Source organism: Phocoena phocoena, chromosome 19 (genome assembly GCF_963924675.1).
Source record: "Phocoena phocoena chromosome 19, mPhoPho1.1, whole genome shotgun sequence".
Lineage (NCBI taxonomy): Eukaryota > Metazoa > Chordata > Mammalia > Artiodactyla > Phocoenidae > Phocoena > Phocoena phocoena.
Window position 1 is genome coordinate 6,860,697 of NC_089237.1, and position 52,709 is coordinate 6,913,405.

The 52,709-nt window shown below is 52.2% G+C and overlaps 4 protein-coding genes across 5 annotated transcripts; 2 read left to right on the forward strand and 2 right to left on the reverse strand.

The window, feature by feature from the left end:
• Positions 1–10,384: 10,384 nt before the first annotated feature.
• On the forward strand, positions 10,385–18,140 carry SLC16A5 (solute carrier family 16 member 5). Its single transcript, XM_065897053.1, has 4 exons — positions 10,385–10,583; positions 13,215–13,358; positions 15,869–16,678; positions 17,893–18,140. Exons 1-4 carry the CDS (start codon positions 10,385–10,387, stop codon positions 18,138–18,140), a joined length of 1,401 nt encoding a protein of 466 aa, XP_065753125.1.
• A 4,357-nt stretch (positions 18,141–22,497) lies between these two features.
• On the forward strand, positions 22,498–34,549 carry ARMC7 (armadillo repeat containing 7). 2 transcript variants are annotated; one of them, XM_065897651.1, is made up of 3 exons: positions 22,498–22,871; positions 22,966–23,109; positions 34,078–34,549. In XM_065897651.1, exons 1-3 carry the CDS (start codon positions 22,781–22,783, stop codon positions 34,437–34,439), a joined length of 597 nt encoding a protein of 198 aa, XP_065753723.1. In that variant the 5' UTR covers positions 22,498–22,780; the 3' UTR covers positions 34,440–34,549. The 2 variants fall into 2 exon arrangements, with proteins under 2 accessions (XP_065753723.1, XP_065753724.1); XM_065897652.1 differs by having other exon boundaries at positions 22,781–22,871; positions 22,966–23,045; positions 34,078–34,218.
• A 1,751-nt stretch (positions 34,550–36,300) lies between these two features.
• On the reverse strand, positions 36,301–37,729 carry NT5C (5', 3'-nucleotidase, cytosolic). Its single transcript, XM_065897056.1, has 5 exons — positions 37,532–37,729; positions 37,080–37,180; positions 36,938–36,998; positions 36,601–36,715; positions 36,301–36,482 (listed from the first exon to the last, which is right to left on the reverse strand). Exons 1-5 carry the CDS (start codon positions 37,727–37,729, stop codon positions 36,301–36,303), a joined length of 657 nt encoding a protein of 218 aa, XP_065753128.1.
• Positions 37,730–39,894: 2,165 nt separating this feature from the next.
• On the reverse strand, positions 39,895–52,411 carry JPT1 (Jupiter microtubule associated homolog 1). Its single transcript, XM_065896969.1, has 5 exons — positions 52,247–52,411; positions 45,340–45,482; positions 44,898–44,995; positions 43,963–43,981; positions 39,895–40,932 (listed from the first exon to the last, which is right to left on the reverse strand). Exons 1-5 carry the CDS (start codon positions 52,300–52,302, stop codon positions 40,784–40,786), a joined length of 465 nt encoding a protein of 154 aa, XP_065753041.1. The 5' UTR covers positions 52,303–52,411; the 3' UTR covers positions 39,895–40,783.
• Positions 52,412–52,709: the final 298 nt, after the last annotated feature.

The window sequence follows — 52,709 nt, forward strand, 5'->3', positions numbered from 1 at the left end:
AGTGTGTAACTCCTGATTTAAATCAATATAAACACACCGTGGTGGACAGGGCCAAGCGGAGCAGTAGACCTGCGAGGGGAAAGAATAACCAGTAGCACCAGCCCCAGCAGGGAAACCAGGGAGGGCATCCCGAAGGAAGTGACGCTTGAGCTTCTGTCTGAGGTGACAGGGGTTAGCCAGGCACAGAGGGTCAGGATGGGGCTCCAAGCAAGGGGGAGCAGCAGAGGCAAAGACCCCTCAGCTGGGGGAGCATGACAAGCAGAGAAAGCTCAGGTGGCTGGAGGGCATCAAGTGAGGGAGAGCTACTTGGGGCTGGAAGGGTGGGCAAGGGCCAGGCTTTGAGGGCCCTGTGGCCACACCAGGGGCAGCGGAGGCCCGCGTTGATGGCAAGTTCTGGCTGATGTCGGGCTTTAGGGCTGTTGAGGCACACACGTGAAGGTGCCAGTCTGGACATAGAACATGTGGAGTGATCAGTATAAAGGTGGTGGTTGGAGCTACAGAAGGGGAGTGAGAAGAGGAGAGGGTGAAGCTCAGAGCCTGTGGGACTCGGCCATTTAAAGGTCCAGAGCAAACAGCACGCGTGGCCAGAAACATGGGAGGAAACCCAGGAGAGAATGATGTTCTGCAAGCCAAGGAGAGAGCGAATTTCCAGGAGGGAGGGATCAGTGTGGGCCGATGCTTCAGGCAGAGCAAGACTAAACATGCTCATTGGATGTGTAACATGGGAAAGACCAGAGGGGCAGAAGTTTTCCTTAGAGGGCGGAGGGGGAGGGGAGGTGTGGACTCAGTGAGAGGAGATGCTGTTCCCACCAAGTCAGGATGTGGAGGGGCGGGGGCGGGAACCCGAGGGGGATATGAGGGGAGGGAGGGTAGATATTTGTTCTTGTTTCATTGTAGGAGAGACTCGAGCTTGTTTAAATGCCATGTGAACTCTTAGTTGCGGCATGCATGTGGGATCTAATTCCCTGACCAGGGATCGAACCCGGGCCCCCTGCATTGCGAGCACGGAGTCTTAACCACTGTGCCACCAGGGAAGTGCCCCCCAGTTTGTTTTTACATGGACAGTTTTGAGGGTATCAGGGCAGCCCAGGTGGGGAGAACCATGTGTGGCCTGGGCACCAGGGCCAGGCTGAGTGGGAGTGAGTGGAAGTGTGCTGGAGGTGAAGTGAGGACTCGGGAGGGGTTGGTGTAAGAGCAGAAATTCACATGGGGAAGGGATGGGTGAGGAGACGAACCCCAAGGGTGAGCTTCCAGGCATGTGGGCTGGGAGTATTGGGAAACGAGTGTGCAGAGCGGAGGCCTGCCAGGGTGTTGGCAGAGTGATCTGTGAACTCAGAGCCGGAAGGCCTTCCAATGCAGCCCTGAAAAGGGAGTGGGGGGGCTTTTGCAAGGTGGATCTGGTATTTCAGGCAGCGAGGCTGAGGAGAGAGATCTGTCAAGGCTGAGTGTGGGCCTGAAGTGACCCCAGCATCAGGAAGAGAGAGACAGCTGAGCAAAATCGCAAAGGGAAGAGTCTGTAGGGATCGGCTGGATATGAAGATGAAGGCCAAGGGGTGGGAGGGAGGCCCCGGATGGGATGGAGCCAGAAAACAGAGGAGGGGCCTGGTCTAAGGGGAAGATGGTGTGAGCAGTATGGGGACAGGCTCAGTTCCGGTGACAGTGAGAAAATCTCAAGGAGAAGGGCTTGGAGCTCCAGAGAGGAAGGTGGCAGGGAGGAGAGAGTCTGGGTAAGACAGGCAAAAGGAGGAAGAGGGAGAAGGAAGAGGGGACTCAGAGTAAGGGGTGGCCCAAAGCACCGGGGGTCTCGGAGCAAGGGCTATGCCCAGGGGATGGTTCTAGCAGCGCCTGCCTGCCTGGTGACCACTGCCCCTTCCCACACACCCGAAGTCAGGGCGAGGCTCAGCACAGGGATGATCCCAAGTCAGGGGGCAGGAGGTCGCCCTGTGGTTTCTCTTGTCCTGCTCCCCAGGCTGGCCCCAGCAATGGGCGATCTGCTGCCCCTCGATGGGAGCCATCAGGGCATCTCTGCTCCCCCAGGAGGTGGGGGCTGGAGTGGAGGGGGCCGGGGTACGATATACCCCAACATTAGGCCCACAACCATGGCCAGCCCTGGGAGAGACTGTGCACCTCAGATCTGAGTTCAGGGGGTCTTCTGGGGAAATAACCAGCTGGGTGGCATGGCCTAGGCCTCTGGGGCCAGCTGACAAGCTGCCACATGCCCTGACAGAGTCGGACAAACAGGCAGAGGGGGGTGACAGGCAGAGGGTAGAAAAAGGATAGAGCTGGTGGAGAAGGAAATGGGCCCTCGAGTAGGAAGGCACCCAGGGGCCCAGAGCCAACAGCATTCAGAAAAGCCTGGACAGACAGACTGTCCCCATTGTCCCAGCAGTCGGCACTCTGTCCATGTCAGGGACACCACAGGGTCACTACCAGAGGCCAAGACCCGGAGAGAAGGGCAGAGGGACCAGAATCACATCCTGGCGCTTTCCAGTAACTAAAATATTTTTAAAGGATGCCAGGTCCGAGGCTTGGGGTGATAAGATCCTAGAACGGGGGGAGTGACTTGGACGGGCAATACTCCATTCCTTCATTCAGCCAATGAGGCAGTATCTGGACAGCACTGAGAACCTCCACCCATACGTGTTGACCCTTCTTCTTATCGTTATTATTATCCCGGGCTACACACTGTGCTAAGTGCTGGGGTCGTGTTGATCAACTGGGCAAGAAAGCTCCTAAGCCTCAGGGAGCTGAGTGGGGGAGGTGCACAGCACTCAGCAGGATTAATGCCTCAACATGGGAGGTCTGGGAGGCCATCCTGGAGGAAGCAGGTTCTAAGCTGACAGTTGCAGGCCGACCAAGGGCCAACCGGGTTAAAAAAAAAAAAACAAAGGATCATCATGACAGAGTGTTTCAGGGAAGGGGACCAACCATGCAGGTGTGGAGATCTCAGGGGGTTTGGCAGATGAGAAATGAATGTCGTGGTTGTTATTCTTAGTGATGTATGGCAATTGCGTTATTAACTACTAATAACTTACTATTAATTCTTAAAGATGTATGACTTTGAGTAGGTGCCTCCCTCTCTCTTTGAGCAGATGCCGCAGTTTGCTTCTCTGTGGATCAGGACCTTTCCACCTCTGAGTCCCTTGTCACCCACCCCTCACTAACAGCTGTCATGGGCCCTAACAAAACTAGGCCTGGTGACCAGGGTGTGCACTCAGACCAACACTTAGGGTACAGAGTCACAGAGGAAGGCTGGGGAAGGCTGTGGGGACTACCTGTGGGAACCACAGACCCTGGCTCTGAGCTCTGCAGCCACAGTGAGTATGCCCCAACCTGGTGGGAGCTTCATTCTGGAGAAGTACCCAGAGTCCAGGATGGTGGCGGGGGTATCCTCACAGCTCTCAATTTCATCTTGATGAGTAGAGGTCGAATATTAGGGTGGGGCTCCCCAGGAAATAGTGAGGTCCTGGAAAACCTCTTGGTTTGATTTTTTCAGAGAGGGTAAGAGCCTCCAGGAAGTCCCTGGGTATTAAGTCCCTGGGTCCCGCCAGAGTACCCAGGGATGGAGTGGAGGGCTACATCTAGCCTGTTCTGAGTACCTGGGGCAGGTACTGCTGTTGCAGGAGAAGCGGGCACGAGAGAATAGTTGAGTCCCAGGTCTCGGGCAAATTCCTGGGATGGGCCGCCAAGGGAGGGTCCTTGGCTTCTTGCAGGAAAGAATTCAAGAGCGAGCCATAGTAAAGTGGAAGCGAATTGATTTAGAAAAATACGCACTCCATAGGCAGAAAGCAGTCCCTCTCTGAAGGTGAGAGGGGCCCTGGGGCATGGGGCTGTTAGTTTTTATGGGCTGGGTAATTTCATGGGCTAACAAGTGGGAAGATTATTCCAGCTATTTTGGGGAAGGGGTGGGGATTTCCAGGAATTGGGCCACTGCCCACTTTTGGCCTTTTATGGTCAGCCTCGGAACTGTCATGGTACTGGTATGTGTGTCATTTAGACTGCTAATGTATTACAGTAAGTGTATAATAAGGCTCCAGGTCTGCGAGAAGTCCTTGGGCCTAGTTGGTTCTAACTAGTTTTTTTGTATCCTCAGCTGTGTCATTCTTTTAATGGTTGTGCCCTGCCCCCTTCCCTCCTGTCTTACTGCCACTCAGTACTGGGCCAGGCTGAGATAAGGGGTGACGAGGTGGTGCAGACCCTGGAGTATGATCCCTGTTGTCCCCCACACTGGACCTCTCAAGGCCTGGGACCATCCCTATGGGACCATGGGATAAACCTTAATCCCCTCCTCCCAAAGTTTGTATCCAGAGAACCTCAGGCTAAGCTGAATATGCCCCCAGTAAGAGGCAACCCAGCGCAGTGACTGTTGGCAAGAACATGAACCACGGTCACAACAATGTCTTATGTTTAAGATGGACTCACAACTTGATAGAGTATCTCCTACATCATTCATCCAGAAGTTAAGCCATCCCAGTGGGTGGGAAGCGGTACCTCATTGTGGGTTTGATTTGCATTTCCCCGATGAATAATGATGTTGAATATCTTGTCATGTGCTTGTTGGCCATTTGCATATCTTCTTTGGAGAAATATCTATTCATGTCCTTTGCCCATTTTTAATGGGGTTAATTTGTCTTTTTACTGTTGAGTTGTGAGAGTTCTTTATATATTCTCAATACAAGTCCCTTATCAGATATATGATTTGCAAATATTTTCTCCCATTCTGAGGGTTATTTGTTCACTTTCCTGATGGTGTCCTTTAGTGCACAAAAGATTTTAGGTTTTTTTAGGTTTTTTTTTTTTGGGGGGGCCATGCCACGTGGCCTGACCCCGGGCCCTTGGCAGCGAAAGCTTGGAATCCTAACCACTGGACCAGTGAATTCCACTGGACCAGGGAATGCCCCCAAAGTTTTTAATTCCCCCGAAGTTTTTAAAACTTTGGGAATTCCCCCAAAGTTTTTAATTTTAATGACATCCAATTTATGTTTTTTCCTTTGTCACTTTAATTTTGATGACATCCAATTTATGTTTTTTCCTTTGTCACTTGTGCTTTTGGTGTAGTGTCTAAGAATCCATTGCCTAATTCCAAGGCCATGAAGAGTTACTCCTGTGCTTTCTTCAACAGAATTCAGTGATTTCCCTGTTGGTCCAGTGGTTAAGACTTTGCCTTCCAATTCAGAGGGTGCAGGTTTGATCCCGGTGGGGGAGCTATGATCCTACCTGCTTCCCGGCCAAAAAACCAAAACATAAAACTGAAGCAGTATTGTAACAAATTCGATAAGAACTTTAAAAATTGTCCACATCAAAAATCTTTTTAAGAAAGTTCACAGTTTTAGTTTTTACATTTCTATCTGTAAGCCTTTTTTTTTTTTCTTTTTTCTTTAAATGGTGTGAGGTGGAAGGCCAACCGCAACCACTTTCTTTTACAGCTACCCAGCACTGTTCGCTGAAAACACTATTCTTCCCACCCCGGATCGTCGCAGCACACTTACGGAAAATCAACTGACTGTAAATGTAACGGTTTATTCTCAATTCTAGTCCACCGATCTATGTCTACCCTTATGCCTGTACTGGTTACTGTAACTTTGTACTAATTGAATACTTTTTAAACAATGCATATGAAGGGCTGGCTAGGTGGAGGAGAGGCGCACGCGGAGGTGGTGGGCGCCGTCTGACCTGCCCCCAGGGTTGAGGGGTCCACGCTCTTGTCTGCTCCGCACAGCTGCCTTCCTGGGCTCCCCTGGATGTGGCCCTCAAAGCTCGATAAGTTTTCATTGGAAGGACTCCTGGGCAGCTAAAGGCCCCAAAGAAAGAATCCTGCACCCTGGCCTCCCACCCCGCTGCCGCTCGGAGGTGGAGTCTCTTATCACACGCTTTCTCTCTTCCACTCCTGGCGCCCCTAGAACCCAGAGCGGGAAAATCGAGAAGCCGCAAAGTGAGAAGGCGGGCTACGCAAATGACATGCTAACGACATGCAAATGAACCCGCAGAGCTGGTGTCGGGGCCACTCAGAGGAGGGGTCGAGGTTGACAGAAGCGGCTGCGGGCCCCGGGCACCGGGCACGCCCCACCGCCTCGCCCGGAGGCCTCCCCGCCCGGCTCCCTGGAGACGCGGAGGTGGTCCCGCCCACCGGAGCCCTGCGGCCCGCCCCTCCGGTCCCCGCCGCCGCCCGGCGTCCTGCCGCCTCCACCGCTAGCGGGCCGGGCCGCAGAAAGCCGCGGTCCGCTGGAGTGGAGCCGCCCCTCCGCCGGGCCCGGGCGAGCCGGTGAGCGGGCTCTCCCCACAGTCCCCAGGGTGCCGGGGTCCCTGTGAGCGCCGTCGCGGGCCCGCCCCGCCGTGGGCCTCCGGGGCCCCTTCCCGCCTGTGGGGGGAGAGGATCCAGAAAAGCCTCTTGCCTGGGTCCTGGGCCGCCCCAGCCTGCGATGGCCTGAGGGGTGAGGGGACAGGCACCAGCCAAGGCCTGGGCTGAAATCTCCACGGGGACGCCGCCTGGACGTCCAGAAGCCCCACCCAGAGGAGATCCATCTCGGGGTGGGTGGGAAGCCGAGTGGAAGGAAACTAGATCCCGACAGCAGGGACTGAGCCAGGGTGACAAGAGGTCAGGAAGTTCCTGCTGCCTAGCCCATCCCCCTTCCAGGCTGTGGTCAGCCTGCCCCTGCCGGGATGGCGGGGCACCTTTGGAGGCACAGAAGGGAGGAGGGTGGCTGGCGCCAGCCGGCCCCTGCCAGGTGCAGGGATGTGCGGGCTTGTCAACCCCAAGCTCAGGCTGGTTCTTGCTGCTCTCCTGTCCTGCAGGAACCCGCACTGCTGCCTGTCCTGTGTCCTGGGCTTCAGGCCCGGGATCCTGCCTGATGTGGGGTCTGGGGAGAGAGGGGGTCTGCTGCGTCTGGCCATCCTTCCACTGCCGGTGAAGCTGGTGATTCCTTGTTTTCCTCTCACCAGCTCTCCCACCGCGGGAAGGGGGCAGAGGGAGAGGGGGCGGCCCCTAACCCCAAAGCCCTGTGTGAGAGCATCCGCTCACTCTTTTGCCGGTACCTGCAAGCCCAGAGGGGCTGGGACTGGATTCTGAGGGCCTAGCTAGGCCTCTGTCATCAGATGAGAAGCCCTAAAAATCAGCCCAGGGACTGTGTGTGACGGGAGAAGGACAAGAGGTGTCATGTGAACTTCTGCCCTGCCCACAAACCCGGCTTCAGGCCACCTGGGCATGAAGATGGTCTCACTCAGGGTGGGGGACCCCTGAGGGCTGAGGTCGGCAGCTCCTGCGGAAAGCTGCTCGCCTCCAGTCCCGGGAAGGGAGAGTGAAGTGTCTCCAGCCGCGTTTCCCTCCTTTGCCCCAGCCACGCACCAGGCAGTGATTGTGACTCCCGGTTCCCAGTACCAAGGGAAGACCACTTCTCTGCTGGGGCAGAGGTGGAGCCGGAGCCCCCATCTCTGCTCTGCTCTGCTCCGCTCGAGTCTTCTGGAATGGACCTACCTGCTGGAAAACCAGGTCACCCTTGTTCCTGGGCTTGCCTGCCCCCCGGAGAACACAGGTGGGTCACATTAATGTTACATTTTGTGCTCAGGTGGAGGCTGGGTGCAGGTCTGTGAACAGGTCCTGCTCGTGGTATGGAAGGTGGGGAGGAGGAGGGGGGCGACAGTGATAAACAAGGGAAGGACCCACTCCAATGTGATGTAAGAACTGCTATTACAGAGAGAAGTACAGGAAAGGGCCTAGCCTAGCCTGGGGTAAGGGTCAGGGTAGCTTCCTGGAGGTGCTGCTGGAGCTGGATCTTGAAGGACCAACAGGACTTCTCTCTGGCTGAGGATTTTGGAATCTCTGTAGCCGGAGGGGGAACCAGCTTGCTGAGGGAGGGGCTGGGGGACAGAAAAGCTATGTGTGTGACCTGGGAATTGGGGGTGTATGGGAGGAGATAGCCTCCTTGTGGAAGGCCAAAGTCTTCAAGACAGCTCCCAGAGAGAGGCCAGGGCGAAGAGAGAACAAAGGTGCTTAGGGTTTCCTGGACTCTGATTGTCTGGGGGGCCTGGAGGGAGGAGAAACTAGCTCCATTGAAAGGTTCAGAGGGAAGGTAAGTGCAGAGCGAAGGTCAGAGTCCTGGACTAAGGGCATGAAAGAGACCTCTCCATAGAGGGGCCGGACAAGAGCAGAAGGAGAGGGGAACACAGTGGGGAGGGGCTGGGGAGTGCCGGGGTGGGGTGCCATGGGGGCAGCGGGAGGAAGTGAGGGTGGTGGAGGGAAGGCTGGCGGCCCTTCTGGGAGGAGGGGGAAGGTGGCAGGTCCGGGAGGACTGAGGGGCCGGGATGCGTGGGGAGGGGGGTGAGCGGTAGAGCAGGGTGGAGAGACTTGACATTCACAGAGAGGATCAGGTGGCACCAGTGGCCTTTCCATTTGCCAAGGGAACAGAAATCCTGGAAGGGGCGAGAGCCAGTTTGCTGGAGGAGCCTGTGCCTGAGGTTTGCCCCGAGCATGGGGCCGAGCCAGGAGAATTGGAGCTGGGGGATCTCCAGGGCTAGTGTCATGTGCAGGAGCTAGGAGGGCAGGAGGTGCTCCCAGCCCACACACAGGACTCGAGGTCCCCCCACACACACACACGTATGCCCCCCACACACATATGCCCCACACCCTCCGGGGCTAGGGATGAATGGGCTGCTCCCCTTGGCAGGGCCCCTGGGGGTCCTCTGGGGAGGGAAGAGGCCTTGTGGCTGGAGAAGGGATTGGAGCCCGTGAAGGAGGCAGTTACGGTGGGTCCGGCTTAGGTGCTGTGTTAAAGCTCCTGGGCCCTGGGGTGGGGGGGGGAGGGGTAGGGTGCTGGGCTTGGCAGGAAAGGGGTTTCATATTTCTGGTAGTTTCCTGAGTTTCCATGGATCTTCCGGGCCTGGGGCTGAAAGGAGGGAGGCTTGGGAACAGGAGCTCCTGGGACCCTTTGGCTCTTTGGAGAGCCAGGATGGAGGGGACTAGAAAAGGGCTCGACATCTGGGGAGGGGGCTGGGGCTTTGCAGCCTGGTTAAGGCAGCTTCTGTGATGGGGGGAGTGGCCCGGGTGGTGGCGAGGAACCGAGGTAGGACTGAATCAAAGATGTGAGGGTGTGTGTATCTGTCTGCAGAGCATGCAACCCTGTGAGTTTGTGTGTGTCCTTACGTCTGTGTAGCATGTGTCTGTCTGTGTGCATTTGATTCTATGTCTCTAGGCTTGTCTGAATTTGTCTCTTTAAGTGTGTATCTGTGTAAGTGTATGTCTGTGTGTGTCTGTATATGTTTGTGCACATCTGTATGTGTGACTGTGTGTGTCTGTGTGTCTCTAGACTTTTCTGTATGTGTCTATGTAAGTGTGTGTCTGCACATAAATCTGTGTGCCTGGGTGGTTCCGTGTGTTTCTCTCTGCCTGTCTGTGTGGTGTGTGTCTGCGTGTGTATCTTTTTTATTTTTTTTTTTGGCTGTGTTGGGTCTTCGTTGCTGCACACAGGTTTTCTCTAGTTGTGGCGAGCGGGGCTACTCTTCATTGTGGTGCACAGGCTTCTCATTGCGGTGGCTTCTCTTGTTGCAGAGCACGGGCTCTCGGTGCGCGGACTTCAGTAGTTGTGGCGTGCGGGCTCTAGAGCGCAGGCTCAGTAGTTGTGGCGCAGGGGCTTAGTTGCTCCGCGGCATGTGGGATCTTCCCGGACCAGGGCTCGAACCCGTGTCCCCTGCATTGGCAGGCGGATTCTTAACCACTGCGCCACCAGGGAAACCCTCTGCGTGTGTGTCTGCGTAAGCCCTCGCGTAGCTGTTCTGTGTACGCCCCTGGGGGGCCCCAGCCCTGTCTTGTTCACCTCAGCCGTCACAGCAGCACTGACAGGGAACCTGGCTGTTGATGTGGCATCGCGAAAGCCCGTGTTTGTGAGCAGGAAGCCTGGTTATGAATGTTCGGAAGGTATCCGTGTGCGCCTGTGTGCCGTCGGGGCTAGGCTGGCTCAGACGCCTGCTCCATTCTGGAAGCGACTGTCGAGTGCTTGCCACGTGGTGTGTGCGGGCGGGCCAAGGCTGGCTGGGAGGCCCCACCTGCCGACCACTAAGTGATGTAACAACCAGAAAGAATTCCACGCACCTGCCTTGTCTCACTTATGGCTCACCTGCTTGCCCCTCCTGTCCCTCCCTCCAGGCTTGCTCTGGGAAGTAGGTGAAAGGAGATGCCCAGGCCAGCGCATGGGCCTCTGGCCACCTCCCAGGGGGCGGTGCCCCTCTGTGATACCTGGTGCTGGGGCAAGAGGAAGGGACGGTTTCAAGCACCCAGGGAAGGTGGCAGGTGGGCCAAGGGAGGGCTGGCAGCTCCATTCTGTCCCTTCCCCAGGCGGCCCGGGCAGTAGGAACAGTGGCCGCGAGGCTGTGGCAGCAGCACTTGGAGCCGAGGATGCCCCAGGCCCTGGAGTGTTCGGAGGGCTGCTGGGCCTGGATGGTGCTCCTGGCCTCTGTGGTGACCCAGGGCCTCACCCTGGGCTTCCCCACATGCATCGGCATCTTCTTTGCTGAACTGCAGCGTGAGTTCCAGGCCAGCAACAGCGAGACCTCCTGGTTCCCGTCCATCCTGACAGCCACGCTCCACGCAGGGGGTGAGCAGCCAGGGGAGGGCTGGAGGGAGGGATGAAAAAGAGCCTGGGTGGGGGAGGAAGCCACAACCTCCCTGGCCTCCTGGGTCCCTCTCTCGGAGGCCACAGGTTTTGCCCTGTGCTGTGTATCCCTAAGACCTCCTCTGATTTCAACAGGGCCAGTTCCCCTGCCTGGAGTCTGGCGGGCCTGGGCTGGACTGGGCTGGGGAGGGGCAGAGGGTGGAGAGGCCCCTAAGAGGTAAAGCCGGTCCCCTTGATGACCGTGGGAGGATGGATCCAGACCGTAGGCGTGCCGGGCACTCAAGCACAGACTGGAGGAGGAGCGGCTTGGGGTCCTGCTGGGTGACCTCTCGGAACCTCAGTTTTTTCCTCTGCAATATGGGAGTAACACCCAGTATCCCATCCTGCCCACCTCCCACACAGGATTGCAGAGAAGGTCACATGAGGTCCCGGCCAGGTCTGAGAGCCAGGGCAATGGAAGCAGCTGTGAGCTATTAGTATTCTGGAGACCCTCATCAGGGCTTCAGGATGGGAAGGAGGGCTCAAGGAAGACACGAGGAGCAGGAGGGGGGCAGGACAAGAGCCCATCTTTCACCAGGAAGCAGAGGGGGTGTTGCAAGGGCTGGGGAGACGGAGAGAGGGCTTCCCCAGGGATGTGAGCACCTCGCCCTGACCCCAGGGAAAGGGAAGGGCAGGGGCTGCGCAGGAGGGTCCTCCACAATAGCCTTGGGCTCCTGGAAGATCTCCAGGGAGAGCTCCACAGGCAGTTCCCTCAGAGGGGCCCGGTCAGCTAGAGCTGGACCTCACAGCCCGCCGGGCTCTCCCCACGGGTGTGTTTGCCTGTCTCAGCTGATCCATCTCCCTGCTTACCACCTGCCCTGACCTCCACCTGGCACCAGCAGCCTGCTTGTTATTCCAGGTCCTTCCCTCGAATGGGGAGGGAAGTCAGACTGGGATAGAAGCCACCCTCACTGCAATGACCCCTGAACACGCTGCCTGGCAAGGAGCAAGGCCAGGCCTGGCCCAGACCGCATAACCTTTTTGTCAGCAAGGTTGAGCAGAAGTGGGAATCTCAGACAGTTCCTTCCCTGCAGCCAGAGAGTGGCCTGGGCCAGGGGCTGGGAGCCAGGCATTCGCTGGGGACCTCACTCCCCTACCAGCTTTAGACTCACGCCTAGCAGGTGGGCCAGCATCTCAGTGGGCCCGGGACTCCTGTCTGTCTGTCTGTGTCTCACACACACACACACACACACGCCCCTTTAGCCCACGCTCATTCAGAGTATCATGGAAATTTTAAACTTGAAAGTGTCCTTGATCCTAAGTACCTCTCACCCCCACACGTTTTAGAGGTGAGGAAAGCAAGCACAAAGTACAAGGCCTTGCCGGTGTTGCAGAGTGAGTTCAGGGTGGAAGCAGAAACACCTTGCTTCCCAGCGCCCCACCCAGCGCCCTCGGCTGTCTCGGCTGAGCTGGCACACATCCCAGCCCCTCACTCCCAACTCGATGACGCAGGGCTTTCCCCAGTGTCACCTTTCCAAAGTCAGGCCAGAGTATGAGGTGGGAGAGATGTGTGAGTCAGCAGTCATGTCCACTTCAAAGCCTTGCCTCTCCCTCTATGGCTGCCTCTCCTTGATTACCTCTGAGGACGGGCCACTCACTTCCCATGTTCGCTCCCATACTCGTACTGGCTCACACCCACACATCCTCTCTCCACGCCAAACACACAGACACACACCGAGTGCACACACACACTTTCCTTGTCCCTTTGGCTGCTCTCTGGGAGAGCAACTCTGGAGAAACTCTGCTGTGTGTACTCAGGGGCAGGGTACTTGGTGAATGGGGCCCTGTGAGGTGACGAGAGCAGGCGGCCGGGACTGGCTTACTTCTACTCTGGGTCTGCACTGGTGCGAAAGCAGCTCAGGGTGGGGGTGGGTGAGGGAGAACAGGCCCCTCTCTAGCAGGAGCTAAACATCTGGGTGTAAGACTTTGGTGATGGCTGGAGGGGGTTGGGGGGAGAGGGTACCCCACCTGCGTTTCTCCAGAGTGCCCCAGAGGCCAGAGCCAGCAGGTGAAGGGTGGCCCAGGGCCCCAGGCTGCCCACCCTGGACAGGTTGAAGGATGGTGGGAGGGCTGTGGCCAGTCTTCCTGAGGATGGGGGAAGGGGGAGCAGGGGCTGGAGGCGGCGCTCACCATGATTTAACTGCCCTGGGACCCTCGCCCACCAAGACAGACCCCCATGAGGGGCGTCCACCCAGGTCACAAGCCGATCCCATTTCACCTGGACAGAAGCAGCCTCAGGTCAGTGCAGTGAACGGCCTCAGTCTGTACCTCCGGGGATCCTTGTCAGGGTCAGACGGACTATTTGCAGCACCTCACCTCACAGCTGGCCAGACATCACCCAGTCTGACCCCTCAGTCTCTGGGGGAGGAAACTGCAGCACAGAGAGGGATTGGCGTTGCTTGGCCCGTCGCCAGTCTGTGGCAGGGCGGGGCTCAGAACCCAGGTCCGTATGTTCGGGGGCTTGTGCCCGTTAAGCCACCTGCTAGTTCCTGCTGGGACCCCCTCCCAAGCCCACTGTCCCCCCCTCTGACCTTGTCATTTTGCTGCCCCCTGCCGGCTGCCCCCTCCGCACAGGACCCTTGTGCAGCGTCCTGGTGGGACGCTTCGGCTGCAGAGCGACGGTGATGCTGGGCGGCGTGCTGGCCAGCCTGGGCATGGTGGCCGGGTCCTCCTGCTGCACCCTCGGCCAGCTCTACCTCACGGCAGGCTTCATCACAGGTGACTGTCATTCCATGTCGAGAATTGCTGGGTAGCTACTGGGTGCAAGATTGAAAAGGGCCAGGCACAGTGAACAGGGCAGGCGAGGCACCACGTCTTCTGGGGCCGCCTCCAGTCACACGAGGGAGAGGGACAATGGACAGAGGAGTAAGAAGGATCACATCTGATCACGATGAGCCCCTGAGGAGACAGGACCGCAGATGTGATAGTGTCCCGGCTCGCTTGGGGGTGGGTAGAGATTAAACAAGTAAAGAGGTAGAATAACTAAAGCAGCCAATGTGGAAGGTAAAGCAGGGTTGGGGGAGGTTGCTGGTTTCAGCAGGGCGGTCGGGAAAGGCCTTGCAGAGAAGGTGGCATTTGGGCAGAAGGAGGTGAGGGAGGCTGCCAGCAGGCTGTCTGGGGAAGAGCATTCCAGGCAGCAGGAAGAGCAAAAGCGAAGGCCCAGAAGTGCTCGAGGAGCAGCGCGGAGGCCGGCGAGGGTGGAGGGGCGTGAGTGAAGGGTCAAAGGGGTCGGGGGGTGGGGGGACCAGGAACAGGTTTAGTTCCTAAAAGGCTGTGTAGTGAGATGGGAAGCCATGTGAGGGGTTCGGGCAGAGGGACGTCATCCAGCCGCTGTTTGTGAAGCACTGAGCACTGCTCTGGCTGCGGTGTTGAGAATACACCATAGGGGGCTGGGCTGGGAGCAGAGAAGAGGCAGGGGCGTGGTCACCACCCAGCCAGGAGGTGGTGGTACCTTCAACCAGGGCGGTGTGGCTGGGGTGATGGGACGTGGTCGTGTTCAGGACTGCAATGTGAGGTGCAGAGAAGGAGCCAAGGATGACCCAAGACCCAAGAAGGGTGATACCAAGGGGAGGATGGAAGAATGCAGTAGCCACTTAACAGTGGGAAACTAGGGAAGGAGCAGGTTCTCGGGAGGATGGGAAGCTCAGGTTTGGACACATCCGGTCTGGAGTTCAGGGAACAGGCCTGAGCTGGAGCAGGCAGCTGGGGAATCCTGAGATGGCTCGTACTCAAGTCTCAAGATGAGGTATCGCCCTGCTGTCACTAAGGGAACAAGGGAGGACGGATGTAAAGGACAGAGGCCTGAGGCCCAGGACACGGACACTCCAGTGGTTAGCGGCCTGGGCAGGAAGAAGTGACAGAGAGGGAGTGGGGTTTCTTGAGAGAGGAAGTGAGGAGAGTGCGCAAGCAGGAGGGAGTGATCGACTGTCAAGCCACTGATGGATCAGACCCAGTGGGGATCAGACTCCATCTTTGGCTTTGCAAAGTGGAGGTTGGCGGCTTTGATAAGAGGAATCCTGGAGCAGAGGTAAGGATGAAAGCCTGATTGGAACAGGCTCAAAAGAGAACAATAGGGCCGTTCCCAGGTGGCCTAGTAGTTAGGATTCTGGGCTTTCACTGCCGTGGCCCAGGTTCGATCCCTGGTCGGGGAATTGGGATCCCACAAGCCATGTGGCACGGCCAAAAAAAAAAAGAAAGAAAGAAAGAAGAGGAGGGGGGAAACTGGAGACAGTGGAGATAAAGTATTTCCAAGAAATTCTGATATAAGGGGAGAGCAGAGAAATGGACCAGTACCCAGAAGAGACTGTTGTCAAGAGTTTTGTTTTAATGGGAGAAATAACAATGAAGGAGAATGATCTAGTAAAGAGAGGATAATGGATGCCGCAGGAGAGAGAAATTGCTAGAGGGATGTGCCTTCAAGTAGACAGGATGCAGGGCAGAAGTGGAGGGTTGCCCTTGACTGGGAGCACGGACTATCCATTGTCACGGATGGGAAGGTAGGTGGTCAGCTGGCAGTGTGGGAGGGAGCTGTCGGGGTGCTCGGAGGAGGAAGGCCTGGTGGTCATCTAAGAGCAGGGACAGTAAACGGTCGAGGGAACTACAGTGGCACCGTGGGTGGCCCGAGGGCCCGTCTGAGGCCAGTGGTCACAGCGTGGTTGTGAACTTTCTCTCCAGCACGTTCAGCTGTGCACGGAGTGGGGGGCGAGGTGGCGTCCAAGCTGAGTCAGGAGAGGAAAGTCTGAGGGAAGCATATTCCAGGCAGAGGGAATGGCAACTGCAAATGTCTGAGTAGGTGGGCAGCTTAATGTCCAGAGGAAGAGAAAGAGACTGATGGGGCTTGATCATGGCGAGTGACAGGGGAGAGTGGCCTGAGATGGTGGCCAGGGGCCAGACCGTGCAGAGCCTTCCAGGGCAGAGTAAATGCTCTGGCTTTTTTTCTAGGTGTGATGGGAAATCTTGGGAAGGTGTCTTAACCTGATTTAGGGTTTTGAAAATCCCCCTGGTGCTGTGCCAGCGGGAACAGGTGTGCCCCTGGCAGCCTTGAGAGGGCAGGTCTGAGGGGTGGGATGCTTCTAGGGAGGTGGTGAGGTAGGCTGACTCCATCTTAAATCCCTGGGGACCTGGAAGTGGGTCTGCGCTGGAACGGAAGGAGAACAGACCCGGGACCGGACCCCAGGGCCCCTGCACTGGGCGCGCCCTGGAGCTGGTCCTCCCCTCTCCTTCCGCAGGCCTGGGCATGTGCTTCAGCTTTCAGTCAAGCATCACTGTGCTGGGACTGTACTTCACCCGCTGGCGGGTGCTGGCCAACGCGCTGGCCTCGGCGGGCGTCTCCCTGGGCATCATGCTCTGGCCGCTGCTCTCCCGCCGTCTCCTGGAGGACCTGGGCTGGAGAGGCAGCTTCCTCATCTTCGGCGGGGTCCTCCTCCACTGCTGTGTCTGTGGGGCCATCCTGAGGCCCGTGCCTGCCCGTGTGACCCCCGAGACCAGAGATGGCCTCCCTCCACCTTCCAGGAGACCCGCACGAGGCTGCCCGGCAGCATGCGGTCGGGCCATCCAGCGCCACCTGGCCTTCGATGTCCTGCGGCACAACGTGGGCTACCGCGTGTACACCCTGGGAGTCGCCTGGATGATCATGGGTTTCCCGCTGCCCCACGTCTTCCTGGTGCCGTATGCCATTTGGCACGGGGTGGATGAACACAGGGCGGCCCTGCTCATCTCCATCATTGGCTTTAGCAACATCTTCCTGCGGCCCATGGCTGGGCTGGTGGCAGGCCGGCGGGACTTCGCCAGTCACCGCAAGTACCTGTTCAGCCTGGCGGCCCTGCTCAACGGGCTCACCAACCTGGCGTGCGCAGCGTCGGCCGACTTCCGGGTGCTGGTGGCCTACTGCCTGGTGTACAGCGTGTCCATGAGCGGCATTGGTGCTCTGCTTTTCCAGGTCCTCATGGACATTGTCCCCATGGACCGGTTCTCCAGCGCCCTGGGCCTCTTCACCATCCTGGAGAGCATCTCCATCCTCATCTCCCCGCCACTGGCTGGTGAGGCCCTGGGAGGGAGGGCAGCCAGGTGTGGCCTGGGCAGGGCATGGGGGGGCGGTGCAAATAGGAACAGTCTGGAGACTTGGGCCCCCTCCAGCATCTCAGGGTTAGCGACTTGGAATCTGTGATTTTCTCGAGCACCTCAGGGGACTGGCTGTAGCCTGTTCCGCAGCTGGCACTCGGGGTATGAACAGTGAAAAGTAAGGATTTTCATGCCAGACTTATCTCAGTCCTTTGTCTTCCCCTCTGTACCTCTGGTTTCTTATCAGTAAAGTGGGGATGACAGTAGAATCTACCTCACAGGCTTGTTGTGGGGATCACAAGTGTCATATAGCAAAGAGCTTAGTAGAGAGCCTGGCACACGGTAAGTGCTATGCACACGTCTGCTGTTCTTAACATCCTCTCCCTGTGGGGCCCGGGCAAGTCATTTTCCTTCTCTGAGCCATAGTGTCATCCGCAAAATGCAGACGAGAACACCTGCCACACCCATCCCTACACCTGTGCCAGTCACGGGGTGGGCAGGGCTGAAGACAGAGAACTAGTCCCCGCCTCTCAGGGCTTACCTGAGAGGTGATTAGAGCAAAGAGGCCCCTTTGTGATCATAATGGTGATTTGTGCCGAGAGGGAAACGAACAGATACGGAAGCAGGGACCCACAGGAGTGGACTTGCTGGGCAGCTGAGCGTGTGACATTCAGAGTAAAAGGGAAGGTTTGTGAAGCCCGTGGTGCTGGGGGGCAGTCAACAGACAGCACGGTTATTACAGTCAGACAACGGGGACTCCTCCCAAGTGTGGCATTGGAAGTCCCAGTTTCCAAGGGCGTTGTCCAAGCCGACAAGCGGGGAGAGCAATCCAGGAGGAGGTATGGCGGGCCTGGGGTAGGGCTGAGCAGATATCCCAGACGCCACTGGCCCTTGAGTCCTTGGCTTCCTGCCACCAAGGGTAAAGGAAACATGCCCTTAAGTGCTCGTCTGGCCGCCCAAGGGCTCTTCCTGCCCGGACTGGGGCTGGTTTAGTGTTTCCTTTCCTTTCATTCAACAAATACCTAATGAGTTCCCACTAGGTGCCAGCCACGGTTCCTAGTGCTGGGGATGCAGCAGAGACAACAATAAAATCCCTGCTCTCACAGAGCACACAATTTAGCGGGGGTGAGGGGGCGTGGGCGGGAGGCCTGGTAGCCAAGGGCAGTGGCCTAACTTGCTCTCTGTCCCCTAGGACTCCTCCTAGACACCACCAGCAACTTCAGCTATGTTTTCTACATGTCAAGTTTCTTCCTCATCTCAGCCGCCCTCTTCATGGGTGGCAGTTTCTGGGCCCTGGGGAAGATGGAGAGGCAGGGCCCGCAGGCTGAGGTGCAAGGAGCTGTCACAGAGGCTGCCCCAGAGCAGGGCCTCACTACGGAGGACACAGACGGTCCCAAGAAGCGGCTGCGCGTGGAGATCGTGTATGTGACCAGCGTCTGAGGCCCGGGATCACTCCCATGTGTGACCGGCATCTGAGCCCTGAAGTCAGTGAGTCCTGCCTCAGCCCAGGAATGTCCAGCTACTTCGCCAGAGGCTGGGGTGAAGGGCTGCCCAGAAAGCCTGAACCAAAGGCCATCTGGGTTCTGCACGTCGGGACTCAGCCAGGAGTTGGGACCTTAGAGGCTGACCTCCAGAGGCTCAGGGTCCTTCTAACCAGCAGAATCCAGGAGCGGGTCCTCCTGACGTTTTTGCCGGGGCATCAGAGCACCCGGGGCGCAGGAAGGTGGGTCTGAGCCCAGCTCGGGTCCGTCACGGCTGGCTTGGCTCAGCTGGCTGCCTACGCCGCTGCTATAGAGCTCAATACACTGGACCTTCAAGTCCGGCCTGGGTGCCTCCCCTGTGATCTCTTTGTCCTTCACCCTCTAGACAGCTCCGCAGAGCTCAACCCTCCTCCGAGTCTCTCCTGCCCTCCTCCTTCCCAGGTGGCCCAGCCCTTGCCCGCAGGGCTGCCCCCAGCACAGGTTGCTGGACCTCATGCTACCTGGAACCTTGGGAAGAAGGGCTTTGGGAGAGAATGTGTTGCAGTGGTGGAGGGCCAGGCTGAGCGTCGGCCTGGATGCAGGATCTGGACAGATTAAATGCCAGGTGGAGCACCCGTCCTGGCGACAGTGCGGAGAACTGGAGGGGAGCCCCTGGCTTGGGTCCTAGAGGCAGTGAAGTCTGAGGGCCCCCTGCAGACTCAGCAGGGCCTGCTCTAGGGTCTCCTCCCTCCTCTGCCCCATCCTGTATCTTGGCTGGGAAGGTCAGTGCTGGGAGGAGCGGGAGAGCCACACATCAGACCAGGGGAGGAAGGCTTGCTAGGCAGGGCCCCAGGACCTCTGTGGAAATGGAGCTGCTTTTGCAGCAGAAGCCCTTTCACTCCCCTCTCCTGTCGGCCTTTTCTCCCTGCTGTGTCAGAGGTGTCAACCCTGGGATAAGTGGCTGGCTGGGCCAGCTGCCAGGCCACCCCTGCTCCCCACTGGCCTGTGCGGCTGGCCTGGAAGTCAGAGCTTCTCCCCCAGACCGGCCGGCCGCCACTTATTCTTTTTGCTGGTGCCTTCCCTGAGGTCATCACCCGGGCCCAGGCTTGTCCCAACAGTGTACCAACTGAGTGAAAGGAAAAACAGAGTTTGTTTCAATTACACACAGAAACAGTTTCTGCAGCGGGTTATAAACCCTGTGAACTAACGAAGCTAGAAAAGAGGCCTGGAGTAAGTTTTCCCCCATCCCCCTTCAGGGCTACTCCCACCAAGAACCTTGTTTGTTGATTCAAGCTCAACCAGGTTTCAACAAGAAACCCTTATCAGGAGAATAGATTTTCTTTTTATGACCCGACTCCAGCCTTCCTCCTGCATGAGTCCAACTGGCGTGAGTCAGCATCCTTGGGGATGTTGTCTTTTCCAGGACTCATGAGTGCCCCCTTCTGGCCAAAAGAGGTAGTACGGAGGTGAAGCAAAGGGCTCTGGGCTGGAATAGAGACCTAAATTCACGTTTGACTCCGCCATAATCTGCTGTGTGACTCTGGACCATCTCTGGGCCTTGAAAAAGGAGGAGGTTGGCCTAGATAAGTTAAAGTCTCTTCCAGTTTGAAAAGTCTGATCCTGAAGACCCCCCATTGCTTCCCTGCCCCCCCCCCCCCATCCTGTCCTGTACTTGGTCACCATCCATAGCTTGTGCACTGAAGGGGGAATCCACAGCTGGACACAGTTACCAGGTCCTGCCACCTTCTCCATCTTAACTGAGCAGAAAAGGAGAGTTGGGGCTGGTACGTAGATGAATACTTTTTGGTGCTAGTAGCCACGAGCCTTTGAAACGTGTATCCCCTTTTAGGCCCACTTCCTGAAAACTGATTTCTTTCAAGGAAAAAAGATATTAGTAAACGTTTAGGATAGGGAACTTTGACCTCCTCTGCCCCCTGGGCAAGAGTGGTGATAATCTCTGGGCAGAATTCCTTTAGCAAATATTATTGAGCATCTACTGTGTGTCAGGAACTGGCAGAGAGGAGTTAAGTCCTGGTCGCTGCCCTCAGCACAAAACCAAGGACGAAGAATTCTTCCCAAAGATGAGGGCCTCTGAAGCCTTAGGAGGGAACAAATGAGGGAAGCTGGGGTGGCCCATCTGATTCCAGAACCCACACTTACCTGATCCTGGGATTCCTCTAGAGAGGGTCTAGAGCAGTTCCTGACCAGGAGCTCACTTCCATCCTGTCCCCAAGCTCTGAGCTCCTGGTCCCCAGGCCTTTACTGCTCTGTCCAGACAGAAGCAGAGAAGCCCCCTGGCCACCTTGTGCTGAGATATACTTCCCCAAGTCGAATCAGCTCCCCTCAGAATGTGAAGGGCCTGGTGAGGGGCCTGGGGCCACTGTCCTGCAAGAAGCAGCCAGGGTACCCAAGCACCCAGACTATGGTCATAACTCCTGCCCCAGGGGTGTGTGCACAGGGCAGGGGCTGATCACAGGGACCTGAGCCCACCACGGAGGTGGAGGCTGCTCTCAATGGGGCTGTGGTAGGCTGGAATGTGGCAGCCACTCTGCCCTCATGCCAGCCCCAGGGCAAAAGGAGCATGGCCCTTGCCCTCAAGAAACTTGCAGCCCAAGCCCCTTTCATCCCCACATTTTCAAGCACGACTGGAGTCTGGGAGGACCACCTTCCTCCCTGGTGCTCTGTCCCCTGTGCCTATGAGGTATGGGTCGCACGCCCCCTTCCTGAGAAGCCCCGAGAAGAGAAGGAAGTGGGCGGAAGGGCTTCAGCATCAGAAAACCGCCAAAGCGGTACAGCTGGGCTCCTTCTAGGGCCCAACGGTGCTGCCCCTGGTGCTCTCTGCCACCTGGCTGATAAAATGCCTTCCAGCCAGAGGTGGCAGACTCAGCTCAGGATTGGGAAGCAGAGGATACCAGGCTCGCCCGGCTTTTCATTTTGGCCGCGTCATGCGGCATGCGGGATCTCAGTTCCCAGACCAGGGATAGAACCCATGCCCCCTCCTTTGGGGGCGCGGAGTCAACCACTGGACTGCCGGGGAAGTCGTCGCCTGGCTTTTGGGAAAAGCAGACCAGAAGGTAGTGTCAAAGTGTTAGCGAACCCAGGTCCGGCTGCTCGCCGCTCGAAAGCCAATTCTTTTTTGGAGCACAGGCTCCGGACACGCAGGCTCAGTGGCCATGGCTCACGGGCCCAGCCGCTCCGCGGCATGCGGGATCTTCCCGGACCGGGGCACGAACCCGTGTCCCCTGCATCGGCAGGCGGACTCTCAACCACTGCGCCACCAGGGAAGCCCAGAAAGGCAATTCTTGAGAGACAAGTGTTGGTAGGAAAGGAAAGTTTGCTTCAGAGGCTGGCAACCGGGGAGAGGGTGGAGTCCTGTCCGAGAACTCCCGATTGCTGTTCAGGGGACAGGGGCTTTTAAAAGGGAGTTTCAGGGTTATATAGGCGGAGGGAGGGAACAGAACAGCATAGTCAGTTCTGACAGTCAGCTTGAAACCAGTAATGTGGTCTGATCAGCGTCATCTTGGTCGTCTTAAGTACGGTTAATCTTTAGTTCCAGGGTTTGTTCCCATTTCTCTGAGGCCAGTTCACGGAATTGTGTGAAGTGGAGCAGCTTATGTCATGGCTTCAATTTGGTCATCATGTAGTCATCCTCCTCCACCTGGTGGGGGCTTCAGTAACTGCAAAACAGCTCACAGGATACGGCTCAGAATGTTATCTATAGACCTTAAGGACGAACTAAAGGTCCTTGACTATGCTTAAGGACTAAACTATTATTATCTGGTCTCCTTTGTTTTCCTCTATTTCTGCATTTTTTCACTTCTGATTAAACTTATTCTTTGGCTAAAGTTTTTCCACAGACAAAAGGCAGGCTGAGGACATGGGGGGCAAGGACCATAGGGTCCTGCTCCGTTTCAAAAGGACCCGCGTGGGGGACACAGGGAGCCGACACTTGCGTTCCTGGGGGCCCTTGGTGTGTGTGGGGGAACTGCACCCCTCCGTCAAGTGCAGGGGCATCTGGAGGTGCTTCTGCCCCGACAGCCCCCCACATAGGCGCTCCGGCACCTCTGAGCTCCTAAGGGCCCTAGAGGCGCTCCTCAACGCATACCTTCCATAACCGCTTCCATCACGATGCGGATCGCCACCTGCCTGAGACAAGAGGCTTGAAGCTCCCGGCGTAAGCACCGGCGGAAGAACTTGCTTGAAGCAAGCCCAGGGAGCTCAATGACAGCCCCGCCCCTCACCCTCCTCGGCCCGCCCCTTCCGCCCCCTGGGGCGGGGCTAAGAGCGGCTTGCCCCGGAAGTCCGGAACTGAGCCGAAAAGTAAGCGCCGCTGGGCGCTGCTCCTCCCTTCTTCGGCGCGCGAGAGCGTCCCGGTCTTCCGCGCCCCAGTTTGGATGTTCACTCCCAACTCTTACGAGGTCCTGAGTCCCCACCCCATTTTCCCAGCCCAATTTCAGCTGCAAATTACTGCAGAACCTGAAGCCAGGAAAGGAACCTATTTCCCGCTCCGGTCTGCCCCTCTCCGGACCCGGCGAGGCCCAGGTGAGGTTCTCGCCCGCTTTCCAGCCTCACCTTCCACACTCCCCTGCCCGTCCCCCGGGGTTCCTCCGCCGCCCGACCATGGCCCAGAAGCCGAAGGTAGACCCCCACGTCGGCCGGCTGGGATACCTGCAGGCGCTGGTCACGGAATTCCAGGCGACCGAGAGCCAAGGTGAGAGCGGCAGGGTGGGGAGCAGGGTACCAGGCAGGGGTCTGGCCGCGATCGCCGCCCCGGACCTGGCTCCAGTGCCGCTTTTCCACTGCAGACGCCAAGGAGCAAGTACTGGCCAACCTCGCCAACTTCGCCTATGACCCCAGTAACTACCAGTATCTGCGGCAGCTGCAGGTCCTGGATTTATTCCTCGATTCACTGTCGGAGGAGAATGAGACCCTGGTGGAGTTTGCTATTGGTAAGGATGGGGCCGCTCTCCTAGATACCTGATGGGCTGTAATGAGATAATGAGTTAGAAGTGAGTTGTTGGAAAAGGAATCTCTTAGGCAGTCGCTCAGCTGCGAAGGCAGACTTTCGCGATGTCTGTGCCGCCTCCGCGGTTCACACGTCGTCCAGGTCACGGCTCGCTTGAATCAGGTTTGGAACTCTCAGGACCCCCTCTGCCTTGTCTAGCTTCCCTCCCGCTTAGAGGTGAGATCGAAAATGAGGGAATGGATTGAAGCCCCATTGGAGGGAAAAATGTTGAGTGCCCATTTTAAACATCTTTGACTTAATGTTTTAACATCGGGACTTCCCTGGCGGTCCAGTGGTTAAGACTCCGTGCTTCCACTGCAGGGGGCACGGGTTCAATCCCTGGTTGGGGAACTAAGATCCCACATGCCGTGGGGCACAGCCAAAAAAAGTTTTACCATCAAGAGAAGTAGCGGTGACTTGGAATGGCTTGTGACTCCTGTAGTTGTTATGGTCGTCTAAGACCTACTGAATTATTTACTGGACAGATATTTATTGGGCGTATATTGTGCGAGCAAGGTATTGTTCTAGATGTTGGAGAGATGGCGAACAAGTTGGGCAAAGGGTCTTTGCCCTCAAGGAATTTACATTCTAGTAGGGGGAGACAGATGGTTGACAAACAAGAAAGCTGAGGCTCTGAAGAAAATAAACAGGGTGATGAGAGAGAGCAAGGGGAGGGAGGGGCTACTTCTTGTTTGGCCATCATGGGAGGGCACAGCGTGGGCAAAGACTCTAGAGCAGAGCTTTCCTGGTGGCGCAGTGATTGAGAGTCCGGGGACACGGGTTCGTGCCCCGGTCCGGGAAGATCCCACGTGCCGCGGAGCGGCTGGGCCCGTGAGCCATGGCCGCTGAGCCTGTGCTCTGCAATGGGAGAGGCCACAACAGTGAGAGGCCCGCGTACCGCAAAAAAAAAAAAAAAAAAAAGACTCTAGAGCAGGAGGAACCAGAAGGAACGCTGATGTGGCACCACTGTGGTGAGTGAAGCAGAGAGCGGTACTAAATGAGGTTATAGAGAGCTCACGGCACCAGAGTTTACAGGGATTCAGGTCTCGGCATTAGGAAAGAGTTTGGAGTTTATTCTGAAGGCAAACCAACATTGTTTTTTCAGCATGCATCTTTAAAAAAGAACATTTCTCTACATAGTGAATCATATCTACATAGAGAATGCGCTTAATAATTCCATTATCACCAAATACCCAGTTAGGCCAACTTCTCTAATAGGTCCCCAAAGGACATTTTGTTGTTTTGTATAAACCAGGATCCAGTCCAGGATTCATGCACTTAATCTGGTTCTTACGTTCCTTAGATCTCAATCTCTCTGTTTTTAAATAAACCTTGTATTTTAGAACAGTTTTAGAAAAATTGCAAAGATAGTACAGAGTTCCCATATATGCCGCACCTAGTTTCCTCATTGTTACCGTCTTACATTAGTATGGTACGTTTGTTACAATTAATAAACTAATATTGATGTATTATTATTAACTCAGGTCCATACTTTATTCAGATTTGTTTAGTTTTTCCCTAATAATCCTTTTACTGCTCCAGGATTCCATCCAAGATACTGTGTTACATTTAGTTGTCATGTCTCCTTAGGCTCCTCTGGGCTGTGCCAGTTTCTTAGACTTTCCCTTTTTTTGGATGACTTTGGCAGTTTTGAGGAGTACTGGTCAGGTATTTTGTAGGTTTTCCCTCAGTTGGGATTTGTCTGATATTTTTCTCATGATTAGAGTGGGATATGGGTTTTGGGGAGGATGACCACAGAGGTGAATGGTAAAAGGCCATTTTCATTTACATCTTATCAAGGGCATATGCTATCAACATGACTTATCACTGTTGATATTAACCTTGATCACCTGGATGAAGTAGTGTTTGTCAGGTTTCTCCACTATAAAGTCACTCTTTTATTTATTTATTTATTTATTTATTTATTTATTGGCCATACCTTGTGGCATGTGGGATCTTAGTTCCCTGACCAGAGATTGAACCCATGCCCCCTGCATTGGAAGCATGGAGTCTTAACCACTGGACCGCCAGGGAAGTCCCTGAAGTTACTCTTTATCCTCCACCTCCCCCCCTTTCCATATGGTGCTGTTTGGAAGGAAATCACAGCATCAATTATATCTTTTTTTAATATAAATTTATTTATTTTTGACTGCTTTTGGGTCTTCGTTGCTGCGCGTGGGCTTTCTCTAGTTGCGGTGAGCGGGGGCTACTCTTCGTCGTGGTGCGCGGGCTTCTCACTGCAGTGGCTTCTCTTGTTGCGGAGCATGGCCTCTAGGCACACGGACTTCAGTAGTTGTGGCACGTGGGCTCAGTAGTTGTGGCTCGTGGGCTCTAGAGCTCAGGCTCAGTAGCTGTGGCCCACGGGCTTAGTTGCTCTGCGGCATGTGGGATCTTCCCGGACCAGGGCTCGAACCTGTGTCCCCTGCGTTGGCAGGTGGATTCTCAACCACTGCCCCACCAGGGAAGCCCATCTTATATCTCTTTTAATCATTAATAGACTCTTTTTTCCTAACACTAATTGTTGAAGGATCCAGACCAGTTCTGCAGAACGCCTCACCTTCTGAATTGTCTAGTTGCCTCTTTATGGTGTCATTTCGTTTGTTCCTGTAACTGCTTTATTTCCTGTAACTTAGAAATTAGATTGAAAACTTTTCTAGAATCAGGTAACACACTTTTTTTTTTTTTCATGAATACATCCTGGGCAAATGTGATTTAAATTTTTGAAAGGCCATCCAGGTCTGCCTCTAATTTGTGATATCTGGGACTCCTCTTACTATGACAGGCCTCACACATGTGTGGACATCCCAGCTTCACTCACAGCCCCACAGACACTTGCCTGGTGGCCACTCATTGGACGTCGGCGTGTGCACACAAACTGCGGGGTTCACCGCTGGGAGTCGGGATGCAGGAAAGAGGCCCATGCAGCTGGGGGAGCAGGTTTAGGAACTGGAGCTCTGGGTATGGGGGAAGGGGGATGGGCTTTGGGCAGGCTCCCTGGACTCTTCAACCTATGGAGAGGGCCAGAGTGAGGCCCTCGAAACCTGGGCTGGGGGCAGGAGCCCCGGTTGCCCAGGTCTAAGGGTGGGAATAGCTCATGTCTCTGCCCCTCTGGAAGATTATTATGCTGAATAAATATCGTGAAAAATTGGTCACTTTAAGATTTCTCCAGTGTTAGTACTCCATCTCCTCCCTTTTTGGAACTCTGCCCCAGAGCTCCTGCCGCCTGAGTGGTGACAGTGACCCCTGCAGAAGCCCGTGGCTAGGCTTCCACCTGAGAGTGACACAGCTCCTTCAACCCAAGCTCTCGACTCTGGAGAAACCTTTGCTGAAAAGAGCAGTCTCCCAAGGCAAGTTTTTACAGGATCAGGAAGCAACTTTCCCAAGGCAGGAACACTCTTGAGTTCCTGGCCCACTGAGCTGGGAGCTTTGCCAGAGATCAGGGCTGGGCCTGGGTTCTTGCCCTCCTGGGCAGCTTCCCAGAGTGGGTGACCAAACCCTGGACCTGGAGTCCACGGCCCCCACTTCTCCACTTTGTAGCCAGTCTTCGTGGATGAGTCCTGTCCCTTCTCTGAGCCTCATTTCCTCACCTGAGCCTTGTCTGCCTCGCAGGACTGTTGTGGGGAGCAGAGCGTGTGCGCATGTCTGTCTCCGTGAAGGTCTCGATACTTTGTCTAGAATTGTTGGTATCATCTCCAGTTTTACTTTTCACAGCCCCTGTTTCCTTCTCTTCTTCTTCTTCCCAACGTCCCCAATCCCAAGAGCAGCAGCTTTCTTGGCATTGAATCCCTCCGTGGGATCCTCTGGAGATTAAAATTCTCTTGTATTTACTGTGCATAACTTAAAAGGAAAGTCCCAGTGGTGCTCAGAAGCCTGTTTTGTCACTCTTGCTGTTTCCTTTTCTGTTAACGTCTGTGGTGCTACATGGGAAACACTGTCGGTGCTTATTCTGTGCTGGGCTTTGTAGCTTTGAATCTTTTGTCTCTGGTGGCAGATCTGAGATGGTGAATCTCCATGAGATCAGAGTGCCTTGCTTACCTTTGTTACGTCTTGAATGCTCAGGCCTTTTGGCCTGGGACGAGGATGGGGCTGGGGAATGTGTGCAGAGTCCTGGCCATGACTTCGTGCTGCAGCCCTGAGTGCGTTTGGTTCTGGAATAACTGCCGGGTTAGATTGCCCATGGCCATGGTTTGGCAGAACCAAAACCAATGTTGGTTTGTTGGCAAGGAATATAGAGAGTTTGGTAAGAGTGGGGCTTCGGGGTCAGGCAGGCCTGGGTTCAAGTCCTCACTCCCCGACTTAACTCTGGGCATGTGATTTCCCTTCTCCCATCATCGGTCAGGTGGGGGAGGATCAGTACCTGCCTCACAGAGTTGTTGAGAATTAAATGAGATAAAGTGCCTGCAGCTGCAAGGTCCCCTAGGTATCCAGACCCCTTTGAAGATAAACAGTTCCCGAGTCTCCTAGAGAGGTGAGGTAGGATGGGATAGTGTCTTATCACCCACCTGTTCCAGGGATTTGGCCCTTCTGGAAAAGCATCGTTGAATGATAGGAAAAGGTATGAAAGTTGATCTTTATCCTCACAGTGGGTGTCCGGGCAGTAGTAGGAGGAAGTACCACGGGGAGACAGGCCACCCTCATTTGGGATGGGGGATAGGAAGCGGGTGAATTATCAGGAACCAGATAAAAAGCCAGGATCTCAGAGCTCATGCCCCAAATAAAAACTCTGGCAGGCTTTGGCATTAATTTGGGAGTGTTGGACTGAAGCACCATTGGTTGATTCTCTGGTGTCTTACATGCTGTGTGTGCACACCTGCACCATTCTAGATGGTGTATGGAGATGTAAAGGAACCAGGAGATAATCCTCGGCTTCCATGAAAACTGGCTGAATCCTAGTATGTCACGGAATACTCGGCAGTTTTGTTACTACAACAGAATGCAAGTAGGTGGCCTCCCACGATTCAGGTTAAATCGCTTTCCTCTGTTCTATTTCATGCAATACCTGTAGCTGCCACCAGAGGTGGTGGTGTACCGAAAAAGGCTGGTAGATGAATCCTGAGACGCCTCTCTCTGGAAAAATAGGATTTAGTAAAATTGAAGATAGGCATGCCGCGTGACCCAGCAGTTACAATCATAGGGTTAGGTACATGCACGTCCAGACACATGCAGAAATGTCACCAGCAGTATTGTCTGTAACGGTCCTAAACTGGAAACAGTCAACAGTGGAATGAATTATCAATATTGTCGATATTCATACTGCAAGGTAAATGAACAACCTACAGCTCCTTGCAATTATCTTAAAAACATAACGTTAAGCAAACGACGCTAGACACGTAATAATATGTACAGTGTGATTCCAAAAAGAGGCAGAACTGAATTATAGTATTTAGGGGTGTGTGTGTAGTAAAATTTTTTTTATTAAAAATTTAAAAGGTCCTGCTTATTGACTTAAAATTATTTTATTGCATTGTTACAAGTCAGGAAGAGGGTCACCTCTGAGAAGGGGAGAGAACTGAATCAGGAAAGAACGTGCGGAGGCTTCTGGACTGATGACAGCGTTTCAGTCTTTGACCTCAGTGCTGGTTACATGGGCACTTGCTTTCTCATTGTTAAACCCTACCTGTACGTGCCAGCCCTTTCTCTGTGTGTGGGTTGAAGATATGCCCTGTGCCAGCCTCCGAGGCTATAAACAGGTGCGTGCTTGGTCCATATCTACTGTGTGCCAGGGAGGGGTCTTACCTTATTTAATTCTCCCTTCCCGTTTTACTGATAAAGAAACCTAGGCTTAGAGAGATGGAGTTGCTTGCTCTGCTCACCTGAGTCCCCTGGGGCATTCCTGGGATTCTAGCTAGATCTGCCCACCACAGAGCCCTCGCTCCATCCTCCGTACTCTCGGGTTCCCGTGTACCTCCTTCTCTCACTGATCATATAGTGTCCTGGGGTCACACATCTTTCTGCTTAAAAAGAAATTCCTCAGCCATCCACTTGTTACAGGAAAGAGGTGAATTCAAGGTCCTCACCCCACTGCTCCCTTCCACGCTAGCTGGGAAGGCTGGCTCCAGGCCCTTGCGCCCTCCCTCCCCGACTGGCAGAGACCAATCCCCCTTCCTCTCAGTTCAAGGCAGAAGCAGGGTGTGCGTGTGTGTTTTATTAATTTATGTGAATACATAATTGACTCACATGGTACAGAATTCAAAAGGGTAGGTAATAAACAGTAACTCGGTCTGTAGCCTTTTCTGGAGGCAACCATTGTTACTAGTTTCTTGTGTATTCTCCCAGAGATATTTTAGGGATTGATAAACAAATGCGTATATATTTGTTTGTATACTATGTATACCTTTTTGCATATCCTACACATGTAGTATACTGTATCTATATTCTGCCTTTTTTTTTCCAGCTTAGCACCATGTCTTGGCACACCTGCGGTATCAGCCCGTAAAGAGCTGCCTGATTCTTTGTAACTGGGGCATGATGTCCACTGCATGAAAGGACTAACATTTAGCCGGCCCCTGAGGATGGCCACTTAGGGTTGTTTCCATTTTGCTCTCATGAGCAGTGCGACAGTGGGTACCCTTATTTGTATGTCATTTCTCACTCGTGGGAGTGTACCTGTAGGGTAAAATTTTAGAACTGAAATACAGGTCAGAAGTGCGAAAAGCCATGATTTTTTAAAATTTAATTTGGTTTTTTTAACTTATACAAAACATATCTGTTTAAGTCAAAACTGTATTATGAGTATGGTCTCACTACCACTCCTGTCCCTTCCACCCTGTTCCCCCCTCATATGAAACCAGCAAGTGTGGGCGTATACATATACGTATATTTGTCTCTCACCTTCTTACGTGTAATAGTAGCTTTCTCTATATGCTGTTCTGTCCCTTGAATGTCTGTCCTGAAATTTCAGAGAGAACCATCTTCAAGATACTGAAGTTAAAACCCAAGAACAGATAGCCCCCAGTGAAGATTTTGACCTGGGATTGACCACGGCCAGCCCAGTACCCTGGGGCGGGCGGGTCCTCAGCTGTAACGGTCTTGAGCCACTGTCTCCAAGGACTTGCCCAGCCCTCTCAGGCACTAGGTGCTGGCTAAGCACTTGTCAGCATGACCTCATTTAATCCCCAGGACAATACTTAGACCCTCCTGTCCCTTCCAGCACCATTGCCTTCCTTGCTCTGTGACCTGAGATCCCCTACCTGCCCTCTCTGAGCCGCCAGCTTTCTCATCCCAGACTGCACTAGGGTTTTCTCTTTTGTCTCTCCCGGGGTTCCTGTGGCTCCCCACACCTAGAAGGGCCCTGCCTTTGCCTCTTGTCTTTCTCTCTATCTTGCCAGGTTTGTCCAAACTATGTTCATCCGCCAGTCAGAACTTGTTCTCCTTTTTGCCTGGTGACCAGTTTTTAGATTGCAGCAGGATCGGCAGACAGTGAAATGCACGTAGCTTAAGTGCCAGTCGGATGGATTTTTAAATTCATTAAGCTATACGTACATCAGTATAACCAGCACTTAAGTCAAGATACAGAATGTTCTCATCTCCCGAAAAGGTCCCTCGTACCCTCTGCCAGTTAGTGTCTTCCACCCTGAGGTAACCATTATTCTAACCTCTATCCCCATGGATCAGTTTCGCCTGTTCTTGACTTTCCTGTAAGAGGAATCCTACAGGATATAGTATCTGGTTTCTTTCACTCAGCATAATGTTTCTGAGATTCATCCAAATTGTTACAGTATCGGTAGTGCATGTCTTTATATGAATAGGCCACAATTTGTTCATCCATTCACCCGCTGATGGAGATTTGAGCTGTTTCTAGTTTGGAACCTTTATGAATAAAGCTGTTATGATAATTTTTGTACAAGTTTTCTTGTATACATAGGTACTCATTTCTCTCGGGTAGGTTCCTTGCATACATATGTGCTCATTTTTCTCAGACAGGCTTGGGTAGGAGTGGAATTGCTGAGTCGTAGGGTAGATGGATGTTTAACTGTGCTAGAAGCTGCCAGCTAGCTTTGCACCGTCGCCACGATGCGTTCCACTCCTCCCCGCCAGCACTTAGTATCGTCAGGCTTTTTTTGTTTTAGCCATTATGATAGGTGTGTAGTGGCCTCTTACTGTGGTTTTAATTTTCATTTCTCTGATAAGGAATGTCGAGCACATTTTCATATATTGACCCTTTTGTGCAGAGTTTATCAAAGTCTTTTGCTCATTGTTTTTATTGTGTTGTTCATCTTTTATTGATAGGTAGGAATGCTTTGTATATTCTGGATATGAGTCCTCTGTCAGAATCTATGAATATTTTCTTCTTTTGCTTTTTTACTTTTTCTTTTTTTCTTTGGTATGAAGAAAAGAAGTGAAGGTGGTGAGGGGAGGGCCTCTTGGGGAGAGGGACTGATTAGGGTGGTCATGGAAGGCTCTTAGAAGAGGTGACATCTTTTATTTATTTATTTTTGGCTGCGTTGGGTCTTCGTTGCTGCGCGCGGGCTTTCTCTAGTTGCGGCGAGCGGGGGCTACTCTTCGTTGCAGTGCGCGGGCTTCTCATCGCACTGGCTTCTGTTGTTGCGGAGCACGGGCTCTAGGCGGGCGGGCTCAGCAGTTGTGCCACAGCATTTCTACTTGCCCCTGCTCTTGGCTGAGCCTGGCATCTGCCCGTGGTAGGATTGGTTGTCCTTGTGGTTTCTGAAGGGACACCCTTTCCCACGGGAGTAGCAAAGGGCTCCCCATCTTCTGGGACTTTGGTCAAGTTACTCAACAGCCTCAGGTTCTTTCCCTTAAATGGGGGTGGTGGTACCTCTTCGTGGGGTTCAGCCATGTTCCCAGCATGCGTCCAGCGAGGACCCTCAGTTGCAGGCTCCGGAAATACAGAATCACTATGCTGTGATGCCCAGTGATGGGGGGGACAGACAGCAAGTGAAGAAGGCAGTCAGCAGGGATGAGCCCGGGTTGTGCTAAGGGCTCCACTGGGGTAGACACCGGGAGGGACCTCTCCATCAGGGCCTGGAGTCCGTCTCCTGCTGCCCATCTTCCTCGGTCCAGGCGCACCACTCGGCCTCTTCCGTCCCTCACAACTGCAGCTGTCCAAGGTGCACAGGGTCCCAGGGAGCCATTCCATCCAGCCTCCCGACCCTCTGCAGTGCAGCCCTTTTCCCTGCTCACTGCTTTAAAATCCTTCCAGCAGACATTTGCGGAGCGCCCCCTGTGCCAGAAACCCAGGAAGTCTTGGGAATAAGACAGCCTAGGTCTTTTTTTAAATTAATTAATTAATTAATTAGGCTTGCGGCACGGGGGCTCTTCGTTTTCGCACGCGGGATCTTTAGTTACGGTGTGTGGGCTCTTAGTTGCAGCCTGTGGGATCTAGTTCCCTGACCAGGAACTGAACCCAGGCCCCCTGCGTTGGGAGCGTGGAGTCTTAACCACTGGACCACCAGGGAAGTCCCAAGACAGCCTAGGTGTCGACCTCGTGGCACAGTAGCTTCTAGCGGGGCTCAGCGGTCAGTGAGCAAGAAAACCCCACGAAGGTTTCTCAGAGTTCTGAGCTTATGAAGACGGTGAAACAGGTGATGAGGGACGTACCTGGGTGTGGCAGGCAGCGGCTAATGGGGTACTCCAGGGAAACCACACTGGCCACGGAGCAGTGACGTGCTGGTTACTAGCAAGAGGGTGGCACCATGCAAAGATCCCAGAAGGATCTTTGCAGTGGGAAGTCCTTGGAGGCTGAATGGGTAAAATGTTTCCCTACCCAGGTACTGCTAGGGAAGGGGTGGCTGTACCTACCTGGAGTAGGCGGAGATCTTTGCCAGGCCTGCGCCACTTCCCTGCACCTGTCCCCTCTTGGTGGGAAAGAGGACCTAGTTGGGTTTTGCTGGGCGTGTGGGGAGGTCCCCCCTTTGCTTGTTTCTAGAGATGCCGGGGAAGTGGGTGGGCTGTAACTCACTCCTGATTGGACACTCACTACTGGTCGGCCATGTTATGCAAATGAGCTAGAAGTTCGTTCTCTACTTGGAGTAGGAACCTAAGGGTGAGGGTGCCCTGATGGCAGGAAGCTCACTCAGGACCCACGAAAATCAGCTTCCCACATCGAGTGCTTTAGGCCTGACGGGAGAGAATGAGGGGTCTGGGCACCTTACCTGAGCAGTGGTTCTTAGATCCAGAACCACGGGTCTCTCACTCTGTCCTTTTCTTTTGTCCCCCAGATTCCTAGCAATAGTGATGTGGGAATGATGCTGAAATGCTTTAAACTCTCAATTATGCTGTTTCCATAAAATGGTGGACTGCACAGCTATTAAATGATGCCATGATCGTAGATTTATTGGCGTGGAGAGATGTTCACAGGACACGGTTAAATGAAAACAGCTGGCTTACAAAACAATAAGAATATCACATTGTTATTAAATATTTATATGTAGTCACATATTTTAAAATTGTGGAATGAAAAACATGTTAAATGGGTGGTAGGATTAAGATGGTTTATATTTTGACTTCTAATATTTTTGACAGCTTTATTGAGGTATAATTGGCACATAATAAGCTTTACATACTTAAAGAGTATAACTTGATAAGTATCGACATGTGTACACCTGTGAAACCATCACCTTGCCTATATTTCTTAATTCTTCTAAAGTGATGATACACTGTGGGTTTTATGTTTTCTACTTAAAAAAAATAAAAAGGAAAGCCTGTCAGTCATTGAGCTGGCTGAACCAGGAGGGAAAGGGATCAGTGCCCACTTCCAGAAGGTTGGGCAGTGGAGGGCAGGCAGGCCTTTCTGGAATCTGGAAAGGGAGGGCTGGAGATCAGAATAGACTTGGGATCCCTTGTCCCTGGGCCACCTTCTCAGGCCTGGACCTTCCCTGGGACTCAGTGGGCAGAGGAAAGATGGAAGGAGGCCCAGGGCTAAGGCATCCAGACTCACCTTGCTCTTCCCCAGGAGGCCTCTGCAACCTGTGCTCAGACAGGGCCAACAAGGAGCACATCCTGCAGACTGGGGGTGTCCCACTCATCATCGACTGCCTGTCCAGTCCCAACGAGGAGACCGTGCTGTCCGCCGTCACCACGATCATGTACCTGAGCTCGCCGGGCTCCAGCTCCCACCCTGAGCTGACTGCCATGCCCGTGGTCCAGTGCATGGTGCGCTTCTCCCTCTCAGCCAACGCGAGGCTCCGGAACCTGGCCCAGATCTTCCTGGAAGACTTCTGTTCCCCCAGCCAGGTGGCCGAAGCCCGCAGCTGGCGGGCTCACTCCGCCCTGGGGATCCCACTACCAAGGACTGAGGCCCCGCAGCAGCCCTGATCCAAGGAGCCCTCAGGCTGCGGCACCGGCACTGCCAGAGACAAGACCAAAATCCCGGTGGGGACTCAGGAAGTGGGAGCAGCAAAGCTCGCACTGTGCACGGTCTCCCCAAACGGTGCTTTGTCCGCCACTCTCAAGGCGAGTTTTCTCAGTGGGACAGGTGTTCACACTGATGAAAGGCACCAGGAGATGAGTGAGGAAGCCATACTTTGAGATACGTGGAGAAGGAGATTGAAGGGTGCCGTTTTGACAGGCTGACGCCCTCAACCAGCTAGAGGCGAAGGTCCTGCCTCCTGGCCCACCCCGCCACCAAGCTGTCACCCTCGTGTGAGAAGCAGCATGTCCCTGGACCCAGAGGCTCTGCAGATGGTGTTTCTCCTGAGGAACAGCTGGGCCTGGGGCTTAGAATTGCCTGAGCTTGAGGAAACAGGCATCACACCTTAACAGAAGTGTCGGGAGTAATTCTGAGAAATAGAAATGAGAAGCCTTGTTGTTAAAAGTATTTCGGGGCCCTGGGAAGCTGGGGAAGTGTTGTGTCCACTGCTGTGGGGGCCGGGTACCTGTCCTGCAAGCTCTCCAGGCTGGGTGTTGGGCATGGTGAATGCTGACCTGGAGAACTCTGTGGCCCAGGATTAACTGTTTATCCACACAGGCCTATCAGCCGGGGACCATGTTAGGGCTTCAAAGACGAAGACGTGGTTCCTGATCTTGAGTGTCGCAGCCCAGTGACTGTTAACATGGCCATCAGGCATTAAGACGGAGGCCATGAGGGTGACACATTAGAATACAGGCACAAACTCTTCGAGCTGTTGTCTTTTCCCTTCACCACCCCATGGTACGTGCCTGGAAGCCCTGGCCTGCCTTCTCTGCCATCAGGGTTAGTGAGGTTGGGGCGGGGGGTCCCTGTCCCTGGAAATCTGCCTCAGGCTGGCTTCAGGGATGCAAGTAAGAGAGGTGCTCAAGGGAGATGGGACCAGATACTGACAGCAAGCGAATGGCTCAGAGTCTAGTGTCAGCTGCTCAGCACAGGGGAAAGGGTGTGGGCCCCCTTGGAAAGGTGGGGTTCAGGAGCAGTGGAAGGTCCTGGCCTCCCTTAAGGATGACCTCTTTTTTTTCTTTTTTAAAATTTTATTTATTTTTGGCTGCGTTGGGTCTTTGTTGCTGCGCACGGGCTTTCTCTGGTTGCAGCGAGCGGGGGCTACTCTTCATTGGGGTGCACGGGCTTCTCATTGCAGTGGCTTCTCTTGTTGCAGAGCACGGGCTGTAGGGCGCGCAGGCTTCAGTAGTTGTGGCACGTGGGCTCAGTAGTTGTGGCTCGTGGGCTCTAGAGCACAGGCCCAGTAGTTGTGGCGCAGTTGCTCCGCGGCGTGTGTGATCTTCCTGGACCAGGGCTCGAACCCGTGTCCCCTGCACTGGCAGGCAGATTCTTAACCACTGCGCCACCAGGGAAGCCCAAGGATGACCTCTTACATGGCCAAGGAAAGGCAGATTCGAGAGGAGTGGTTTCCAGGTGGACGTGGAGGTGGGCAGACTATGGAACTAATGGACTAAGGAGACGAGACGGAGGGAGGTGAAGGCCTCCTCATTGGCCTCTGTCCCAGCTGCCCTTGTGGGGCTCCTGTTCCTTCGCTTCCCCCAAATAAAAGGCCATAAGAGAGCAGTGAGCCACAGTGTTTTATTAAAAAGGTTCCTGATTTTCCCACGATGTTTCCAGGCCAGCTCTGCCAGGAGGGTTCAGGTGGCTGGCACAGTGCTGAGGGGTCATTGCCATGATGCTGCCCTGTCGCTCAGTTCTGCCCGGGCTCGCTGCTGGTCTGCCTTCCCTTCCATCAGCTACTGTCCACGGCCATGGCCCCTCACCTCATTCCTGGGGTGGCCCCAGGCCGGTTCGGTCCCGCTGCAGGGCTCCCCGCTTGCTGTCTATAATCTCCTTCCAGTTGTCCCTCCAGGAGAGCAGCCGTCTCCGTGGGGGGGGCAGGGCCAGGTGCTGGTTGTGGCAGCAGGTGAACAAGATGTGCTCCCAGCTTGGGGTCTCCTCTTGGCCTGCGACAGGACACGGGAGGAAGGCAGGGATACACTCTGTAATCTGGTTATTTTTACTCCCTCTCCCTAATCCCAGCAGGCTAGATGCCTGGAGGTTGCTAGGGAAAAGGGCTCCTACCTTGAATGGTGTCCTTGTCATCAATGAGGAGGTCCCCCAAGACCACCGTCTTGTCCCTCGTCAAGATAATGCGCTCCACAAACTGGGGCCCCAGGTGCTTCTCCACCCAGCGGTACTGTGAGGTGGGCATAGGTGGCTCAGTAGGGCCTGACGGGCCCTTGAATTCAGGGCCAGTGAGCAAGTAGGTGTGAGGGAGGGTCTACAGCAGCTCATGAGAGATATGGCTCCCCTCTACCCCCCCACCCCCACCCCCGACTGTCTCTGTTTCTGCCGCTTTCTTTCAAAGATCAGGGCTTAGGAGCCTAAGTCTGCGGGTGAAGTGCTGGGGCAGCCGCACCTTCTCGTGCACACAGTGGTCATACTTCATCAGAGGGCTGGTGCAGATGAAGACCTCGGTGCTGCGGGGGCGGGGGGGGGCGGTTAGACAGGGTGGTGCCAACCCCTGCTCCCCACCCCCCTCCCTCCCCGCCCTTCCTCACTCCTGCATGTCATTCATCTCCCGCATTGCTTCCAAGGCTCCAGGGATGGGCTCCAAGTCTAGGAAAAAGCCTGGGGCTTCATACACACTGGCCACTTTGTCCTGAAAGATACAGTGTTCCCGTCCTGGCTCTGATCCCAGCAGACCTCTCCAGCCCCAGCGAGGACTCTCAAAGTGAAGTTCCTGGGGGGGCTTCGGTCCCCAAATCAGAGTCTCAGGTAGAGGACTTTGTTCAGGGGTAAGTACTCCCCCAGACTGTCTAGTCCTGAGGTGAACTGTGGATTCTGAAGTGAGAGCTTTGTTAATTTTAAACAGGAAGGTGTCACTGGACATGGAGCAGAGACAGTCCTGACCCAAGGGGAAGTCTCCCCACTCCCAGGTGTCCTGTGGGGTCGGGGCTCCCCGCTCCAGGGCGGCCCCATGCCGCCGCCGCCCCCCCCCCCACCTCCCTACCGCCAGGTCCGGGCGCAGGGCTCGGTACTGCTCGCAGGCGAGGAAGCCGCGGCGCTCCTGCAGCGGCACGTGCGGCTCCCGGGGGAAGCTTCGGCGGAAGCCCCGCAGGAGGCCGGCCTCGAAATCCGCCAGAACGCCGTCCATGTCCACCAGCACCCGCACTGGCCGCCCGCGCCGCGCAGCCATCTGTATCGCCATCGCTGCGAGGCAGGCGGCCCGGCGGAAACGTGGCCCCGGGAGCCGCCGCGCGGACCTGGACGAGGGCACTGCAGCTTCCGGAGCCGTGGGGTGGGCGGGCTCGACCGCGGCTGATTTGCATGGGCAGCCCCGTTTCGGGGGGCGGGGCCGGCGTGGCGATGGCTTGCGCTGCTTTCTGGTCTGAGGACGCACCTACGTGCACATCAGCAGCCTTCCACGCTGTAGCAGACGTCCTCGCTCACCCCGAATGTTACTCGGGGCAGAACTTCCAGGGGCCCGACAGGAGGGACTATCTTAAATACTGGGAAGCGTCGTCTAACAAGGAGTCAAGCCTCCTTAAACCTGAGACGCCATACCTGCGCACCCTGCTGTGGGGACCGGCGCAGAGCTTCCAACCCGTCAAGGCAGCACCAACCCACGGCCCCAATCACGGGGACTCCCAGTAACGGTCAGAAGTGAATGAATCTGATGAGGACAACTGGTTCGTGTGAGCAGAGCTCCTCAGAGACAAACGCATAAACCAGAGTTGGCGTGAAACATGGGAGCATCTGCCTTAAACATCCAGTTCCACCTGGAAGAGGCGATTTTACCACCAGGCTCAGGTAATCGGGACAATCCTTTTTGTGGAACTGACAGGTCTCTAGAATTGGCAGTTCCATCCTCCTCTAGGAAATGCTTAGCATTGCTAAGTTTTGTTGACTCTCCTTTTTGTAGATTTCACGCAATTTCCTGACTACATGTAAATATATTTACCTACAAACTAGATTCAGATTTGAGTAAGTGACCCATCTTCCTGTAGTTCCCCACCTCAGCACCCCAATACGTCTAAACCCAATGGAACAGAAGCATAAGGAAGGGGAGCCTGGCGATCTAATTTTAAAATGCTAAAGAGGTAGAACAGACATCAGCAGTAAACACCAAGCCACTTGAGACACATAACTGTGTAAAAGGTCCACAGTCAACGAAATGCTGATTCTTCTGCCATCGTCATCATTTTAAGATCATTCAACTTCATCTTCTAAACCCTAAGCTTTCTAACTGGAAAATTCAACACCCTTAGCAAACATGTTTACATAGGATTTTCTAAAATCTGTAATAGTACCAAAATGACTGGCAGAACACCTTTAGGCTAGGCACTTACCTTCACAGAATAAAAAACTAAAGCCAAGTCACAAGTTGTGACACAAATCAGGGACCTCTCTTGCCCAGGAGCTCCACCATTACTGAGAGAGAAGGGTGCAGGTTCCCTATCTCTGAAGTCATGACAAACCGTAACTCAGGTGATTGGTAGGGCTAACCTGTTCTGGTGAACCTGGAAAGACTGTGTAGCACAGCTGTTGATTTTCCATTTTGCAAGTACTTTACACAGTAAGGGAGAAACACTTAACACCTCCACAACCTATGGTCACCCTTATTCTTCCCAAAGACATGCCCAGTAAGTCAGAATAGCTGGTGGTTACACACTAGGTTTGAGTCATTTCAGTCATGGGAAGGTTTTTAGAGGTGACCTCATTCAAAAGTCTTACTTTTAAGTCAGGAAACTGAGCTCCCAAATGACAAGCCCAAGGCACATAGCTGGTCGGTAGCACAGCTAGACCTAAAAAGCCGATTTACAGTGCCCAATTTGGACACTTAATATAGCATGTTGGTCTGGAACTTTCTGCCTAGAACCTAGTGAGCTTTCTCCCATCTTCTGTCTCCTGTATCGCTTGAGAGGACTCAGATGACCCTGTCCCCTTCTATCTACATGGACCCTTCCTTTCTTTGGAGCCTTCTTCTCTGACCACCCACCATTGAGAAGCACCCTACAGGCATGAGAGGACTTGAAATTTTGAATGTTAGCACCCAGCACAGGAGGGTAGGTGGTAGAAGAGTGTAAAGGGTATTGGCTAATAATTATTTTGGATACCAATTATCCATATTATTCCTGTATTTTATTACCAGAGAGCCATTAATTTTCATTTTGGCATTCTGAACTCGTGCTCTCTGACTTGAAAGCTGCTTTCTTTAGAGAGAAGCCCACTTCTCTCTGGGCCTTTGTTAGTGTGTTCTAACTTTAATGGCTCATCAAATCATTGGGCAACAAGGTTGATAGTAACAAAGAAAAAAGCAACTAAGCAAGTAGAACTCCTGAAACAATCTCAAAAAGATGACACAGGACACTGTTTCAAAATTTGTACATTGTTTACTTTAAGCAACAGTCCAGGATTGTGAAGTACAACACATTTTAAGGATGAGACTTTCTTTCATGGTCAAGCACCAGCATCATGCACACAGCTTCAAGTTATCTAAGAAGAGCACTGCCCCCGGGGCGGGGGGGGGGGGTCCCTTCACCAGGAAGTCCCATTTCCATGTGGTCCCCACCCCTGCTTCACCACCTGGAGTTCGTCAGTCTGAGCGTACAGCGAAGCCTCCCTCTGCGTGGGAGCAGCAGGCTTTGCTCAGCCAGCCAAGTTAGTATCTGGCTGAAATATTTCTCAAGGTTCAGAAATGAAAGGCAGTTGTTTGTTGTGTTTTGCTTTGCAGGCAGCAAGGCATGGGGCGCAGGCCTCTGTCGCTCCATATGGCGCAGGAAGGTGCTTTTTGCAACGGGCACTGACAAGTTAGGGCAACACCAGGTAGGCTCAGCGTCAAGACAACCTTGTTTGGGGGCCTGAAGGGACAGCGCCTGTGGACCGTTTACTGGCCTGTCCGATCCAGGCTTGGTAAACCCTAGTAAAGCTGACAAGAAAAGGGTTTTAAAAACCTCAGTACAAAAGATCCTCTAACACATTTGAAACCAATTTATCTGTTCTTAAAAACACGGTACTAAGTGTCACAAAGCTTTCCCTCCAATCTACTACTAGAAAACTCTCATGCCAAGGCCTATAGCCCCAGAGGAATCAGGACAGACAGAGAACCTGTTCTTCCAAAATAAAAAAAGACAGCAGTACATAAAGTGCTTCTTTTTTAATGAAACAAAATCCAAAACGTGTACAGTCAGGCTCAAGCTGTGCAGTTCACAAGCACGGAGAAAACAAAGAAACGAAACGACAGCGTTCAGGGCGGACGGAGCTAACCCAGGACGAGGCTGGACTTGCCACCAGGGGGGTTCCTCCGGGATGGCACGGGCGCCGGTGCCACTGGGCTGGGCACAGGGGCAGCGGGCACAGGCTTCTCCTCGCTCTGCCCCAGGCTGGCCTGCAAGTCTGTGTCTACGTTTTCTAGGAAAACAGAATGAAATTAAGGCTAATAACTATTCCCAGTGAAGATGAAAAGCCTAAGTGTTTTGGCTTTTGGGGTTTTTTTTGAGGATGGTTCAAACCATGCCTAGAGCTATAAAGAAGAAACCAACAATTACCAACCATCTGGCAGCCACTATCCAGAATTAACCACTGTTAATGTTTTGCCGTATTTGTCCCCAGATCTTTTTCTGTGTACGTTCCTTTCTAAATTACAGAAATATATGAAGACATAAATATTTTAAATGAGAACATTACAGACAAGCTCTAGGCCCGTCTGTCCTGATGGTCCAGTGGTTAAGACTCCGCGTCCCCAATGCAGGGGGCCCGTCACAATATCTGGTCAGGGAACTAGATCCCACACACATGCCGCAGCTAAAAGCGCTAGGTCCCTGACCACGGCTCCACCTTTATGTGGGTCTCCTCTCCCTATACACAGAGGCCCTACTACTAGTTGTGTGCATTCCTCTAGTCCATTTGTTTTATGTATATTTTGTGTATTTTATTTCCAGTAAATTACATAGAATAGTGTTTTTGTTGTATTTAACATAAATAATATCAATTTCTTTTTTTTTTAACTTTTGGACATTTACCCCCACTTACACACATGGTCATGATTCACCTTGCTTAAATAATTGCTTTATATTATGTACAGAATATATATGATTAAGCCTCTACCGATAGCAAAAAATTGAAACTAATCCAACCATTCCGAAACTAATGCGCACACTCTGGAACGTGTGCCCACAGGGCCACGAGCTGTCATCTTCAATTTGAACAGATCACACACCACCTTCCCCAGTGGCTATACAAGTTCTACCCCACTGCCCGTGTCAGAGTATGCTCTCCCTACATCTTTCCATTTCCACCACTTGATAACCATCTCACCTTAATATTTGACGAACTGATGGGTGAAAAATATTTTTAAATTCCTGTTATATGTTACATTTTCATGATTAATGGGTGAGGTTGATTTTTTTTTTAAACGATACAATATCCAGTTGTACAGACATTTATTAAAGAATCTACCTCCCCGCTACTGATCTGTAATATATTAACCCAGTCACTCCCATCATGTTAACCTGGCACTTTCCACATTAAAGTCTTAAGAATTAGTGTATTATTATCCGATATCCTAAATATTGCTTGATTGATTCCCTGACTGATTTGTGAAATTCCCAACAAGCATATATCCTTAAACGGGTAGTTTCCATTGGATCAAAGTCAAGAGTGACTGCAAAAGAAAAAACGCTAGGGACTTCCCCAGTGGCGCAGTGGTTAAGAATCCATCTGCCAGTGCAGGGGACACAGGTTCGAGCCCTGGTCCGGGAAGATCCCACATGCTATGGAGCAACTAAGCCCGTGTGCCACAACTACTGAAGCCCGCGCACCTAGAGCCCGTGCTGTGCAACAAGAGAAGCTACCGCAATGAGAAGCCCGCGCACCACAACTAGAGAAAGCCCACGCGCAGCAACGAAGACCCGACACAGCCAAAAATAAATAAACTTTTAAAAATAAATAAACTTCCTGGACTTTTTCTCTCTTTCTTCAAGATTTCCAAAGTCCTCCCTGTAGCCATTCCTGTGTTTAATTACCCAAAAGATGATGGCAATATATCCAAGCAAAATATGTTTTATTTCAACTGAGCAGAACAGCTTGGCTTTGCAGTGAAATTGCCAACAGAACTGGGGTCGACCTTCACTCACCAGACCTGTCCTGAATGATTATGCCCTTGTCATTTTATGACAAATGAGCTGAAAGTAGAAGCAGTCAGGAACACAGAATAATCAGGTGGCAAAACTGATGATCATTTGGGGAAAAAAAGGAAGGACCTGCACTGTACAGCTGCCTGTGCTGTTCATTCACCTCAAGGATCTGCAACGCTGAGCTGGGGGTCGGGGGGAGAATTAATCATTAGCAAATGCCTTATCTTTTCCTGACTTCAGGGCCCTCACTTCTCTGGGCTCCCCAAATTTCTCATTATATCCATTGGCCAAAATTAGTGAAAGATTAGCTGATGCTTGCTAAACAAGGTCTGACATTGGAAGTACTTCAGAATATGAAAAGCAGCAGAATCAAAAAGCCTAGATTTTCTTTACCTCTAGAACAATCTTTTTAAATGGAACAAGTTGGACAGGAACAATAACTAATACACCTTCAGTCCAGTGAGAACCTAATCTGTCCGTGGAGGAAAAACCCAGGTAATGCTCCATGGTTCAGAAGATTCTCCTCCCGTCACGCCCAGCAAGAAACGATGAGAGGACAGAAGGGGAATGTGATTCTCATTAAACATTTCTGTTTCCCTGGAAGATTGACTCACAAATTGTAATGGCAGAAAAAGGCCTTGAGGAAGCGGCTTCATCCTCCTAGATCAGGGCGCCCTGTGACGGCTGCATGTCACTGAGTCAACTTTAACCTGACTGCTGCTGGCCGACATGCGTAAACCTCTCATCACACGCGCCGGCAATTCTCTGGCGCTTGTTGAAGAAGTGCCAATAAGCACTTCAAAGGTTTTAAATAATTAAATGATTACAGCTCATTTCCACATGTAATTGGTGATATGGGTGCTAAATGAAAACTTCACCGGCCCGCTAAGTCATCATTCACGAGATCACAGGGTTACAGCACCTCAGTATAAAATCAAACAAATTTTCTAAATTAAATGCTGAGGGCTGACTTGAAATGCTAGAGACTTTTACTAAAAAGCTCTCATTGAGTGTAACAAATACCAACCTGATTAACGCCCGTCTGTTCTTAAAGGATTCTCCAGTGGTTTTCCTTTCTAGTACGTTTCTAGCATTGCTCTCACTGCTGGCCGATACCAAACGTGGCCACGCTTGCTAGCTTTCCAGTTTCATTTTGCCTTCCTCTCCACCCAGAGGGTGCTGGCATTGGGGTAAAGCCAGGTTCACTCCCCAGTCTCCTTCCCTAAGACATGACTTGAATACAAATTCCAGTCTATTCTAACATTTACAGAACCAGAAGTTGTGATACTTTTTCAGAAGTACTCACCATGAACATCACCTTCTCCCTGGAAAAGAAAAAAATTAACAATTTACTTCAGATTTTAATTTTGCCACACACAAAGAAAAACAGAGTTCAGAGACGCTACTGTCTATTTGAAGCCAAATGTGAAGTTTTGTTTTGATGTAGTCAAGTTCAGGGTCACGCTGCCATTACAGTAAACAAACTTTATTCACCCTGGGACAATGCTACACAGAAATGCTGCTGGACAAGTTGTCCCGGTGCCAGTAACGTGCCCCGAACACCAAAAGACCTTAACATTTACGCTGATGACCTTGTATCAATTCGCATTTCAGAGGATCTTTTATCAGAAAATTGGTAAACCTGTCCTTTCACTCCCCCCTCCTTTCTCCTAATCTAGCTGTTGAAGGGCCTCCATCAGTTCCAAAGCCTTTCTACAGGTCTCCCCACACCCAGATGGCTGATGCCTCCATGTGCTCTGAGGTCCCTACTCAGGGGGACATCCTACCAGGCTTTCCAAACACATACCTGGGGCTCACAGGCCGTGATCACCTGCAGACAAAGAATGGTAACACCATGGTATACAGCCTCCTGGAGTTCAGCTCAAAACAACTGGGCAACCTCTGCCAACAACTAAAACAGTCCTTGAGCTCAGATATGCTACTATGTGTGAGATACACATGGAGTACGAGTGATCCTGTTTCAAAAATCAATACTGAAGGACAGAGACTAATCCTAGTGGTAGCAGAGACATACGAACAGACCAAGATCCCATTGACTCACCTTTCTGACTGACTGTCAGTCTTCCATCACCAGTATGGTTAGTGCCTTTCCTAACTACCTCTATGTAAAACTCCAGTGGCAGGTCTCAGTACAAGGGGGTTGGTGCAGGGCAGGTGGAATTAATTTCTCAACTGTATAAACCTCAAAGCCTGTCTTTCTCCCCACACTGTCACACTGACCTTCAGATCTAAGAAGTCTCCTGGGTTTGCTTCAGAAGAGTTACTTCTCTGGGGTCCAGATGACTCAGAATCTTCCCGGTCACCACAAGACTTGGCACCTGAATCAAAATATACTTTCTTAAGGAATACAATGGAAAGACCTAAAGCAAAACACTTTAATTAGTTAGTCTCATACTACAGCATGAGCTAACAGTGTTAGGGAATGACGGCTTAAAAGTTCTACAGAGGGTCTAAATAACCCAGCCTGACGGTTGTCCTTATTCTGATCCGTTACACAGACTCCCAGCATTTCCCATTTCTTAGTCCTCGTCTCTCCTCCCATGACAAGCTTTAATTGTTGTCTCTCATGATTAAGCTAGATTTTACTCATCGGCACAAAACCAGCTGTGGTGGTTCTGCTGGGTCCGTCCCTTTGACCAGGGTTCACGGATACTAACAGTACCTGCCGACTTGGCCCAGGAAGGGGGATTTTCCTCAGGTGTCCCAAAGATGCTAGAGGCCATTTTATTCCGCCTCACGGGTTGTTCTGTTGGTTCATCAAAACCTAATGAAAAATTGGATCCACCACCTGGAGGCCGCAAAACCCTAGGAATGATGGCAAAACAACGATTTCAGATCAGATCAAAACATTTCTTGGCACACTTGTTTTCAAACACCTTTCATTTTTCTCAACCACTCATTCCACCTACCCACCCCCACACACACACACACAAAAGAGAGCTGCTAATGGGAAAATTAGGAATTGATTTCATCGTGGTATAAATTCAGTGCTGGGTGTTAAGGTATGAAATCCCGCTCTGTAGTATCTGTGGCGAGGTTGCGCATCACACAAGGCGGCTGAAACGGCCTGAGAGCACCCATAGCAGGCTGCTCGGCGTCCCATTTTAGGAAAAGGCAGAAACCTAATGGATGTTGTCTATCAGGCTCCGCTGGACACTTGCAAAGAAGTTGAGAAGCACATCTTGTTATTTATTTAAAAAAAAACTGTTCGGGGGACTTCCCCGGTGGTCCAGTGGTAAAGAACCCACCTTCCAATGCAGGGGACTCGGGTTCAATCCCTGGTCAGGGAACTAAGATCCCATATGCCCCATGGCGCAGCCAAAAAAAAAAAAAAAAAAAAAAAGGGTTCCATTTTTATTTTCAACGAAATTTTTAAAATGGAAGAATATACATATAAAAGTTGACCAATTTAGAAGCCCAAGGAAGACTGGTAATAGTCTCTCCCGTCTCAGCATGACTCACAAGCCCTGTTTATACACTTGTACCTCACTGTTCTCACTAATCATCATGAGTGATCAGCCACAAGGAGACAGTCAATGAGAAATTAAGTTTAGGACCCCATGGCATGCTGTATATCCATGCACCTTTAGATACCATCTACAGCTGTTTTGTTTGACAAGGAAATACAGCACATTCACATTTCCAGATCTTCTTGACACAGGTTGACCAGTTTGTCCCCTCTGTGGAAAAACTCAATTGAATTTGTCCTGTCACCACTCAAAACAGAAAATGGAGATGGTTTCATGGAAAGATTTTCTAACTACAGATTCACTTCCTTTATTGGTGATCAGAGGGGTCTGTTTTTCTATTAAATCATTTTGAGTAAGAAACATTTTTCTAGGAAGGTGTTCATTTCATTCAAGTTTCCAAATAAATACGATTGTCATTTGTAAACTCAGCTCTGCAAGTTTTCAAACATAAGGTCTTTCTAGTTCACTGATTTCCAGCTTTTCATTACCACACGGACAACAAAGTCTGTGTGACATGTTCCCCTGAAATTTGATAAGATGTGCCTTATGGCTTGATGTGGTCAGTTTTGTAAATCTTCTATATATGTGCTTGAAAAGAATGTGTATCTGCCAATATGCTATGTGTCTACCAGATAAAGCCTGTAACTGAGTTGTTCAGATCTACTGATTATTAAATATGGTTTATCAATTACTGAGGTTTCTGTTATCAACTTCTACTACAATGGGGGTTTTGTCAGTTTCTCCTCAGGACTCTGTCAAGACAGAGTTCTCTCTCAAAAAGACCACCACTGGGGAACCGCACTTCCACTGCAGGGGACATGGGTTCGATCCCTGATCGGGGAACTAAGATCCTGCAAGCCACACGGTGCAGGGGGGAAAAAAAAAAAGACCACCACTGCAGTATTTTATTTAGTTCGGTAGGGAGAACTGCGTTGGGTTAACTGGCTAGTCATTTTGATTAAAGAAACAAAATATATATTCTTAACTCACTTCATTTACCAAAATAAATTCCAGCTAGGTCAAATATTTCAATTTAAAGCCTAAGACAAAAATATTAGAAGAAAACATGTACGAATATGGTCCTAGTCTTGAAGAAAAGGGCTTTCCTTCTAAGCACAAGATGAAAGCCAGAAACCATGAAAAATGGACAGATTAAACTTGGCAAAAATACACATTTGACAAAGGGTAATATAAATGCTTTTAAAAATAATTTTAAAAATCGAGAGAGGGCTTCCCTGGTGGCGCAGTGGTTGAGAGTCTGCCTGCCGATGCAGGGGACACGGGTTCGTGCCCCAGTCCGGGAAGATCCCACATGCCGCGGAGCGGCTGGGCCCGTGAGCCATGGCAGCTGGGCCTGCGCGTCCGGAGCCTGTGCTCCTCAACAGGAGAGGCCACAACAGTGAGAGGCCCGCCTACCGCAAAAAAAAAAAAAAAAAATCAAGAGAAAAATGGACAAAAGGTAAACAGACAATTAAAAAATATGGATCACGTCTAAACACTGAAAATTTAAATTCACAAGCAAATAAATGAAATTTAAAACAAAAGGATATATTTTTTGCTTATTAGGCTGGTAAAGATGAAAAAAAATGCCAATTTCCAGCATGAATTAAAGTGTGAGAATATAAATTTGCACAAACTTTCTAAAGAACATTCTGATAAAACGTATCAAATGTTTAAGTTTGCATCTTATATGAACCAGCGTTTCTACTTCCAGAAGTTATCCTAAGTAGATAATTAGACATATGTACAAGAACACTTGCAGACGTAGGCTTGGTTACGCCTAAGCAGAACACAAGGAAATCGAGACAAACTTCGCCTCTCAACCATATCTAGTTCTTACCATCTTCTCCAACCCAGTCAGGCCACTTTCTTCACTGTTCAGTGAACTGTTCTGGCTTATCTCCACCTTGGAGTATTTACTCCCATATTTTCTCCTGCCCAGAGCACTCTCCACCCTCTCCTTGGCGACTATTTCAAAATCCAGCCCATTTCTTAAACCTCCACCTCCTCCATGGAGCCCTCCATGACCCTGAAGAATGACAAGTAGGACACTGAGAGGAAAGCATGTTAGACACCCTTCTTCTGGTCACCAGCTCTTTCTGTAAAGGGCCAAATAGTAAATATTCTTGGCTTGTGCTTCGTTTGGTCTTTTGCAACTGTTTAGCTCCATCACGTAGCACAAAAGGCAGCCATAGACAACACAAAAACGAATGAGTGCAGCTATGTTCCAATAAAACTTTATTTCTGGACACTGAAATTTGATTTTCATGTCCTTTTCATAAGTCATGAAAGATTCTTCTTCTTGCCTTTTTAAACCATTTATCAATGTAAAAATCAGGTGCCAGCTGGGCTTGGCTCTCCTCTGTCTAGTTCAGCAAATAGCCTCATTTTTTAAGAGAACGAAGTCAGGCCTTGAGAAGTTCTAAATAAATTGCCCAGCATTAGTTAAGTGACAGAGATGGGGCCAAATCCCAAATCCTCTCTCCCTGACAGGCACACAAGACATGCTCAAAGTGCTGAAATAGGGGAACCACTCTAATACCATTTTTCTCTTTAAACTACATACCTATGTGGTTGGTGCTCTGATTGCTTTTCTTGTTTTCTAGCCTTAGACTGAAGCTATTTCTTATACACATCCTCTAGCATCCTCCCCTAAATCTAATATTCGTGTCTGTGTCCATAGTAAAATTCAGTACTCAATTTATACTAAATTAAAATTTCATTATTTTCCCCGTGCAGGCAGGGAAGACCCGCTTTTATAACATGTAAAACATTAAAAACCCCACTGTTTCTAAGTCTCAGATATTAAATATCCAGTTAGATTAAATTCATTATATGAATTAAGATAAATGTGTTCAGGCATACCTCTTATAATTTTAGGTTTGCTAATTAAATTGTTTAAATCATAATTAAAGGTATGTTATAAATTCTTAATAGTCATTTTCTTATGTTAAAGTTGGAAGTGACTAGGTTTTTATCATTTGTACCTCAAATCAACACACACTTGAAATACTATAATCAAAATTAACCTGCTTCAGGGAATAACCTGGTGGTCCGGTGGTTAGGGCTCCACGCTTCCACAGGATGAGGCACAGTTTGGGGAACTAAGATCCCAAAACAAAAAACAAAATTAACTTGCTTCACTGTCATCCCCTTCATTCCCTAGAGATTAGAATGATTTTCCTTACTATCATAATTAAATTCTCATGAATTATTTCAGCAAGATGAAAATCTTCAGAACCCTAATGGGCCAGGAAATTTTTTTTGCCTTAAAAAAAAAAGACACTAGAACCCAATCACCAGCTTCAAAAGAAAGTCAAAGCTCTGACCGGAGCAACTTTTTAAAGGTCTGTGTTCCTCTTGCAATAGCAGGTACTACCTACTCCGATGACGTCAGTGTTGGAGAGCCCATTTGTAACAGCGAGACATCCCCAAACAAAGGATTTGGATCATAAGACAGAAATTATTTCAATTTTATTTTTTAAGATCCCGCTGTTTTTTCTGAACTATGCATATGACTAGGTCAGGATTACACATCCGAGGCTCAACAAAAATGTGTCCATGTACTGCGGATAGCAATTTTCAAAAAATTACTTTTTCTTTCTTCTCTCTTTAAGTCCCAGAGTTGCTGTATGATCTTTGCAGGTCATTCCTTCCCTATCGAACTAAATTTATAATGTGTTTATGGAGCCAGGAAAATGTTACTGGAGAAAAGAAGTTTAAGAGAAATAGGTGAGATTCTACAAGAAGGAAAGGTAGGAAGTAAATAAAAGACAAAATGCTACAGTCTTGACATTACAATATTGGAGGGAAATTGATGACAACAGGCGAATTAAAACATTTATTTTGCAGACCCCAAAGTCATTTATGTCTCACATGTCAAAGATACAAATCAAAAAGCTAGCGCGAGGGTTCATTTGACCTGGCTACTTGAATCCTCTGCGAGGCGAGGGTTCGTTTGACCTGGCTACTTACTTACTTGAATCCTCTGCGAGGCGAGGGTTCGTTTGACCTGGCTACTTACTTGAATCCTCTGCGAGGCGAGGGTTCGTTTGACCTGGCTACTTACTTACTTGAATCCTCTGCGAGGCGAGGGTTCGTTTGACCTGGCTACTTGAATCCTCTGCGAGGCGAGGGTTCGTTTGACCTGGCTACTTACTTGAATCCTCTGCGAGGCGAGGGTTCGTTTGACCTGGCTACTTACTTACTTGAATCCTCTGCGAGGCGAGGGTTCGTTTGACCTGGCTACTTACTTACTTGAATCCTCTGCGAGGCGAGGGTTCGTTTGACCTGGCTACTTACTTGAATCCTCTGCGAGGCGAGGGTTCGTTTGACCTGGCTACTTACTTACTTGAATCCTCTGCGAGGCGAGGGTTCGTTTGACCTGGCTACTTACTTGAATCCTCTGCGAGGCGAGGGTTCGTTTGACCTGGCTACTTGAATCCTCTGCGAGGCACTAAACTGCACTCAACCCCAAAGGACTAAACCTCAGATTTTTAATATAATGTGTAAATGTTCACATTCCAATCACTACAGTATGACCAGCATCAAGTTGGCCTCATAGCACAAAATGAAAATCCGACGTTCAACTTGTTCCAGTGTCCTCTGAAAAAAAATGATCTCACTGGAAGGATGACAACAGAAGAGGGAGTGACCAGTGTTTTCCTAGGTCTATCCTACTCAAGTTCCCCTTCCTCCCAGTAACACACTAATTTATTTTTTTAAATCTTTCCCATTCTTTTCTACATTTTGAAAGGGAAAGGAATGAGTTGAAAAGGAATGTCATTTCCAACACTCCCTCCTAAGACTCACTGCTGAGGCCTGCTTTTTGTCCCCAAGGACTCCAACCCTTGTGAGACACTGCTATTTCACGGCTGTCTTCTTAGCCCCACAAAATGGCTCCCTTTGTGCCACTTGCCCAGGACCCCCAAGGCTGGCCACACATGACTTCAGGTCATGATCAATGAAGAAGAGATGCTCAGAAAAAGTGGAATCTAAGCTTCCTCCACGCCTTGAGCAGCATCCCTGAGATGCCTGTATCCCACCTTAAAGAACAGCGTGCATGCACTTAGCCGAGACAATGTAGACATCTACCACCGCATCCAAACCCTTCCACCAAGTTAGGCAAGGGCTTGGAAGAGGGACCCTCCCAGTCCAAACACCGTGCCCAGGGCCCCCTTCCCCAAATGCAGTGGCATGAGTGGCCAGAAACGCCCCGGCTACGCAGGTGGAGATAGTACGGAAGAGACAATGGATGTCTCCGGCCCCGCCCAAGAACAGGAAACCTCCTCCGGCAGGGGAATCGCAGCCAGAGGTGAACTCATTTTGCATACGTCAAAGGGGGAAGCGAAAGAGGTGGGTTGCAAACACCGAGGTCCGAAGGTCTGAGCGCAGAAAACCCACTCGGAACGACTCGCTCCCCCTCCCGTTCGGAGGTGGGCGCGGGAGGGGAAGGAGCAGGGGTCTTTCCTTTGTTAGCAGAGGGGGAGGCACTTCGCGGAGGGCTGACGGCTGGGTCCTGAACGGGGGTGAGGGTCGCGACGACCAGCCCCGCCCGAACACAAATGCCACCTGCCGGGCGGACCCGAGTGGGTAGGAGCCCGCCGGACCGATCGCTGCGGCTGCAGGATCTGACCGCCACGCCGGGCGCGGGGCCACCACCTGCCCCGGGCCAGAGGCACGAGCGCGTGGGCGGGGGTGGGACAATAGGGCCGGATCAAGGTGCCACGCGGGCTGCCCGGGCACCCGGGGCCCAAGACCACCGCCCTGGGGCCGAGCCAGTCACGCCACAAAAGGGAGAAAGCGAACCCTCTCGGCACCTCCCGACTAACGAAAACCCGCCGCGCTGCGAGCGCGAGCGGCCACGGCCCTCCCAAGCCCCTAGCTCCAGGGAAGGAATGAATGGAAGAGGAGCAGGAATCGGGCGGGGCCGGCGCGTCAGGTTAGCCGGCGGCACAAAGGGGGAGCTGGTGGCCGAGCCCCACCGCCCGGCCGAGCGCGAGAGCAGCGCCCCGGGCACGTTACCGCCGACGACCTGCCGCCAGACCCGCCTGGCCCCCTGGGCAGCGGCCCTCCCGCCCCCGAGCCCCCGAGCCTCACCGGGAGCTATTCCTGCTGTTGGGGTCGACGCCCTTGAAGGTGGTGGTGGTGGTCATGGCGCCGAGGAGCGAGGTAGGCTGGCGCGGGAGCGGAGAGCTGAAAGGGTCAGGTCTGAGGAGCGTAGAGTACCCCCACAGCCCAGAACCGGCGACCGCTGCAAGAGCCTCCACCGCTGTTTGCCAACCGGACCGCGGCCTTTATAGGGCTCACAAATCCCGCCCCCGCCCCGGCGGCATTGGCCAATTCAAACGGGCCTCTTCACTCCTATTGGCTTCCTGGAGTGCCAAGCATCCTGCGGCTTCACGACGGGCTGAGGCGGCCCCTGCTCAGCCTAAACCCACCCTCTTCCTGGTCAGGGAAGGTCTAGGGAAGTTTCCCCTCCCCCACCCTCAAATCTCGGAGATGATTGGACAAAGGACAAACCTGCCCCGCGCTCGGTACAAGTTGCGCTCGCTGTCACTTA

What these genes read in the sequence shown, in the direction of transcription:
- SLC16A5 (XM_065897053.1), top strand. Translation starts at nt 10,385, where the DNA reads ATGCCCCAGGCCCTGGAGTGTTCGGAGGGCTGCTGGGCCTGGATGGTG. An exon ending in CACGGCAGGCTTCATCACAG is followed by an intron (nt 13,359 to 15,868) that starts GTGACTGTCATT and finishes CTCCTTCCGCAG; the next exon opens with GCCTGGGCATGTGCTTCAGC. An exon ending in CATCTCCCCGCCACTGGCTG is followed by an intron (nt 16,679 to 17,892) that starts GTGAGGCCCTGG and finishes TCTGTCCCCTAG; the next exon opens with GACTCCTCCTAGACACCACC.
- ARMC7 (XM_065897651.1), top strand. Translation starts at nt 22,781, where the DNA reads ATGGCCCAGAAGCCGAAGGTAGACCCCCACGTCGGCCGGCTGGGATAC. An exon ending in CCAGGCGACCGAGAGCCAAG is followed by an intron (nt 22,872 to 22,965) that starts GTGAGAGCGGCA and finishes TTTCCACTGCAG; the next exon opens with ACGCCAAGGAGCAAGTACTG. An exon ending in CCTGGTGGAGTTTGCTATTG is followed by an intron (nt 23,110 to 34,077) that starts GTAAGGATGGGG and finishes GCTCTTCCCCAG; the next exon opens with GAGGCCTCTGCAACCTGTGC.
- NT5C (XM_065897056.1), bottom strand. Translation starts at nt 37,729, where the DNA reads ATGGCGATACAGATGGCTGCGCGGCGCGGGCGGCCAGTGCGGGTGCTG. An exon ending in CCCTGCGCCCGGACCTGGCG is followed by an intron (nt 37,181 to 37,531) that starts GTAGGGAGGTGG and finishes TGTATCTTTCAG; the next exon opens with GACAAAGTGGCCAGTGTGTA. An exon ending in ACCACTGTGTGCACGAGAAG is followed by an intron (nt 36,716 to 36,937) that starts GTGCGGCTGCCC and finishes CCCACCTCACAG; the next exon opens with TACCGCTGGGTGGAGAAGCA.
- JPT1 (XM_065896969.1), bottom strand. Translation starts at nt 52,302, where the DNA reads ATGACCACCACCACCACCTTCAAGGGCGTCGACCCCAACAGCAGGAAT. An exon ending in AACAGCAGGAATAGCTCCCG is followed by an intron (nt 45,483 to 52,246) that starts GTGAGGCTCGGG and finishes CATCATTCCTAG; the next exon opens with GGTTTTGCGGCCTCCAGGTG. An exon ending in TTCCTGGGCCAAGTCGGCAG is followed by an intron (nt 44,996 to 45,339) that starts GTACTGTTAGTA and finishes ATTTTGATTCAG; the next exon opens with GTGCCAAGTCTTGTGGTGAC.